General features: G+C 34.8%; 2 pseudogenes; both read right to left on the bottom strand.

Moving 5' to 3' along the window:
- Positions 1–523: 523 nt before the first annotated feature.
- On the bottom strand, positions 524–50,193 carry LOC146884137 (uncharacterized; annotated as a pseudogene).
- Positions 50,194–50,297: 104 nt separating this feature from the next.
- Positions 50,298–53,710, bottom strand: LOC146884136 (uncharacterized; annotated as a pseudogene).
- Between the last annotated feature and the right edge of the window lie 7,238 nt (positions 53,711–60,948).

Below are 60,948 nucleotides of genomic sequence, written 5' to 3'. Positions count from 1 at the left end.
ATTTTCAGAAATAGTTGATTAAATGGTGCAGATTTTCCTAATTAATCCGTTTTATGTTACCCAAACCAAATTAATGTAGTCCAAAACAGTATCTCACGCATTCATGGTGTTTTCAATGTATTTATCAATAGGCTAAATATGACAGTTTTCAATTTTTGCATACAACAACAGATTTTTATGAAACTAAGGCATGAATCCATAAGATTAACATGCTAAAAACACATCAGACTACATTCTTCATGTCTAATATGCCTAGTTCAGTTCTTAGCTTGTTAAACCTATCTTTAGTCAATGGTTTTGTAAACAAATCAACTAATTGATTTTTAGTTTTAACAAATTGAATTTCACAATCTCCCTTTTGAACATGATCACAAATGAAATGATGCATAATCTCTATATGCTTGGTTTTACAATGTTGTATTGGATTCTTGGGTAAGTTGATGGCACTAGTATTATCACAATATAAAGGTACCTTGCTTAGCTTTACACCATAGTCCAAAAGTTGATGCTTCAACCATATGATTTATGCATAGCCATGCCCAACAGCACTATACTCAGCTTCAGCAGTGGAGAGTGCCACACATGCTTGCTTTTTGCTATTCCATGGGATTAGACTTAATCCAAGTAGATGGCAAATGCCACTTGTGCTTTTCCTATCCAACTTGCACCCTGCATAGTCCGAATCTTAAAAGCCACTAAGAGTTATGTTAGAATCACATGGATACCATAAACCAACATTGGTTGTTCCCTTGAGGTACCTTAGAATCCTTTTTGCAGCTTTAAAGTGTGATTCCTTTGGATTTGCTTAGAATCTAACACATAAGCATACTCCAAACTGAATATCTGGCCTACTTGCTGTAAGATAGAGCAAAGACCCAATCAACCATCTATATTTGGTTGAATCCACTGGTTGGCCAACCTCATCTGCATCCATAAGACAATTTGTAGCAATTAGAGTGGCAACTTCCTTGCAATCCTCCATTTTGAACTTTTTCAACAAGTCAAAATAGTATTTTGATTGGTTTATAAATGTTCCATGCTTGAGTTGCTTGACTTGCAACCCAGAAAGTAGCTAAGCTCACCTATCATGAACATCTTAAATTCTCCCTGTATAGTTGCAAGAAACTCTTCACACAATGTGTTGTTATTTGAACCAAAGATGATATCATTAACATACACTTGAACAAGTATAACATCACTTTCATGTTTTCTAATGAAGAGTGTTTTATCCATTACACCTCTAGCATAACCTTTTGATCGGAGAGAATTGCTTAGCCTTTCATATCACTATCGTGGTGCTTGTTTCAAACCATATAAGGCTTTTTTCAACTTGAAAATATGGTTAGGATAGAGATGATCCTCAAATCTAGGAGGTTGTGATACATACACTTCTTCATTTAGGAAACCATTCAAGAATGCACTTTTCACATCCATTGGATGCAATTTAAAGTTACACATGCAAGCATATGCTAAGAGTAATCTCACAGCTTCTAGCCTAGCTACAGGTGCATAAGTTTCATTGAAATCAATGCCTTTTTCTTAATTATACCCTTCAGCAACTAGTCTAGCTTTGTTCCTTACAATATTACCATCTTCATCCATTTTGTTTCTAAAAACCCATTTAGTTCTAATTATATTCATATCATCAATTTTAGGCACTAGAAACCACACATCATTTCTTGTAAATTGATTGAGTTCATCTTGCATAACAACAATCCAATTACTATCACTCAAAGCGTCATTCACATTTTTAGGTTCAATTTGATATACAAAAGCAACATGCTCACAAAATACAATCATACGTCTAGTAGATACTCCCTGTTTGATATCACCTATGATGTTGTCCTTTGATAAACCTCTAGGCTGGATCCAATCCTTGGGCAAGTTTCTGTTTGCAACTTTTTCAATCGGCTATTTTTCCTTTTCAACCGATTGATTTCCTACAGCAAAGGGCTTTTCTGCAGCAAAAATCTGCTCCTGCAGTAAATCTTCTTCATCTACATTCTTTGGCACTTGATCTTGCAACTTTGGGTTAGTTTCATCAAATACAACATGCATAGACTCTTCAACAGTCATTAATCTCTTATTATAGACTCTATATGCATGACTTTGTATAGCATAGCCTAGAAAAACACCTTCATCCGCTTTTGCATCAAATTTGGCATCCTCCCTTTGAAAAGATCATAGGGTGTTTTCTTTAAAATTGGCCTAATCAACACTCTATTTAAAACATAGCAAGCAGTGTTGACTACATCAACCCAAAAATACTTAGCATTTGGACATTGAATTTTGATATATCCTTGTTTTCCATAGTTATAACATGTAAAATTAGAAGAGTTTAATTCATCATGTTTGGAAGTATACCTCTTGGGATTACCTTTGCTACCTTTCCTTTTGAGATACTTACCAAACCTTTTGACAAGGAGATTCAAGTTCTCACTTTCACTTGATTCAGCCACCTCATCCTCGAGTTCCTCATTCTTCTTGGTGCTAGTCTTCAAGGCTATGTTCCTTACCTTTTTCTCACTTGACTCTATCTCATTTAGCCTTTGCATATCAATCCCATGCTTTCTAAGCTTGCCAAACAATGCAGCTGTAGTCAAAGTGGATAGATATCTTGTTTCTGAGATAGTCGTGACCTTTGGTTGCTAAGATCTATTAGGACACTTCAACACCTTGATGTTTAACTCTTCTTTGTCAAATTCCTTACCTAAACCCATGAGATGGTTGACTATGTGAATCAATCTCTTTTGTATATCCGCTATAGATTCTCCTGGTTTCATCTTGAATAACTCATACTCTTGAATCAAGGCATGCTTCCTTGCTCTCTTAACATCATTGGTTCCTTCATGAGTCACTTCAAGAACCTCCCACATTTCCTTGACACTCTTGCATTGTGAAACACGAAAAAACTCATCCATGTTGAGAGATGAAGTAGGATATTCTTAGCATTGCAATCATATTGAGTTCTCCTCCTTTCTTCTTCAGTCGATTTAGTCCATGGCTTATCAACCTGCAAATTTTCAACAGTATGCTTAGGAGTATATGGTCCATTTATGATTGCATCTCATATCCCTTGATCTATTGATTCAATAAAGATTTTCATCTTAATTTTCGAAAATTGGTAATTAATGCCACTAAACATAGGGGTCTATGAATTGAGGCACCTTCAGCAAAGGGTAATTTGTTTTTAGCCATTTCAAGTAGTTCAAAAATGATTTAGGACCTTACTTGAGCAAATTTCAAGTACCTAGCTCTAGATACTAATTGTTAGTTTTGAAATGGTTGAAATACCAAAAAGGGGGGTTGAATTGGCTATTTTAAAATTTAGGCTATCTGTGAAAGCTAAAAACCACCTTTAATTGAATCAATTAGATCACCAAGTTAGGATGCAAAAGCTACTAGACTGTATACTTTCAATCGGTCAAAAACAGAGTTAATCGATTGATTTTACTAAACAAATTTTGTTATGGCATAATCAACCGATTGAAACAGAAAAACAGTCGACTGAAATACTGAGAAAAATGCAGAAATGCAAATTCGAGTTTTAAACCAGGAATAGTGCAAAAGAATGATCAAGACCGGTGCTAAATGATTATGCAAACATGCTCAATGCTGCAGATGTCATGAAAACATGCAATAACATGAAAAAGATGATTAAAACACAAGTTCTTTAAACTTTAAATGAATATGCAAGAGAGAAAGGTTAGAAAAGAGATGAGATCACGAGATTTTTATACTGGTTCACTCAAACCTAAGCTACATCCAGTTTGTCAAGGCAACATGAGCTTGACTCTACACTATTTCAAAAGATTTACAAAGTATCCACCCTTACACTTTCAAAATATGCAAAAACTACACAAAAGACTCTTGAATCACACAAGAGTCACACCAGCACAGCAAGAACCCTTTTGTAGACCTAGAAAACCACCAGGCACACACACAAAGCTTGAGAAAAATCAAACCTCAGTGGTAGCACAACCCAGCCTACCACAAACCATTTTCTCCAAGCTTCAAACACAAGCCAAAGGCTCCAAGAATTAATCTAAGATCAATCTTCAACAGTTGCAATCTGAATGATCACGAAAGAGAGAGTTTCCACAAGTTTTCAGAACAATTTCGTGCTAAAAAATGGTCAGAATAACTCTCTTTCGAAAATCACAGCTCTTATAGTCAAACTGTTACGAAATTCAACAGGTTGATTTCTAAATCAATCGATTGATTTCACTTGACTTAAGTGAAATCAATACATTAAAAAATAAATCAACTGTTTGAATTAGTTGTAGTTTAAGACTATTGCAGTCAACCTTTTAATTTGTTAAAAAACCATTCAACAGACTAAAAGAGACATTTTAACTTGTTGAAAAACCATTCAACAGATTAAAACACACACCAAAGACCAAATACATCAAATTAATGCTACAAGGTCTACAATATGAATTACAAACTTCAAATACACTTTCAAGAAGCATACCACATTGGCTTCACATGTCAACAATGAGTATTTTAATAATTTAAATTACAGGGATGATGATATGGTGAAAATGGGTATTATAACGGGTATGAGGACGTGGATGAGGCAGATATGTACATCTCCATCCCTATCCTATACCCAATCGAAAAAGTCGGGTATTCCCCATGCTCATACCCATACCCAGTCATTGCAGGAATTTCCCGTCAAAATGGAGATGGATTCAAGCAATACCCACGAAAACAAGTTTATTTGTTATCCCTACTTGACCATGGTCGTTGGCTATGTTGATTAGTGTTGTCAAAAAGGGCCACCTGGCCAGCCCACCGCGGGTTGGCCACTTATTGAGCCAACCCAACCCGACGCACTTATTAGCGAACCAAAAAATTTTGAACCCGGCCCAGCCCACCACGAGTTGGTGGGTTAAACGGGTTGGCTCACTAATTCAGTTAATTAAAATAAATACAATTTTTTTCTCCAATCCCAAAAAAAATCAATCATAGTTGTGATTAAAATCTAAATACACTTTGATGCAATCAAAAATAATGTTCAACCCCAAATACAAGCCAAAATCACAAAAATATTAGGTTTGTAGTTGTCAACCCAATATGTTGGCTAAAAACAAAATAGCCCAACCCAACTCAAATACCAAAAAATTGTGTGGCCCTTTATCTACGGGTGGGTTGATGAGCCAACTCGGCTCATCACGAGTTCAACTCGGGTGAGCCGGGTTCTTTGTAGACTGGGTCAAAAATTGACCTGTATTGAAAGTTGTAAAAAAAAATTCAACCCATCCTAACCCGAACACGTGGTGAGTTGGGTTATCCCACGGGTTCTGACTCACTTTGACAACTCTAATGTTGATGTTATCATGTCAAAATTTTCATTACTTATGTCTTATGAGTCTTTAAATGTGTTTAGCCTATGATTTTGAGTCATGTCATATATGCTAAATTGAAGTTTTATATTCTTGTTTTCCAAGTATTTGAAATTGCATGATCAACATGAGTAGTTTTTGTATATGTACCCTTTAATTGATTGGTTGACTTAAAACTAGGAGCTAAGTGTTCAAATACATCTAGACACCTTTCATTAACTTGTGCTAAGCTATAATCTCTAAATAGAAAAAATTTTCAAAACCAAAAGACCAAAAATCGAGAGCAAAATTGCTTCCTACTAAAATCAAAATTGAACAATTATGGTGCGTTATGAATCTAGCTTACATGATTTGAGTGTTTAATGTGTATGGAAAATTACTTCCATCATTATATGGCCTTAGTCTTATTTGGTATATGCATGGTTGATTGGTCCTTGTGATTGCATGCTCAAATTACTTTCCATAGAGTCTTCTTTCCGTGCTTTGCTTGAGTTAGTCTTGTTGCTAGTTTTGTCACATGATTTTCTTTCTTTAGAGTTTGACTTTCATTGTTTTTGTGCTTTTCTTGCATGCTATTAGGTTTCTTAGTTTTGCCATTTAAAGTTTTTGTTTCCTTATGTCAACACCTGATTTCGTCTAGACAAATAAAATGTAATTAAAAGAAAATAATATATACATAAAATGCTTAAAATGAAATTTATAAAAAGAAAAATAAAAATTTGAAAGAAAAATTAATTAGAAATTAAAATATAAAGAAACCCTTAAAAATTCCAATCCTAACATTACTACCTACACCCCTATAATTTTCTTTTCTTTTTCACCCTAAAACTCTTACCCACTCTATGGACTCCATGTGGCAACTTTTTCTTTCTTCACTCACCCATTCTCTCATTCACAAAACCACTCAGGCTCACAACACAGACTATTCACGCTAACACTCTTTTTTTTCTCACACACACACCATTCACCAACACTCACCTCACCTCACCACCAGAGACACACATAACACTCACATTCATTCAATTCCTCACAAACTAAAAAAACACAATTTACAAAAGAAAAATGATTTGTTGATAAAAAAGTTTTTAACAAAGTTTGACAAAGTTGACAGGGCACATTTATTTATTTTTTATATTTTTAAAAACATTTCAATGTTGGCTGCAAAAAGAAAATAATAAAAGTTCATTTTCTCTCTCTTTTCTCTGATCTTCCATGGTTGAAACCCTCGTCGCTACTTTTACGGGCTTTTGTCTTCACTCTTTCCTCTTCCGCTTCCCTCACCATGATTTCCTTGATATGCGTTTTCGTCCCCTAATACTACAAGGAGTGGTATGTGTCCCTAAGTCTCGCACATCGGTGGCTTCTTCCAGTGTCACGTTTTAAAAACTTCATTACATAGTCAAATAAACTAAATCCAAATCATAAACTTGATTAAATCATAAGTATCACAAAGTGTTTACAAAATGATTCCAAATCATAAAACAATAAAACTCTGAGAAAACTCTTTATCCCAGTCTAACCCCGCTCCGGCTCTATTCCTCACCAGTTCCACCTGCAACATCATCTGTTCTCGTGTACCGCGTACACGATCATCGCCAAACACAAGCAGATAGGGTGAGCTAACAAAATAAACACATATATATATATATATATATATATATATATATATATATATATGGCACAAATATACAATCGCACAATCACACCAAAGGAAATCCATCCCCTGATATCCCATCACATGGCCACCACCATGTTAATCGTGTTCTACGTCTTCTAATGAGTACCCCAAGGTGTCTTGCTGCCATACCTATGGGCCACAACCGATAGAACATGTGCGGAAACTATTGCTACGAATCATACACCGTACCGCCGGGTGAAGTTCCCAAATACGAATATAGTTCGTAACGTTCTAAGACTACCAAACTCATCAACTAACTACTAAGGAGGGCAATCTATCTGGACCCATCCGTACTGGCCACAACCAGCACACTCACATCGGCAACACTCACACTACAACACTCGCCAACCCAAGCTCAACTCAAGGGTTCCTCGTGTTCATCCACCATCTCGAGCTCAACTCGAGGGATGTCATTTCGAGCTCAACTCGAGGAATGTGACGTGCTTAACCCCTATCACAAGCTCAACTCAAGGGATACGTTCTGAGCTCAACTCAAAGAACACCAGCAAGCCGACCTTTAAGATATCTTAGAAGCCTTGTAGATCACGCACATCATAGCAAGTATAACACCAATCTATTGTAGCAAAAATCGCTTGGCGTGGGACACGTGCCGCCAGGCGTTGCTGCTTCTAGATCACCTGGCGGGGGACACATACCACCAAGCGCTAAGCGCCTTAATCTTCATTGCCACTACAACTATTGCCTGGCGGGACTTCTTGTGCCGCCAGGCACCGCGTGACTTAGTATTTATTGAACTACAGACTCCGCCTGACGCACCTCTCCTTACCGCCAGGCGCCACCGTGATCCTGAACCCCCTATTTCTACATTGTCGCTTGGCTGGTCGATCACCACTGTCAAACGCTACACCAGTACTTGTGTAGTACTGGTTTTAGTTCAGGTTCAAGCACACTTCACACAGGTTGCTCTCAGTTGCTCTCAGTTGCTCTCAGTCTAGAGTACCCCTAATGAAAGGCATTGCCATCTATAATGTTCCAGGCCTTATAGCACCTCACATGTGCATTCATTCCCTAGTCATATAGACAATCCCAAGCATGCTCAAACAAAATATAAGCAGCAACACTAACAATTTTAAGCACATGATCTTATGCACCAATGCAATTTAATATTGACACTCATGCCTTCACCAAACCAATTCTCCACATGTGACTAACCCAAAGGAACATTCAAATTGATAGAGACATACCACATAACCCAATCATGCTTCATTAGAAGTTACTTGAACTTATCAAGAGGTTATTCATGCATTTTAATGACTCCAAAATCAACAATATTGAGTAACGTATATCTCTAGCTACTGACCTCCAAATCCAATCTCCACCGTTCAAAGTGAAGAACCACATGTTATGGACCACCTGTTAAAATTTCACCTAAATCTAACGATTAACGATCCGGGAAATGTAGTTTTACGAAAACTGCACGAACCAGAAGAACATGGTGGCGCCTAGTGCCCAAAAGTGAGGATGTGGCACCTGTCGGGACTAAAATATATCCCGGCGGTTCCTGTGCGCGAAAAGTACGAAAACAACGTTTTTCATGAACAGAACACCACGTGCATCACCATGTATGACGCCTGGCGGCCAAATGGGTGCCACCAGGCGGTTCCTACACCTGCGAACCTTACCCCCTTCACAACAACTCTGATTTCCATCAATTTCTGACTCCATAGGATACGAACCCAGTTATTGGGACTATAGTTCATTCCTAACACTTCTGATTCACGAACTCATTCACATTTTCCCCTTAGATTGATGCCACTATAGAAATTCTCAATTATGAAACCCTAAAATGTGAGTTTGTCTCATTCCCCCAATTTTTATGCTTATCACGCCCCGAATTTCACAAGTTTTCACTTCAATTTGGTTAATTAATAATCTTATTACACTTCCTACTAGTCCAAATCTGCCCAGAATCCAGAAAAAACATCAAAATCAAGCCTCATGGCTCGCGTCGCCTGGCGGTTCAATCAATACCGCCAGACCCTTCATAAAAAAAACCCAGAATTGGGTTTAACAACAAGCGTCACTTGGCGGTCACGTTCGTGCCGCCAGGCGATTTCCTCTCGCAACCCAGAAATGCAGTTGAAATGGTATGAGTCGCCTGGTAGAAATTCATCACCCACCAGGCGGTTTCTGGAAAAATTCCAAAAACACGATTCTCAAGCAATGCAAGGGATAAATCATACATAATGAGTTATAAATCATGCAATTATTCATAGAACTACAATTAAACGCGGTATAACTCCCCTAACCTGAATTCCTTACTTTAAAATAGATGATTTTAGAGTTCTTCCTTGATCACCATTTCCTCCCTTGGCTCCAACCCAATTCAGCTCCTTTCCTTACTCTCTAATCACTTTGTTTCCTCTAAATTCGTGTTCCTTACAACACTCTAATTTTCCAGTCTCAAAAACCCTTCCAATTGATTTAGTTTGCCTTTTTATTATGGTCCTTAATTGTGGTTAATGGCCAAAAACGAAAATGGCATTAAAATGAATGTAACTGCCATTCGAGTTGTTTTTCAGTCACTTTTGGCTGCTCTTTGGCTAGCTAGGGTTCCTAGGCCCCTTCACCTTCATGCCACAAGAAATTTTGTCAAAAAGGAAGCTTAAAATGGTTCTACCAAAGTTTGAACCCATGACCCTGCTAATGCCAACTCAATACACAACCATTTAACCAATTCATGTTTCGTAATGATTAATATAATTCTATGATTATATTATCACTCAACATGATCAAGCAGATTATAAAAAATAATAATAATTAAAATAACACACAAATGACATACATAAGACTTGAACCCAAGTCCTCTCACACATTTAAGTACTCTAAACCATTTGAGCTTGTACTTTTCCACGTCATAGCAATCTGCATTAAATTCCTTAAAGCCTCCTACTACCCGCATTTATTAAATAATTATTTAATTAATTATTTAAATTTCTCGGGTCTTACAATGGGGGAGGACGACATTGAAGGTGAAGTTGTCCTCCCCTCGACTGGTTTCAATTTTTTTATTTAAAAACAAAGTCGTCATGCGAAAGCACAATTTTTGGAATTTTGAGGATGAAGTCGTCGTTGGGATGCCGGTTTCACTTTTTAAGTCACCGTGATCCTCGTTGCGTACTTCTTTCCACAAATTCTGAAGTTCATCATCTTCCTCAACCACCTCACTCGACGTGTAATAGAAGTTAATATAGATTGAAGTTGGTGATTACAGTAATGACAATGAGGTATGGATGTTTTTTTTCATAAATTCTTCTTGTTTTGGGTTTAGGGTGAAGAAGTCTCATTGTTTTATCTTCTTATTTTTGCCTACTGAGACCAATGTTGTGCGTCTTCTCAGAGAAGAGCTCAACAACTTGAGCAAGCAAAGACATGATTGAGGAAGAAAGATATTGGGATGATAAACGTCCAATTTCTATTTTGGAAGAAGTTTATAATGGTATATGGCATGATGTACCAAGAACAACGAGATTGGTGCTGAGTATGACACTATCATGTACTTGAAACAGCGAGCCTTGCAATTAGAGAAGCAGTTGGAGCCAAGCATCCGAAGGGAATAAATACTTGAAGAAAAGTTGCAAGAAAGTATAGAAAACATTGAAAGTCAGTCCTCACCAGTGGAAGAATTGTCCTAGATCTTGAAAGCAACGGACAATTTCTAGCATTTTATATGCCAAAATTCACTTGTTATTGGCCACTAGGTAAATCAGTGTGTTGAGTTTTTTATTCTTCATTTGGAATACCTATGGAATAATCATAGGATATTATGAGTTGAAATTGATTATGGGATTTTGAGTACTCTTTTAAGTCCTAACAAACCAGTAGGCACTGCTTAATGAGAGCTCTTTTAATGTGGATGATATTTTTGTAGTTCATATGGTTCACTAATAATTTGAGGTCGTTGATGATGTTTTAAGGATGTGGCAAATTCTCACAAATTTAATTAGGTATTAAGCTTCATGTCATTGGTTGTCTTGTTTCAATTAGTTTGATAATCCAATTTTTCATTTCCATTTATTTTTTTGAAGGAGTGGTTTGTTGCTCTATGTTTATTGTTGCTAAAATTTTACAGCAATGCCCTCAAGTACACCCATGAAGGAAAAATTGGAAAAAACCTTTATGTTGTGCTAGAACCTTCTTTTGCAAGGGCATAATGCATGGGAAAGTTTTTCAGGTCATATCTAATAAATATATTCTTTTAAAGTGTTTTAAGTATAGGAAATTTCTCTTTTAGTTAAGAACATGGGGATTTTAGTCCAATAACTCTACCTTTTACTATTATCAAATTCTAATTATATTTCATTTTCCAGTTGCAATGAATGAAAGTGGATCAAATGGACTGGTAATACACTTTCATCTCCTTTAATTTCCTTAATTACCTAATATTTTTTATGGACACTCATGCATGAAATAATCTCTCACTTTATTACTTTATCATTAGCCGAAAACATGGTAGTTGAATCGTGAATTGTATCGTGTATCGGAGAGCTTAAATTTTGAATCGTGAATCGTATCGTATCGTGAATCGTACGATTCATAAACATTTTATAAACATTAAAAGAATGCAATTTATACTTAAATATATAAGATAGATAAATATGTAAAGAGAAAATTAATAACAAAACAATCTCATAATAAAAAATAGAGTAGTTGTATCTATGTGTATCCACAACAGAGTTTCACAATTTTAGCAACATGGCCTTCAAAAAACAATGTGGTTGCTGCATAAGATTCCTTCAACTATAATTATATGCTACTAAACAAATTATGCATTATAGCCATCCAAAAAATAAGTGTTTGCTCCTTGTATCCTTGTATCCCCCACTGTACTACAAACGCAGAAGCTCAAACCCACTAAACAAACGAGCAAAGGCATGCACAAGATGATACAGAACCACTATCGCAACACCGCGCAACCAACACTGCACCATTGTGCGACCATCACAACAAATAGAGATGACATGATCACAAGAGGCAAGGAGGAGAACATGTTTTCGAGCACACTAACCTTAATAAGTAACATTAATCAGTTTCAATGTGCGTAAAATAAAGGGGGAAAAAATTAGGGTTTCAATTTGGGGGTAAATCTGTAGAGGGAAAAACTAGGTTTTCAAATTGGGGTAAATTCATATCGTGAATCGAATCATGATTCACACGATTCGGACTCGTATCGTATAATACAAGTACGATACGTGAGTAAAAACGATACAACTCATGATTCGTATCGCCAGGGACCTAAATTGTTTCGTACAATGGCCGAAAATATCCATTCATTTTTGTTATTCACTTATAATGTCTGAAACTATTTTTTGGTTCTTTCATTCGCTATTATGTTATTATAATCAAACCCATGGCTCTAAAATACATTAGAAACGAATATTGCACAAGTTAAAATATATGATGGTAATGCACAAGTTATGCTCTGCACACTAAGAGTTCCATTTATGATGCTTCTGTTTGTGCAGGAAAGGGAGTTGAACAAGACAACTTCCTTTGTAGATGATGGACAATTATGAATATAACATTACTTACATTCTTTTAGTTCATAGGACAATTATATACAATGTTCAAGTTATGGAAATTGTATGATGTAGAATGTGTGTAAGTGAATGCATTGTGTGATCACAAAACCATATTGAAGTTTTTTTAAAAGATGCAATTGTAGTCCAGAATTTACAACACTAGTCCCTAGATAATAATTCTTAACTCCTCACTTACTGATGAGTTGGGGATTTTGACAACTTTAAAGCAACATAAGCACGGACTATGATGGATATGCAGTGTTTCATTTATTGAAATTGTGTGAAGGACAATGTGTGTTATGATATTTTAATTTTTTAACCACCTGCAAGAGCAATTAGGAATTTGCAACACTGCTCCCTACATATCAATAGTTGACTCCCCACTTACGAGTTGAGTTGATGATTTTGACAATTGTCAACTAAGACAAACACCGACATTAGTAAATGGAAATTAGATGATGAGAAATTTCTTAAAGTGGGTGAATTGTGTGATTCCAATACCACATTTAACTTACTTTTAAAAAATCTGCAACCTCGAAACATAATGTCCAACTTAACTCCCTACATTTTAATGCTTGACTCCCCATTTACGTATGACATGAGTATTTTGACAATTGTCAAGTAAGAAAGCACCCACGTCAGTGAATGGAAATTGGATGATGGAAAATTTGTTTAAGTGGGTGAATTGTGTGATCCCAATACGATATTTAATTTAGTTTTAAAAAAATCTGAAACCTGGAAACATAATGTCCAACTTAACTCTCCACATATTAATTCCTGACTCCCCACTTAAGTATGACTTGAGTATTTTGTCAATTGTCAAGTAAGAAAGCACCAACGTTAGTGAAGGGATATTGGATGATGGAAAATTTGTTTAAGTGGCTGTATTGTGTGATCCCAATACGATATTTAAATTAGTTTTAAAAATATCTGCAACTTGGAAACATAATGTTCAACTTAACTCCCCACATATTAATTCCTGACTGCCCACTTTAGTATGACTTGAGTATTTTGTCAATTGTCAAGTAAGAAAGCACCCACATTAGTGAATGGAGATTGGCTGATGGAAAATTTGTTTAAGTGGGTGAATTGTGAGATCCCAATATGATATTTAAATTAGTTTTAAAAATATCTGCAATTGGGAAACATAATGTTCAACTTAACTCTCCACATAGTAATTCCTGACTCCCTAGTTACAAACGAGTTGAGTATTTTGTCAATTTGTCAAGTAATAAAACACCCACGTCAGTCAATGAAAATTGGAAAATGGAAAATTTGTTTAAGTGAGTGAATAATGTTAACCCAATATCATATTTAAATTAGTTTTAAAATAATCTGCAACCTCGAAACATAATATCCAACTTCACTCCCCACATATTAATGCTTGACTCCCCACTTATGGATGACATGCAGATTTTGATAATTTCAAACATTCAACAAAGACCAAGGGTCAATGTTCAGTGTTTTGGTCATGCATTTTGGTAGATAGAAAATTTGTGATAGTTACTGCATTGCTTGATGAAAAATGAATTTTATACCTTTTTAAATATTTGTGACCTCGGAACATAATTTCTAACTTCAATCCCCACATATTAATGGTTCACACCCCACTTACGGATGACTTTAGGAGTTTGATAATTTTAAAAAACCACAAACATCCACCATGGTCAATATTCAGTGTTTTGGTGACTGCATGGTGTCATCAAATTACCACAATTATATTTCTTTACAACTTGCAAGGGCAATCCACATTTTCTACCAATACTTCCCACATGTTAATGCTTTATACCCCAAATATGGAAGATTTGACGACTTGAACAATTTGAAAGAGCCACAAACACCCACGACGGTGAATATTCAGTGTTTATTAAATTGACATTGAATGGTGCAAAATTTGTGTAAGTGACTGCATTATGTTATCACATATCCATATTTCAGTTCTTGTAAATTCTGCAACTTCGGTCCACAATTTGTAACTTGACTACCCACAAAATGTAGTCTTTACTCCCCACTTACGGATGACATGACAAATATAATAATTTGAAACTGCCACAAACACCTAGTTTACTCAATAACCAATTTAAATATTAAATGGCATACAATAGCAATAAACTCCTTTTATTGCAGACTTAATTTATCATTCAGAGCACCGATAAACTTCGCTTTGCAGTAGTGACGAAATAACATCTGTAAAACATAAACAAAAAACGTCATTGATTAAAATTGAATGAACATCAATGCAAAAGTGAAAATTAACACACCTTCTTCTCCTTAGTGCAATCAACATATCCATCACCTTTGTTGTCTATTTTGTACTCCTTCATGACTATACATATCAAACAAACCACCCACATCACATGTAACCACATGTAAAGGCAATAATACATTAAGCACACATCAATAACCTTTACACACACATACACACCGGACAACCAAATCAACCACAAAAAAATGAAGCAAACAAAAAAAATGTTCATTGTCCAAGCCTAATCCTTCCCGACTAAAAATATCATACAAATCACACACATCACCAACAACCACATGGAAAGCCAACAATACATTAACCACAGATCAATAAACTTTACACATACACCCGCCAACGAAATCAACATCTCCAAATGAGTCAAACTTTCAAAATTAAATTAAATCATTCTCCAACCCCTGCAATCCCTTCTAGTACCAAAAAATGTAACCTTTGGGTTAAATAAATGAAAACTTATAATGCATTTTATATCATGTGATGGCATGTAGCCTAGTGGTGGAAGTTGTGTGTAATGTGTGCAGGTGTAGGGTTCAAACTTAGTTGGCTGGATTTTGTTTGTGTGTTGATTTTAAATTCATTTTCCTCCTTTAAGAAGTGGGGCCCACGAAACATGGATTGTTTTTCTTTTTCCACGCTAATGCAGAGATAATGGAATAGTATTTTTTTTATTTCATTGTTCAGTTTTATTTAGAAAATGTTAGGAGATATTTAATAGATAAAATTAGATGTAGTTTTTTTTATGAGAATCTTAATTGAAAGATTTGGTATAGGATTAGATAAAGCCAAACCCTAGATGGTTTAAAAGGAGAGAGGGGAGAGAACAAGGATGCAAGTTGGAGAGTCCTAGTGGTTGTGGTAGAAAGGGAAAACGATTCAAAGAGATACTTTAGGTATGAGAAGTTGACTTTTCTTCTTTTCTTTTTCGTTGGAAGCTTGTTTGTTCTCAGTCTTTCTTCTTTCTTTATTCTTTGATTGTTTGATGAATAAAGCTTTGAAGTGGCTGCTGTCAAATTGTATGGTGCAACGTAAATGTTTTGGTGGTATAGTTTCAGTGGGTGCAGTTTCCGTGTCATGAACATGCTTGCTTCTTGTTTTGATGTCTGGTGTGTGTGTGTGTATATATATATATATATATATATGGTTTGCATGTTTTTTTAAATATCTTCTTTTCATTCGTGATTTGCGGTGGAGTCAGGTGGTAGTTGCTTACTACTACATCAAGCAAAGTGTGGATGCTTCCATAGGGTTTCTCGTAGGTTTTATAAACGGGCAAGTGGAGTTAGAGTCACAATTTATCTCTCTTTTGGTGTAGCAAAATTTTTGTTTTTTTGCTATATTTCTCTGGTTGGTTTTGGTGCAGTTTTATTTAGTTTTGTTTATGTCAATACATGATCCTTGGATGTAGAATGCATGGTCGTGGATTCCTTTTTGTTTCAAGTCTAGGTTGCTTTTACGTTTCATTCACGCTGCATCGGTTTTGTTTCAAGAAATTGTTGCCATTATGGGAATTCATTCACGTTGTAGGGTGTGGGGTTGCATGGGTTCACAGGATTACTTTTATTTTTCTTCTTTTGTCTTATCATTTTCGGAGATTTAATATTGAATGGGTGGGCCACACACATATATGCTATTGTTCTTTAAGTACGTAGGAGTATAGCATTTTTTTTTCATCGTAGAATTCTCATGTTTTTAGAATGTGTGTTTGGTGTATGGGTGGGGTCATGGTTTTTCACAAAATGAAAGAAACATGGTGTTTGTGCAGTCAATAAATGAATGAGAACGTGAGTGAGTGCAGGTTTTTGTTCCTTGTGTTTTAAATGCAATCACATGTGAGGCATCTTGTAACCACATATGTTTATGTTTTTTTGTAATTCGAACAACCACAAGTTGGCATATTATTTTATATCACTTTATGCATGGTGCAAGAGTTCCATTGTAGGTCTATTGGGTTGGTTCATACGTGAACAATATTACATGGGTTGCTTATTATAGGGGATTTTATTTACCATGCATATGTGATGGTGTGTATTTGGTTGAGAATTTTTAGATTTCTTATGTTGTATGTTGGAAGTGTTATTTCTTGATTGAAGAGTCTCGGTGGAATTAAATATTGTGTGAGGTTTTCCGTACCTAGAGACCCAGTTATGACTCTTTCACCTGTGTGAATGAGTGGAAAGGAGTCATCTTCGCCTGTGTGAAGTAGTGGTAGAGGATTGGTTCGGGTGTTGTACCATCTCACTTGTGTGAAGTAGTGGGGAGGGAAAAGATGTTTCACCTTATTTTAGCTCATTGCGAGTATAGTGCCCGATGTGCGATGCATCGACGTTTTTACTCATAATTTCTTGAGGAATAAGGAAGACTGTCTGGTTGCGATAGTGGGACACGTCGAACCATCTATTTCTAGGAAACTAGACATTGTTATAGGGTAAAAGGCTGCGGAAAACCAAAGCTTGATTATGATCACTATGTTAAAGGATTTTAGAGGAATGTGATATTCTGTTTGGTTTGGTATGATTGTTTGGATTTTAGGGTTGTGTGTTCAAACCCAAGGTTGATTGTGATCATAATGATTAAGTGTTACTTAAAATGCGATCTTTTATATATATATATATATATATATATATATATATATATATCATTGTTTATGGTTAGTTTACCCCTATTTGTTTGTTTGGTTTGTTTGTTGCTTGTACGATGATCATATAACGTGTGTATTATACGGGAGCAGATGGTAATGCAGATGTTTTTGGCACGAAGTAGATTGAGAAGAGGATGGAATGGACTTGGGGGTTTATTATTTCTTTAGTTGATTTCAATCAAACAGTGAAGACTATGAAAATTTCTTTTGTTTTCTAGTATTTAATTGGAACTTTATTTTTTTATTAGTACTGTTATCAATTGAAGTTTTGGACTACCTATTTACATTTAAATTTATTTTTTAAGTGTTTTTTTTTTTGTGAAATAATCGTTTTACTTTTAAACAAAAAGAGCAATGATAGCTTCTCGTGACATCCTAAATTTGGGGTGTTACATAGGATATGGGGGAGCTACTACCTGTACTCTACCCGTCTCGTTGACATTCATAAGTTTAAAGGGTAAAAGAATTATGACAGTCCTTGGTGATTAAATGCGATAATGAGAATTGAAGAAAATGTGGTCTATGCTTGATTCATTGGGTTGCCCTATGTTTAATCTTGACGAAAGTTGGTTTGCTATGTAGCTATTGTTGCAACTATGATTGGCAACTATGTGTCATCATTCCAAGACAATGCACGGTTGTATGGTTTTATTTATGCCATAGGAAGATTCCATATGCTTTGAAAAACATGTTACAAGTATAAGTATTAATTTTTTTCAATAACTTATGTATCTACTTAGTTATAAAAACTAACATATGTTTTATGTTTCCAAAATTTCATTAGAATTGTGAGTAAGCCTAGAGGCCAACAACTTAAAGTATTATATTCAAAGATTAGAACTCATTTAGTTTAAAGTTATTAATTTTTGTATGTCAACTTATGACTTTGATATGTGTTTATTTTATTTGTAATTTTTAGTGTAACAAGCAAGAAGATTAATGGGAATTGTGTATATTAGTTTAGAATATATGTTGAAACTTAAGTGTTATTAGATATAACTGTAACTCCATAATTGTGCTGAAATTATTATGAAACTGTTATGGGAATTTGCTGATTTTCAGGTGTGGGAATGTTGTAAAAACAACCAAATTAAAAAAAAACAGAGCAGATTGACGTCTGGTGGTGCTCTGACAGACGTTATTTAACGTCTGAGCTTACTGTGGCCGACGTTATTTAACGTCTGTCAGAGCCCAACAGAAGTCAAATTGCTCTGTTTTTTGGTTCCATTTAGCGCGAAAATTGACGTCTGCTGCTTTTGGCCCCGACGTTAGATAACGTCGGACCCCTTTTGCCCCGACGTTAAGTGACGTTTGTTTTGTTTTCCGACATTATTTTAACGTCACCCAGTACGACGTCGGTGTTTGGGCAGACGTCAAGGATCGAAAATATCGGACGTTAAAAGACTTTTTTGTATTAGTGTTGTTTTAATGCCATAGACTTTACTCCCCATTATAATTAATAATTTTAATTATAGTATATGTGATTCAATATGAAACCCAATTGCATAGAATTAATACATTCCTTTTTCAGTACAATGACACACTAATGGATACCATGGTTTTGTATTGCATCTTTACATTTTGTACCTAAATTGTTATAGGCGTGGAATCTACCTTAAAGCAAACATGCATGAGACCCATGTGGTGGTCTAATATATATTTAAGTGAATTTAATTTCATGAATTCACAAGTATAAGCCATGATGTATTTTATTGTGTTTAATTTGCATATATGTATAGATGATTGATTCTTGATCTAAATTTGGATACACGTTTCTTCATGATTGACGTATCTAATGCCAATCCAATTCGACATGAGTCATTTGGAGTGATCTAAAGTATTTTAAAGTTTTCCATGCATGATTTAATTTTAAGGCTAAGTGGTTACATTAAATTAAATTTTGAACTTACTTGATAATCAAATTTAGATATCTGTATGGTCATCCGCATTGTTTGGTATCCAATCTCGTTATTCAAATATATTTCAAAGATAAGTTTTTAGGATGTTTGTGTGACCATCTGTCATCAAACACCCTCATAATAAAAATCCGAATATTTGTACGGTCATCCGCATAATCTAATATTCGAAAGCTGTGAAATACCCGTACATGATTTTGTGGAACATCCAGTTTTACATGATTTTATGTTAGGAAAGCTTGTGAAATAGAAAAAGGAGCTCCAAGACTAGTAATTAATTATAAACCGTTAAATAAAATATTAAAATGGATAAGATATCCTCTACCAAACAAGGATGATTTGATAAAAAGAGTACACGATGTGGTAACATTTTCCAAATTTGATCTAAAATCTGGATACTACCAAATATATGTAAAAGAAAAAGATAAGTACAAAACAACTTTCATAGTAACCTTTGGGCATTATGAATGGAACGTGGTTCCATAAGGATTAAAAAAGGCTCCAGGTGAGTTTCAAAACATAATGAATGATATTTTTTTATCCTTATATGAAATTTTCAATAGTATATCTAGATGATGTGCTAACTTTTTCAAAAATATATTACTGACCATTTTAATCATTTAGATACATTTATTAAAATAATGAAAAAAATGGATTAGTAGTATCAGTAAGAAAAATGAAAAATATTCCATACAAAAACAAGATCTTTTGGTTACGAAATCTATCAAAACACAACAACTCTAATACAAAGATTCTAGAATTTTTCATCTAAATTTCCAAATGAGATAAAAGATAAAAAAAAATTACAAATATTTTTAGGATGTGCAAATTATATAGCATATTTTATTCCAAATATTATAATAATCTATACACCATTATTCAAAAGGCTTAAGAAAAATCCATTCGCATGGTTGGAAGAAATGACTCAAACTATAATAAAAGTAAAAGAATTAGTTAAAAAACTTCTTTGATTAGGAATACCAAATTCAAAAGCCTTTCTAAAAGTACAAACAGGCGCCTCTGAGTTAGGTTATGGGGGAATTTTAAAACAAAAAATTCAAGAATCTTTTGAAGAACAGATCGTCATATATAATTTGTGTATCTGGCATCCCACTCAACAAAAGTATTCTACTGTAAAAAAAGAAAAAGAGATTTCGTCCATAGTTTGATGTTTACAAAAATTTCAAGATGATTTATTCAATAAAAAGTTTTTGATTCGAATTGATTGCAAAGCAGCCCCAAATGTTATGATAAAAGATGTCTAAAATTTGGTTTTTAGACATATTTTTGCAAGATGACACGCTTTATTATCTTGTTATGATTTTGAAATAGAACATATAAAAGGAAAAGAGAATTCACTACTAGACTTTTTAACAAGAGAATTTTTACAGAAAAAACAACAATGAGTGGACAATCTAAAAGAAAGAACAATATGGTCCCCAATGGGATCACCAAAACCAATCTCGACAATATCACTAAAACCTCAAACGTCTCAACCTCAACTAAAGGTTCAGGAAACCTTGGCACAAATATTAAAAACTCCTATGACAATACCAAGTACTTCTAAAAATCCTTTAGTCAAAACTTCAAACAAATTTACTCCCCTTAAATACCAAAACATCCTTATTGGCCTAAAATACTTTACCAGAGTCTCTAAACCTCCTTAAGAACAAACCTCATAAGAATATGTTGATAAACCAAAAACCATTCCAATCATTATTTTAGAAAAATCATGGATATATGACACTACTAGATCAACAATCCATAACCTTTTCCCAAAAAGTTTCCATTATCCTCCAATAGACCTAGCCAAGACCAGAACATTTTATCAGTTTATTTTGGTAGACATTGACTATGCTTAAATATCTCATACAAAAAATGACCAATACATTATTCTCTCTTCATAATTAAAAATCTTGAGAATATTATCCCCAAAAGATTGGAACCCGCCTATCCATTACTTTAAATCCTTTTCCAGAACTTTCATACCCTAGTCATACATTTATTATGACTATATAAAAGCATGGTAAAAAACATTATATGTCCATCCTGGAACCATTTTTGGTTCATATGGTTTAGGAGAGGAGTGTCGCTAAAATTTCCAAAATGGTTTATTAAATGGTTTTCATAATTTGGTCCATTACTAACAATCTTTCCTTCTCAAGTTACGAAAGTTTATTCTTATTTTCGAGAAAAGACTTTGTTTGATTAAAGATATAGATTGATATCCTTTGTTGTTACTATAACATCCTTGCTGGAAATTATTTAATAAAATAAATAATTTATAATGAAAACACGAATCGTCATAATTTACCATTCCCCAAAAATAGGAAAATTTAAAAACTTGTTCAACGCACTTAAATTCAAATGAACAAATCCATAATAGTTATACAAGTTCCAAAATTAACTGGAAATAAATACTACAATCATAGATAGTTATAATAAAACGTCCATAATGGCCTTCTCTTCGTATCTACGCATCTCCAACGTCACCTGAAACATCATCTGCTCACATGGGACAAACCACACTATCATCGCTAAACACAAATAGAAAGGGTGAGCTCATAACATTATAAACATGCAAATTAATAATATAGAGATTCACCCAAGCTAATTTGTTCAATTCACTACTTATTCTTAAATCCTTACTGCTCCAAGGTTTTCTAATCATTGTCTCATTATACAAATGAAACTACTACCCTGGGCACTTTATACAAATACTTGACCATGGATCCATCATGCTTCCACGAACCTGCCCGCTTGTGGTCTAAACTTTATGAACCTCCCTGCTCGTAGTCCAACTCTATGGACCTCCCCGCTTGTAGTCGAACATGTGTGATCCTTTTAGGTACGAACCTCACTGCTCGCAACAACCCTCAAGTGCGAGCATGTAACATACGAACCTCCCTACTCGTATCCTCACACGAGAGCATCATTAATATGAATCTCCTCGCTCATCTTAATCACTCGTTCACCACCAGTCATGAACCTACTCGCTCGTGACACTGCCAAGCATCTCTTGGTCTAAGTCTGACATCTCACAACACACAAAATGCAAGCAAAAGAGCACCCTGTCCTTTGCGCTATCACCTGCATTGCCGAAGCACAACACAAGCGAAATCCCAACACATATCGCCAGGTGAAAACAACAACATCGATATAAAAGAACAACAGCAGCAACATTGCAAATAAACAACAGTAGCAACACTTGCTATAAAAAAAACAGTAACAACAACATTGACAATAAACAAAAAAACAACAACAACAACATTGACAATAAACAAACAACAACAACAACATTGACAATAAACAAACAACAACAACAACATTGAAAATAAATAAACAGCAGCAACAACATTGCTATAAAAAAATAGCAACACCCAATCTTTAAAAAGCAACAATATTATAGTATTAAAACAACAACAATAATCTAATTTTAAAATAGCAAGAAAAATCTGATTTTACAACAGCAACAACAATCTAGTTTTAAATCAAGAATAATAATCTAGTTTTACAATAAGTGTAAACAACAACAACAAACTAAGTTTAAACAGCAACAACATATGAATTGGATACAACAAACAAAAATGTAAATTTCTAAATCACAAATTCCTCTCTTTTAATTAATTTCTCTCAAATCTGTGGCCACCAACTTCTTAGCTTTTTTAACCATAATTTATTATAAAAAAAACTATTGTATCCCACTAAATGAATTTTTATCCCAAATAACGTATTATTTTATATTTATAAGATTATACCGAATAAAAACAACTTAAATTTGATTATCTTTGTAAATCGTGTATGCACCAATGTAAAGCCTTCTAGAACCCGTATACAACTTAAAACTCCTACTCCATAAAATTATATCATTTTTTAATATAATATTTTGAATGAAAATGGATGCAAATAAGGTGCCACCTATCTTCGTGCCTTATGCATGTACTTGCTTTTAATATAATAAATGTAATATTTGCATAATTATATATCAAGATACATGTTATAAAACAATGTATATACATATAACATCCTGCAACCATTCTTATAAAATCCCAAACTATTATGGACTTATCACTTATAATATATGTTAAAACTAAGACTTAGTTATAGTTATAAAACCAAGGCCATTTTAAAGAAAGCTGCACATGCCTAAAACATAAAATTTTACCGTGATTTAGCTTCACAAATATATTTTAAAACACCTGCTATTCGACGTCCAAGAAAAAAAGAAGTCAACCATCTAAATGATAAGCTTCATCCCAATAAACTCCCACATCGAATCAATTAAACTAATAGTATTTGGTATTATCTTGGCAATCGTAAATTTAGAAACATCTTTACAAAAACTATTGCACATATCGAAAACAAGATTTCACCATATTTGGAAAATTTGACTGTGTGCTAAGTTGCGATTGTTCATATAAACCTCAAATTTAATGTAACATCAACACATAACATTAAGCAAAATAACCACACAACCAATTTTGATCCCACAAAAAAAATAGTTTTTCTTTCACACCATATAAATTCAAAAACACTGTATGCCCAATGAATCACCACACATCCAGAATAAAAAAAAAAAAATTAAAACGACCATGATACAACATATAACTTTACCTCGAATTTCCTACTCCTAAAGCAATTCTAGTTATCTTCTTTGCCCATAAATTACTCTAGCCTTTGCCTTTACCACCTGGAACCCTTTCTAGCCATCTATGCTCCCCTTAGGTCCTTCCTTTCTAGCCATCTATGCTCCCCTTAGGTCCCTTTTTGGTGCTCTAAAAATTCTGCCCTTTGAGCTACACGAAATTTCCCCTTTAATCCTTAACTAATCAACCCATTAATTCAAGCGTAAAAGAAATATTACTTAGCACTAATCAAGGTTCGAACTCCCAACCACACAATTATGAAACATATGCACAAACCAACAAGCCATTATATATTTCATGACATTTTATGCTCATATTGCTTTATAATCCATGCCACGTGTTCATGCAAGCCGACAGAATAAATAAAATAATTAAAACATCACACTAAGCCATACACAAGACTTGAATCGAAGTCCTCTCATATAACCAAATGCAAAGAAGGAAGACACAAGTTTATCATTGACTCAAGAGTCATTATTCACAGCAAAAAAAAAACAAAGGTTATTAGTAGAATTAGTAGCAGCAACAAGTATGAAGGAATTCAAACAAGTAATCAAGACAAAATCAACAACATCAAAGACTGATAACTCTAAAGAAGAAAGCAGTCAATTCGATCCTTATGACATGTTTGGTTAAAAAAAAAGAAGACATGGCAAGTGTAGAAAATGAATGTAAACGGTGGAAAATTGAAGAAACATGTAAAAGAAAGCATGAACAAGACATAGAACACAACTTGAACGTGGAAATTGAAAAGAAAAAAGAATCACCGAATAAAAATGACAAGAAACACAATGGAAGCAAAAAAAATGGCGCTGAAATGTAAAGGAAAGCTAGTAAAATAGTGAACCATAGCAAGCAAGGAAATCTACAAATAGAGTGTAGAACACTCTTGTAGTCTCATAGTTGCATGGAATCAATGGAGAAACACAATATAATAGACAATGAATGGTAAATGTGAAAGAAAAACAAAGAAGAAGAAGAAGAAGATGAGAACAAGACGGAAAATGAAGGAAACACAAGACTAGGAAAGAACCTTACCAAACCTTGAGAGACCATGGTTTGATGGCTCTTGATACCATTATGGTGGAGCTCCAAAGGTGCATGAAGAGCTCCATGGGCAGCGGAAATGGATGAAGGAATGGAGGCAAGTTGGAAGGCACTTGCAAGCAATGGAAGGTGAAAGAGGTGATAGGATTTCCTAATTTATGCTAGCCTAAGGAAGGTGGCTAGAGGTAGAGAGAGGAAATCTCTAGAAAGTGGTGACTCTCAAAGGCAATAGAGGGAGGAGTGCTCTCAACTCAAGTTGCATCTATTGCTTAAAATTTCAAGAGTGTCTACAAATGAGTGAAATTTTGGCTTTTATATGAAGCCATTTACACATGAGAAAGGAGAGCCATTGAATGGAGTGGGCCTTGATCTTGGCCCTTAGATCAAGCTAGGAGAAGGAGATAAGATCATGCCCTTTGGATCTTGGCTTGAAGAACAAGAAGGATTCTTAGCATTTAGATGTGATGACCAACTTTAGTCAAACTATGAAGCAAAGGAGCCTCCTTGTCTTGAAAATCTTGGCCATGTATGAAGAGAATTGGGCCGAGCCCAATTTTAACCCATCCTATGTTCCTTTCATGTCTTATGTATTATTGGAAAGCAAAGCCCAAACAATGGCCCAATTTAAATCTACACTACTAGATTTACATGCACTTCTTCAAGTCTTTGTGATCTCTTTGGCCCATGTAAAGAATGTGAGAAGCCCATTGATTTTGTGATCATCTAATGGGAGGCCCTTTCGAATCTTTTTCATCATTGATCTTGTAATTGGGCCTTTTAATGGGCTTGGGCTTGGGCTTGAAGGTGCAATTGGGCTTGGTGGGGTCACATCAGTGTGTGTGTGTCTATGTGTGTTTGTGTGTCTTTGTTTGTGTGTTTGTGTCTGTTTGTGTGTGTGTGTGTTTGTGTCTCTGTGTCTGTGTGTGTTTGTGTGTGTGTGTGTGTGTGTGTGTCTGTGTCTGTGTGGCTGTGTTTGTTTGTGTGTGTGTGTGTGTGTCTGTGTGTTTGTGTATTTGTGTCTATGTCTGTGTGTCTGTTTGTGTGTCTATGTGTGTGTGTGTGTCTGTATGTTTGTGTCTATGTGTTTGTGTGTTTGTGTGTTTGTGTCTTTGCGTTTGTGTGTATGTGTTTGTGTGTATGTGTGTGTGTGTGTCTCTGTCTCTGTGTGTGTGTGTGTCTGTGTTTGTGTGTATGTGTGTGTGTGTGTGTCTGTGTTTGTGTTTATGTGTCTGTGTATGTGTCTCTTTGTGTGTGTGTGTCTCTGTGTGTTTGTGTCTGTGTGTCTGTGTTTGTGTTTATGTGTCTGTGTATGTGTCTCTTTGTGTGTGTGTGTGTGTCTCTGTGTGTTTGTGTCTGTGTGACTGTGTGTCTGTGTCTATGTCTGTGTGTGTGTGTCTTTGTGTCTAGGTGTGTGTGTGTGTGTCTGTGTTTGTGTGTATGTGCGTTTGTGTGTCTGTGTGTCTGTGTGTTTGTGTCTGTGTGTCTGTGTGTGTGTTTGTGTGTGTGTGTTTGTGTCTTTGTGTCTGTGTGTCTGTGTTTGTGTATTTGTGTGTCTGTGTGTCTGTATATCTGTGTCTGTGTGTTATATATGTCAAATTTAAAAAGCAATATATATTAGTTATATATATATATATATATATATATATATATAAGTTTAAAAGTAAATAATATTAAAGACTACAAGAAGCTTACATGTTTCTTAGACCTCTCATCCACATATTGTTCATTTCCTTTCCAAATATGTGTCTACTGTTGCTAACTTGATTGAGGGTCCGACTTTTTGTGGCAAGTGAAGTAGGTCTATTGTAGCACAACAACATCGTATCCACAAGAATTTGGTACTTAAGTCAATAGTCTATAATCTAACTTGAGTTTGCAAATAATAAGAAAAAGGTTTCGTTTTGGTTAATTAACATAAAAATAGATTAAAACTAATATTGAGAGAGGTGATGTTGATTAAGGTGTTGGCACCAGTTTTTTTGCAAACCGAAGCATAAAACTAAATATATAACAAATCTCGTAAAAAAGTCTCTTAATCTTTAGCTTAATTTTCTCCTCCCAATCCATGAGCAAAAGTTGTTTAAATCAAATACTTGTTATTGAAGTGAAACACAAATGTTACTGAGAAAACACGAGAAGAAATTAAATATTATCTTTAGAAAATGGTTTATTAAAACAAGTATGATAAATCAGTATTGAGATCATACATCTCATTTACATCAAAAAAATATCTAACACCACCGTAATTATAGCTACTATATCAGAAAGCTCACTTGCCCAAAGATATATAGTCCCATACATCGCTATCAGAGTATTCTTGAACTGGGATGAGAGAATGAAAAAGCTTTGCCATGTGGTCATGGGTTTCAATATGTTAACAAAGTAAAGTACTATTATAAGCACTACACATTAAGTTCTGATTTCAAAGGACAAGATGATCAATAAATAATAATTCCTCTCAACTTTGATTATGGGTACTTAAGATAATTACTATATAACCATAAAACTATTCAACAAAACAAAATTGAGCGTCATTAACCATGAATTAAATTTCAGGAATCATAGACAGATGCAACAACCATTTTATCTAACAGGAAACAATAAACTTGAAAGAATCCTACTAACAACTAATAATAATGAAAAAGTTTGAATCAACATACAGAACATCAGAAAACAATAATACCCAGCATAAAAAGTTCAAAACAAAAAATAAAAAAAGGTTCTTTAATCAAAAAAGGGTCTCAAAATTATTATCGAAAGTAGAAAAACAGATCCTTACCGAAAGCCTAGTGTGCTAACTAGTGGATGGATATCAATTGAATAGAAAACTAAGTTCTGTGAAATGGATCTAACCTAAAAGGGCAACTAGAAAAACGTGAAGGGGCAAAAATCGTGTACCTTGTTGGACGATATTTTGAAGTATTGAACAATGTTGAAGATGTCTAGAAAAGGCATCATAGAGAGTTAGAGTTCATTGTGAGTGGTGGAAAGTGAACTGTGAAATGAGGTTGTTAAGAAAACACAAATGGCAGACTCTGAAATCCTAAACCTTCTAACAAAAAGTGATATCCAATATCATAGTCAAAGAACTTTTAAGAAAGGATTTGCAAAAACGCTTATTAGAATTAATTGACGAATTAATTCTGTAAGGCCCACTAAATTCCTTTTCTTTTTCTTTTTTTGCCCAAAATTAAACGGGCTACCCTAATGTAATGGGCTTAAGGGTTGGCCCAATGGGGATTCAGACCCTAATCTGCCCTAATTCCATTCTTTCATTCACTTTTCAGAAAACACGTTCTTCCTTGCCTCCTTTGAGCAGCCACAACTCCCTGCTAGGGTTAGCCGTCAACCTTCTTCAAGCTAGCTCAAGTCCGGTTTCCGCTCCACGTAAGTCACTCCTCAGCTCATGATTCCCCTTTTCTGGACCTATTTCCGTTTTTACCGTTAGGGTTTGTTAGTAACTCATTCCTTTTCCTGTTTTACCATTTGTTTCAGCTCTTTGGCCATCCTTAGGACAGTCGTGCTCATTGTGTGCGTGTCGGAGTGTTCTGCTAGCTTGTTTTCCACGTACGGGAGGCTAGGGTTCACCCTTTCTTTTGAGTTGTGCTGATTGTGCTATTGTTTCATCATTTTAATATGCTTGGTGTGCTGATGCGAACCTGTGTATGGTAGTATTGAGCCATTTGTGCCCTATTGAGTGTTTGTGCACGAGAGAACAGTGGTGAGCATTGGTTTTCTCGCCCAAGTGAGCATGTCTCGCCTAGGCAAGATCAACAAGGCTCGCCCAAGCTGCTTGACACGAGCGGTCGCTCAGGTGACCCACGTTGCTCTTGAGCGAGCGAGTATCTCGCCCAAGCTAGAGGGGTCTCGCCTAAGCGAGATCCCGCGTGAGGCTATTGTTCCCCTTTTCGAGCCCTCGCCTAGGCGAAGGGGGCTCGCCTGAGCGAGAGCCTCTCTCCTGAGCGAGACCCTTCAGCTTGAGCGAGGAGTTGGGCGAGGCAGGGTGATGTGTGATTGTTTCCTTGAATCTTGAATGTTTAATGCTTGCTTGGATTTGAGTATTGTGTTAAACGCATGAGACAAATAAATATGCATGAGTGATGTGATTCATGAATTGTGAATAATGGGTTTTGATGTGACCCCAACAAGCCCAAGCTCAATTGCATCAACAAGCCCAAGCCCACATCAAGGCCCAATCACTAGAAGCATGATGAGAAAGATTCACATGGGCCTCTCACAAGATGATCAAGTCAATCATGGGCTTTTTACATTATTCACATGGGCTAAAGAAATCTCTAAAATATGAGATTATGCATGGAGGAAGTAGTATAGATTTAAATTGGGCCATTGTTTAGGCCTTGTTTTTCTAGAATAATAAGTCAAACATTGTGTAGTTAAATTGATAAAATTGGGTTTGACTAAGCCCAATAGGAGATTTGGCCATGAGCTACCAAAGGTCAAAGGTGGACTAAGTGGAAGTCAACATTCCTTCCTACACCTCATGGATCATGCATACCATGGAGCCAAGTCCACACTCCACCCATGTGCCTCCTTCATCCAAGGGCTAAGAGAGTGTCTTCTTTTCCAAGTCTTCATCCAAAGGCTAGGAAGATGCCTCCTTCTCCAAGCCACCATCCAAGGGTGATGATTAAAGCTTCTCCTCCAAGTTTGATCTAAGGGCCAAGAATTAGTCTAGCTTTTAGGCTCACATATAAAAGCCAAAAGTAGACCATTTGTACATTTCAACTCTTGAAATTTCTAATAGAATGTTTGTGTTGAGATCACTCCACTCTTCTATTATTTTGAGAGCACACATGGCTAACCTTCTCCTTCATCTCCTCTAGCCACCTTCCATACCATAGCTTCACTTCTACTCTTCATCTTCACCAAAAACCTCCATTGCCTAGAGCAACCTTTCTCTAATTCTCCAAATTCCGCTGCACTTCATCTTCTCCTCATCATTCTCCATGGATTTTCTTCCTCTCCTACTCCTTGTGGTGAGAGTAGTAGGAGGAGGCCTAAAACTCATTAAGGGCTAACCTTGTGCGTGAGGGATTGATTCATCGTAACACTTGTAACACATAGCTCGGGGGTGAGCAGAGGTATCCACCACAAGTGCAAGCATCCGCTGAATATGACCAGATTATATGTATCCGGATGAGTCGAGTCAGGGTCCAGTGTATTGCTTGAGAAAGTCATAACATGTTGGATGATTTATAAATACTGCTTGAATTGGGTGATAGTATGTGACTGCATGATAAATTGATTTCTACTCTAACTTACCCTACTACTTGTTGTTGTATGTTCTGTGGTGTGGTCTTTTATTTTGCAATGATCATTAACTTGTTGATGGGAGCAGAGGTGAGAACTCCCCGAAATAATCAGGGTGATGGAGGTTCCACTGCATAGTCCACTTGGACTAGATTCGTATCTTGATGGGTTTTCTTTCTGGGCTATGGCCTATGTATTAGTTTACTGTTCTAATTTCCTTTGGGGTTTTCGGTTGAATGTTGTAACTGGTTACTTTTGGCGTCGTGGTGTGCCTAGGATTGTAGAGGTTGTGTTTAAGACCCCAAGACTGCACTGTTATACTATTTGTGCGTGACGTTTCTTTAATTACGCTTATTAATTAAATGAGACGTCACAAATTCTATTATGTGACTCATTTGAAATATTATAGTAGACCCAATTATGATTTAATAAAATTTAAATTTAAAGATCTATTGATTATTATTATGGAAAATGATAAGAAAATAAAATAAAGATAAAATAAAAATTAACTTGATGGGCGTTGGTTTATAAAAGGGATTGGGGTTATGTATCTGGTCACAAGATTATTTTCACAGTAACTCATCAAGAACGTGTGAGAAGAGAAAAGAAAGACAAAAAGATATATTTGGAAACAGTAATTGGAGAGCACACAAAATTACAAATTAAAGAACAAATATTCACAAGATTTCTTATAAATCAATGTTAGTGTTCTATTATGTTTTATTAGGTGAGAATCATAAATCATAAAAATACTTAATTGTCTTAGAACGCTCTAACAATTGTTTGATGGCATGAGAGCACGATGAACAACAAAGCTCCTCGGACCGACTAAATTAGTACTCTGATTCACAAATTCTCGAGGATTGGTTTGACTGAAATAAGAGTTGTGAAACACGAAATTTAGGGAAGAATGGAGTCCAATGGAAGGGAATTTCTATCTTGAATTTTGTACAAAGAAAAAATTAATTTTCCAACGAAATTCATCTTTTATTTCAAAAATTTAATTCATATTTTTCATGAATATTTAAGAAATTATTTTAGCATTTTTTTGAATGTCTTTTACCGACAATTACATATTATTATTTGGGTTTTCACAACTACATTCTTAGAAAACTTATAATTATTTTTAGAAATAAATTCATTAAAAATAATTAATCAGAAATATATTTTTTATCGTGAAAAAAAACTAAGGAATGAAAAATATATGTTTTACCTATGAAAAAATTAGTGAAAATAAAATGCATGGCAAATAACACTTTTTATCTATGAAATAAATTTGTAAGAAATAATGCATGGGAAATAATTTATTGAGCCATGTCAAAAGATTCGTGGGAAATTGTAACACCCCATTTAAATAATAACATAATTAAATAGAGTATTACACGGAATAATTTAAGAAATATAGTCAGAGAGTAAAAATGCTACTCCTTACAACTATCCAAGATAAATAAAAAGGGGATACTAAGGCACACCACGATGCCTATAACCAAGCGGGTAGAAGATAGAAAACGATTTTTATCATACCATTGCATACAACTTTCATAGCCAAAGATACAAATATCAACTAATCATGTTATGACATGCAACCAATACACGAAGACTCGAGACACGACTCATCCAGATACATATAATTAGTCGGATTCAGCGGATGCTTATACTTGTGGTGGATTTCCCTGCTCTACCGAGCTGCTCTACTAAGCTAAATCTTATAGTGTCTCACCTTCCATACACAAGGTTAGCCCTTAATGGGTTCCAGGCCTCTTGCTACTCTCACCACTAGAGTCAGTACGCTCTATGTGAGACTAACTGACTATTTAGAGTGTCAAGATATAACCTTACCTTGAATCCTTACTAAATTATATAGATGGGACACCACCATGAACTCCCACTAACAGGGATCATGAAATTACCTCCCAACCAACTGAGGCACCACTATGAGGTCTCACCTAGAGACTCATTGAATTACGTCCTAACCAATGAGGCACCACCATGAAACTATCGTGGAATTACGCCCTAACCACATATAATTCATGCTTCACCAACCAAATAGGTATTTATCATGCATACCAATCTCATGCCAAACTTTATAACCAACCTTCATTCATATCCCATATCAAATCCATACCAAACTCATCATATTCGATCCCTGAACCAATTCCATACATGCACATTCATTTCATGCTTTTAACATATTAATTCACCTAAACATGTGGCAAACATACCATGACAGAGAAGAAAACAAAACCTGGTGCATTCTCGCCCAGCTTCTCGCTCATGCGAGCTCCCTTCGCCTAGACAAGGGCTCGAAGAGGGAACAATGGTGTTGTCACGTTCTCTCGCTTAGGTGAGACCTCCTCGCCTGAGCGAGATGGCCTCTCGCTCAAGACTAGAGCTCGTCGCTTGAGCGACAACTCGCGCAACACCTGGTAGGGGTTTTCTAATACCCTTGCTTTGGCGAGCTCCACTTGCTTGGGCGAGATTATCAAATCACCTATACTGTCATGCAGGCTAGTATACAAATTCACCCAAAACAACATGGAATATATTATCATATCATATTAAGCAACATACACGCACCATAAACACAAAATAAAACTGAAGAGCAAGCAAAACACATCAAATCTCGAAACCCTAGCTTCCCTTACCCGGACAGATGCTAACGGAAAGCACAAACACCTACGACAATGAACCCAACAGCTCCAGGAGCATACTCAAGAGTTGAGAATAGTGGCACAAAATGAAAACGAGATTACTACAATGAACCCTAACAGGAACCACGAAAACAAGCTGGAGAAGAAAGAGCATGAGCGGAAGAACAACTTACGTGGAGCAGAGAATGAGGCTGAGCTTACTTGAATCTGAATGAGCTCCAAACCCTAGCAGAGCACTGTTTGAGGAGAAAAGAGGAAGGAGTAAGGTGGCTGATTTTGCAAAGTGAGCAGAACATGAGAGGGTTATGCTAGTTTAGGGGTTTTGGGATGCCCTATGGATCAACCTTAGGCCCAACATTTTAGGACAAAATTAAAGTGAGTCTTACAGAAATAATATTTCGGAAAATTTATTTATCCATGCAAAAAATTGTTGGAAATATTATATGGGAAATAACGTATTTATCGTTAAAGAATCCGTGGGAAATATTTCATGGAAAAATACTTATTTATCTATGAAAAAAAATCTGTGGAATATAATCTGTGGGTAATTCAAAATGGTGATTCTTCATATTTGCTTATTCTGAGCTGCACACGGCTCTTTTTAGCATTATTAATTCTAGTTTAGTGGGCGATGAGTCCCTATTTTATTGTATTTTTCATAGTGACTAGCATTTCTCTTGGGCTTTGTTTAGTTTTAATTTTCCCTTTTTAGTTCAGATTTGGTTTTCTTTGTAAAATTCCATTTTTTACGATTTTATGTTAATAAAGTACTTTTAGATATAATTTTAGTTTAATTTTGATTTTGGTTGAATTATAGCTTTGTAGATAATAAAAATTACAAGAAAAAACTTTATTATCCATGAAATATTTCCCATAATATCACGCCGCTCAATGGAACATGTGTTGTTGTTATATGTCTGATGAGGGAGCTCGCGATTTAGATGCACGCCATGGCGAAGGAGAGGCTGACCGCATTGTGAAAGGGGTAAACCTATTGGTGGTGACTTCGTGTAGGGTTCTTCATCATCTTTAAAACACAAAGGGTTCATATATAAAAACTTGAAGGTATTGAGTTGTTTACATTCTATAGAATTATTTCCTTGTTTTGCTTCATCGTAATTGTAAATATCCATACATTTGGTAGACAAAACTTAGGCACAATTAGTAGCTGATGTTGCCTACTGTAATCAATTTAAGTTAACTTTGTACAATGTAAGTTTATTCTATTGTAACTATATTTGTAAGACCCACTTTAATTTTGTCCTAAAATTTAAGGGCCTCTCTTAGTCAGTTGGGCCTAAGGCTGGCCCATAAGGCATCCCAAAACCCCTAAACCAGCCTAACCCTCTCATGTTCTGCCCATTTTGCAAAAATCAGTCATCTTACTCCTCTTTTCCCCTCAAACAGTGCTCTGCTAGGGCTCGAAGCTCATTCAGATTCAAGTAAGCTCAACCTCATTCTCTGCTCCACCTCTTGAGTATGCTCCTAAAGCTGTTGGGTTCGTTGTCGTAGGTGCCTGTGCTTTCCACTAGCATCTATCCAGGTGAGGGAAGCTAGGATTTTTTCATGCTTTTATAAATAATGTGTCTTTTTGTTTCTGTTGGGTGCTCTTGATAATTTGATGTGTTTTTGATGGTGTGAAAATAATCGATGTATTGTTTCTGGATGGAATTTTGGCTTTGCATGCGTGAGAGCAGGTGATATCTGTTATGCTCGCCTAAGCGAGTTGTTTCTCGCCCAAACGGGAAGCTCTCGCCTAAGCGAGGAGCTCTTGCCTAAGCGAGAATGACAATAACTCGCCCCCTTTTTTTTTCGAGCGCTCGCCTGAGCGAAGGCCTCTCGCTTGAGCGAGATGAGCTAGCTTGAGCGAGAACTCGAAGTACTCTCTGTTTTCAATCTCGCTTAAGCGAAAGTTTTTCGCTTGAGCGAGAGACCTTGTTGCCTGAGTGAGAGCTCCTTAGCTTGAGCGAGATTGACAATTGTTAAATGCTTGTATGCTCCCATAATTGATTTGTTTACTCTTTTAAAGCATGAAATACGATGCCAACGTTTTATACAATGTGCTTGTGTTTTCTTAAATTTTATATGTTTGGGATTTTGTGTTTTTATATGTTGAAATCATTAAAAAGCTGTCAGTTTAGCTTAAGCGAGGGATTTTAGCTTAAGCAAGATCAGTCTCGCTTAAGCGAGAATTTCTAGCTTAAGCGAGATCAGTCTAGCTTAAGCGAGAATTTCTAGCTTAAGCGAGATTAGTCTAGCTTAAGCGAAAATTGCTGCAGAATTTTAATTCCTTACTTTAACTTGAACTTGTGGATTGATTCAATTACTTTTAAAAGCATGAATTGGGCGAATGGGTATGAGTAGAATGGTTTAAGGTCTGTGATTGATAAGTTTAACATGACCTTGGCATGTGACTTGTATGAGATGGTTGGTAATCAAAGTGGCATGGTGTCGGTATGAATTACATTTCTATATTCATGAATTGGGAAGGATGATTTGGAATGGATTGAACATGGAGCATGTATGAGGATGGATTATAAAGGTTGGCATGAGATTTATAAGCATGATAAATATTACTGTTTGTTTGAATATGTAAAGTGTGTGGTCAGTACGTAATTCCTTGGAATTTCTAGGTGAGATTTCAGGGTTGTGCTTCAGTGGTCGGGACGTAATTCCATGGCCCTGTTAGTGGGTGTCCATGGTGGTGCCCCATCTATATAATTTGGTAAGGATTCAAGGTAAGGATTGCATCCTGAGACTCTAAAGAGTCAGTTAGTCTCACTTAGAGCGGACTGACTCTTGTGGTGAGAGTAGCAGGAGGCCTGAAACTCATTAAGGGCTAACCTTGTGTGTGGGGGATTGATTCATTGTAACACTTGTAACACATAGCTCGGGGGTGAGCAGCTCGGGGGTGAGCAGAGGTACCCACCACAAGTGCAAGCATCCGTTGAATCCGACCAGGTTATATGTATCCGGATGAGTCGAGTCGAGTCTTAGTGTATTGATTGGAAGGTCATAACATGCTTGGATGATGTATGCATATTGGACTGTGAAAGTATATCTGATTGCATGATAAAATCTTTTTGGCTCTAGCTTACCCTTGCTGGTTTGATTGCCTTGTATGTTGTTCTTCTACCTTTGCGATGATCATCAATTTATTGATGGGAGCAGATGCGAGAGGTACTCGAGGTCAATAGGGAAGAGATGATTCTGCTACACAGTCTACCTAGGCTGGACTTCATGTTTTATTTGGGCTTTTCTTTTGGGCTAAGGCCCGTGTATTGTATTACCCCCAAGGCTTTATTTCGAATATCGGCTATCTCTTACTCCTTTTGGGTTGTAGGCTTTGTAATGAGCTTTAGTATTTCCTTTTAAGTACCTTGGATAACTGTAAGGAGTGACTTTATACTCCGCAACTTGACTTTTTTATATTATTCGGTGTAAGATTTCATTTAATTATGTTATTATTTAAATGGGATGTTACATTAATGGTATCAGAGCAGTTCGTCCTTAGGATGACCTGAGGTTGTGGGTTTGTCATGCCTCGCAGGCGTGAGTAGTCATGTCTTGTCAAGTGTGTTAGTAAAACCAAAAGCTTTAAGAACAGAAAAACGCCTTGATAAAGTAATGAGGGTGCACACTCACGACTAGATTAAGGGTTGTTTTTCCTTTCTTAATTCTACTGGCTACGGAAAGAAGGGTGACATACAAAAGGGTTTGGTTGTTTGTAGATGATGGAGTGTTGCTTCGTATGTTCTAGTTTGTCTTGTTATGCCTCTGTACTATGTGTCTGGTGTATATAGAAATGAGGGAATGCAGATCCAATGTCAACTTGGCCTGCTTTCCTTTATAAGTGTTGGATGAGGTCTCTAAGACAATTTCTTGCCTCAGAGATAGGAAGTTGATGTGTGATGTATACCGTTGAGCAAGGGAAGCTAAGTTTGGGTTAATAGTTTGAGAACAGATGTTGGAGTTTAGCAACGATTGGACTAAGGGAGCTTCAAGGACAAGTTTGGGATCAAATGCCGCAAGTTTTCCAAAATGAGTTGAATCTAAAGGTTAAAACATATGGGAGATATCAGTGCATGCAAGTGTAACAACATTTGAGGAACATCAACCTGGTTCTACATTCCAGCAATACCATAATTTAGAGTTCTACAGATACCTGTGATATTAAGAGAAGTGTCATTAGATATGGTCGTATGGCCATATCTAGTGTTTTCTTGGATTGGTGGAAGAGAAGCAATTGGTAATATCCTGGGTTGTAGAAAATAATGAAATTGCTTGGCATCGAGCAAACTGAGAAAGATAAAGACCATGGGGGTGTAAAAAGACAACAAATCTCTAGTTGGAGGCTAAGATGGAGTAGAGCTTATGGATCAGTCAAGTAAGATGATGTTTCCTAGGTAAAGGAAAAAATAATATGTGGATAAAAAATGAAGTGGCATAAAGGTTTCGTACTAGGTTGGATAGTCAGAAGGAGATGATTTGGTCTTTGGAGTTGATAGAAGGATGTTTCAAGGAAAAGTAATTCACATGAGCAGAATAATTGACCTTGGGCTGAGACCAAGAAACCTAAGTGTTGGATCTTGTAGGAATGGCAAGAACTAGTGGGGGCAAATTACACTAAAGAATGAAAGGAGAAGAAAAGTCTGAAGAAATTGAAATGGTGTATACGATAGTTGGTGTTAGAGTGATTAGCGCGAATGATCAAATTCGAGGATACAAGGTATAAAAGTGGTGCTTGGGATATGGATTTGGTTTGTTCGAGATCGTATACCTCTTGGTGTCACCCATATGGTAAAGGAGTCATGGGTGCCTGCAAGAGGGAGTTGGGGTTGAGATGGTGGTTTGCTACAATTGCGGTCAAGTGAAGTTTACTCGGGTGTGTTTCATGTTTCATGGTGACCAAAGGATTTAAATTCAAAGCCAATTTGAATTGTTTCCTTTGCAAGGTTGGGACATAATCTCAAGGGTGAATTGATTGTTTTCTTAATCTCATTCTTAGGAGATGTGATCCCCAACGAAGTAGTATCCTTTGATTTGAAGAGATAAGTCAGTAGTAGTGTAACAAGTGTGGATCAAGCTGAAAGATGAGGGCTGGGTGTCATGTGAATCAGAGTTATATGACAACGGCAAGCGAAAAATAGACGCAAGGAATCTCAATGGTAGAAGAGTTATAGATTTATTCTGAAGTAAATATTAGAATTTTCGCTTTGGAGTGATGAAGTTCACTTTTGCATTTGGGTTTGAAGTCGAACTTGTGCTAATAGCTTCTAATTGGAGGATTTATGCTGGGATTGTGAAGTAAGAGAAACAAGTGAAAGAGTTGTTGGAGACATAATGGTATAAACTCAGTATAATCACCAAGATGACTACAAGTTTGGTGAATCTTCAAAAAGAAGTTGTGGTGTGTCAAGCCGTTCAAGAAGAGTATTGACTAAGGTTGGAGTGACTAATAAGGAATATGGTTTTAAAAGGATAGATACCTTGTTGAGAAAATGGAACGCTAAGACTATCAAAAGAGGAGTTTAAAGGGGTTCTACAAGTTTTATAGGGGTCTCGAGGAAGGTTTCTCAACGGCAATTGGTTCCTTGTCATGGCGGACACGAAAGGATCATTATTTTGAGTAAACAAACAAGTGACCTTGTGTATGAATCAGAGTAGCGCAACGGAATGGTGGTAGATGATGCTTAGAAATGGTAAGAGGTGCGTGAGAAGAACTATCTTACTCATGACCTAGTGAAGAGATTTCCTTGGTCTAGTTATTCGACTAGGACGAGTGAGTTTCTCAAAGAGGTTGGAAAAAAATAATAAAGCCAAATCGGGCAATCTTAGTTTGAGGTGTATTGTTGAGTTGCTTGGTGCAAAAACATACTAGAGATTTGGAGTCAATGGAAGTTATGGTTTTGTGGTTTAGTGGAATGATGGTTACAAGTTAAGGGATAAAAAAAAATGAGGACAGGATGCCAAAACGATATGGCAATGGAATAAGTTGATAGTTTTAAATTGGAACTGGAATAACTCGGTAGGGAACTTTGTTGCCTTGGTTGAAGCCAACAAAGGAAGTAAGATGTTATGAGTGTCGTTATACGTAAAAGTGGTCAAGAGTGTTGATGGTGGGGCAGTAGGCCAGAACTCAAGAGTGATCAAGTCAGTGGAGTGATGCTTAAAGGAGAGAACAAAGTGATGTGAAGTGATAAATACATGCTTTAGTTTGAGACTTGAAGTCATCTGAGACTTTGATAAAAACCTACAAGAGGTAGTGGAGAGCATATGGTAGACGAGTCGGTATATCAAATGCAAGTTGGTTGGGCAGGTAAGAAGGAGCATCCCAGTTTTAAGGTTGTAGGTTGGAAGTTACTTCGAGAGTAGTGACTAAACCAATCTACACAGTTGAACACATATTGCTTAGCACAGAGGCGAAGTTTCCAGTTAAAATAGGTGTTGGAGTCGTTTTATTAGTCATGTCTAAGTGGTGGTTGTCGGATGAAATGAGGAAAACGTAGTTTTCTTCCCATCTCGTCGGTGAATTTTCGAGGTCGAAAATTTTTGTTGTTGGGGAGAATGTAAGACCCACTTTAATTTTGTCCTAAAATTTAAGGGCCTCTCTTAGTCAGTTGGGCCTAAGGCTGGCCCATAAGGCATCCCAAAACCCCTAAACCAGCCTAACCCTCTCATGTTCTGCCCATTTTGCAAAAATCAGTCATCTTACTCCTCTTTTCCCCTCAAACAGTGTTCTGCTAGGGCTCGAAGCTCATTCGGATTCAAGTAAGCTCAACCTCATTCTCTGCTCCACCTCTTGAGTATGCTCCTAAAGCTGTTGGGTTCGTTGTCGTAGGTGCCTGTGCTTTCCACTAGCATCTATCCAGGTGAGGGAAGCTAGGATTTTTTCATGCTTTTATAAATAATGTGTCTTTTTGTTTCTGTTGGGTGCTCTTGATAATTTGATGTGCTTTTGATGGTGTGAAAATAATCGGTGTATTGTTTCTGGATGGATTTTTAGCTTTGCATGCGTGAGAGCAGGTGAGATCTGTTATGCTCGCCTAAGCGAGTTGTTTCTCGCCCAAACGGAAAGCTCTCGCCTAAGCGAGGAGCTCTTGCCTAAGCGAGAATGACAATAACTCGCCCCCTTTTTTTTCGAGTGCTCGCCTGAGCGAAGGCCTCTCGCTTGAGCGAGATGAGCTAGCTTGAGCGAGAACTCGAAGTACTCTCTGTTTTCAATCTCGCTTAAGCGAAAGTTTTTCGCTTGAGCGAGAGACCTTGTTGCCTGAGCGAGAGCTCCTTAGCTTGAGCGAGATTGACAATTGTTAAATGCTTGTATGCTCCCATAATTGATTTGTTTACTCTTTTAAAGCATGAAATACGATGCCAACGTTTTATACAACGTGCTTGTGTTTTCTTAAATTTTATATGTTTGGGATTTTGTGCTTTTTATATGTTGAAATCATTAAAAAGCTGTCAGTTTAGCTTAAGCGAGGGATTTTAGCTTAAGCAAGATCAGTCTCGCTTAAGCGAGAATTTCTAGCTTAAGCGAGATCAGTCTAGCTTAAGCGAGAATTTCTAGCTTAAGCGAGAGCAGTCTAGCTTAAGCGAGATCTGTCTAGCTTAAGCGAAAATTGCTGCAGAATTTTAATTCCTTACTTTAACTTGAACTTGTGGATTGATTCAATTACTTTTAAAAGCATGAATTGGGCGAATGGGTATGAGTAGAATGGTTTAAGGTCTGTGATTGATAAGTTTAACATGACCTTGGCATGTGACTTGTTTGAGATGGTTGGTAATCAAAGTGGCATGGTGTCGGTATGCATTACATTTCTATATTCATGAATTGGGAAGGATGATTTGGAATGGATTCAACATGGAGCATGTATGAGGATGGATTATAAAGGTTGGCATGAGATTTATAAGCATGATAAATATTACTGTTTGTTTGAATATGTATAGTGTGTGGTCAGTACGTAATTCCTTGGAATTTCTAGGTGAGATTTCAGGGTTGTGCTTCAGTGGTCGGGACGTAATTCCATGGCCCTGTTAGTGGGTGTCCATGGTGGTGCCCCATCTATATAATTTGGTAAGGATTCAAGGTAAGGATTGCATCTTGAGACTCTAAAGAGTCAGTTAGTCTCACTTAGAGCGGACTGACTCTTGTGGTGAGAGTAGCAGGAGGCCTGAAACTCATTAAGGGCTAACCTTTTGTGTGGGGGATTGATTCATTGTAACACTTGTAACACATAGCTCGGGGGTGAGCAGAGGTACCCACCACAAGTGCAAGCATCCGCTGAATCCGACCAGGTTATATGTATCCGGATGAGTCGAGTCGAGTCTTAGTGTATTGATTGGAAGGTCATAACATGCTTGGATGATGTATGCATATTGGACTGTGAAAGTATATCTGATTGCATGATAAAATCTTTTTGGCTCTAGCTTACCCTTGCTGGTTTGATTGCCTTGTATGTTGTTCTTCTACCTTTGCGATGATCATCAATTTATTGATGGGAGCAGATGTGAGAGGTACTCGAGGTCAATAGGGAAGAGATGATTCTGCTACACAGTCTACCTAGGCTGGACTTCATGTTTTATTTGGGCTTTTCTTTAGGGCTAAGGCCCGTGTATTGTATTACCCCCAAGGCTTTATTTCGAATATCGGCTATCTCTTACTCCTTTTGGGTTGTAGGCTTTGTAATGAGCTTTAGTATTTCCTTTTAAGTACCTTGGATAACTGTAAGGAGTGACTTTATACTCTGCGACTTGGCTTTTTTATATTATCCGGTGTAAGATTTCATTTAATTATGTTATTATTTAAATGGGATGTTACAATATTCTAATTGGAGAACTGCACTTATGTTTCATTTGTATTTAATTACTTACACTAACAATTAACATTAGCATTTATGTTTAGCGTTTGGTGATATAGGACTTGTTTGGGTTAAGACTTTGGGATTATGAAGGAAATAATGGAATGTAAATAGGTATGTCCTGAATCTAAGGAGTTAGAACCCAAAATCTCTTCTCCATATGTACTACTTTCAAATATATATGCTGCATTAGGACTATGGGATGAAGCTAGATATTTGCGGACAACAAGGATACAAAAAGATATCCAAAAATTGTCTTTCTGTGGTTGAATAGTAGTGGAACAAAAGACAAACTTATTTGTTGGGGGTGATATGTCACATCTTAGTTGTGATGAAATTTCACTAGCGTTAAAGCACCTAACAACACTAATTAAAGACAATAAATTCCAAGATGGTGGAATTTCCTAGGTTAGTTAAATGTATTTTAATTTCTATGTGATTGGGCGTCAAGTTTAATCAAACAAATTTCATCACTCTAAGGTTGTTTTAAGGATTTGATTCTTCCAAAATCATTTATATGTTGGCGTTGAGGAGTTTAATCAATTAATCTTGTCACATGAAGATTGTTTGTGCTATTTCTTTTCAACTTTACCCTTGATATGTGGGCATCTAATGCTTTATTACATAATGGGTTATTATCTCCTTTGGGCTATTTCTTAGTGGATAAAAGTGGATAACTAATGGCTATTTGTTATTACAAAGTTTGACTATAGAACAAAGTAACGAGCATGGCTACTATGTATATTACTTTCAATAACATTTAAAAAATGTTGCTAAAGCCTAAAAAAAATGTTACTATTTGCAAAGGTAACATTTATACACATGTTATATATAATGCATGTTAGCAAAATGTTTTAGTAACATTTTTACATATTATTAGTATCATTTCTAAAAATGTTACCGATTAGCATTTTTATTAACATCTGACAAATGTTGCAAATTTAATTTTTTTGTAACATTTGAAAAATGTTACCGATACATTTTCTAACATTAAATGAAAATGTTATCTATATATTTTGTAACATTTAAATGAATGTTACCAATTATCTTATTTTACAACAATTAAGAAAGTTTATGAATTATCTTTTTGTAACATTTTAAATTTGTTACTAATTTATCTATCTAGAAATAAGGATAATACATTTTTTTTTAAATTGAAACAATCCTATGACAATATTTAGGTAAAATTCAATTTAGGTTTCTTATTGACATTATGCATTATAGCTCCTAACGTGAATTGTGCGAGAGAAAAGGCTTCATAATAGCCAAAAGGAGATATAGCCTAAAGGAGAAATGCAAGCACAAAAATATTCTAATTCTTTCATTTGAATACAACCATGGTTTCTGAATACTGTATCCACTCAAATCAAATATTGACTTTGTATAAATTGTCCCATAAAATGCTCCATAAAATGCTACAAACAAGTACCTAATTGCATTAGCATCATGACTTGCTAGGCATCAACAATAAAGTTTGTGACAATAAGAAAAAAAAGTCTATAACAATAAGAAAATATGTTCTCAACCAAATGCAAATACAAGCAATGTATACAACCATGACAAAGTCCTTATTTTTTCCCACTTTTCTTGAGCTTAACACCACTAAAATTTCCGTTTTGTGGCGTCTTTGCTTTCAACTCATTCAATGTTTGTAAAAAAAAAATAATTAAGAATAAATAGGCTTATATCATCTTGAAAATCAAATTGAATGTATTGTATTAAATTATTATTGAAAGAAAAACAATGCTTTAACCTTCAGAACTAATTCAATTGGATAACTTTCTTCAAGGCTTGGATCCACTAATTTGTGAATACCTTTTAAAGGATTACCCTGTGAATTCAACACATAAACTAAAATCAACACAAAAATTTGTCTATTTAAATATTCATGACTTAACCCCTAACACACATCAAGCAATATATTCAATCTCAATCTCAACAGGAAAATACACTAAAAACTGAACAATACAAGAAGGGAAAATGATTAAATATATATGAATCATGTCTTGAAGTATGAACAATACATGCAAAGGAAAATTATTAACTAAGAAATGAATAAACGAATAATAAGGGAAGGGGAAAACATGCAGAAACAAGTATTACTATCATATATAAAGAAACAAATAAAAAATTACCATATTGGGAGACATAGTAGGAGGATGCTCGGGCATATTTAAATCTTTTAAAACTTTGACCTTCTTTGCTTTAGATTCTTTTGATTTACTATAAAATTTATAAAATGATAATTAACATCAATTTTAAAAATTCATTAACAAACTAAAAACACAACTAATTGATGTTAGATGTGATGAAGTTACCTTTCAACATGCTTCCTTTGAGCTTTTTCCTCCTTCCGCCTTTTCTTCCTATGAGAGTTAATTTTGTCCTAAATTTGAAGAGAAAAAATGATACAAATTTACAAGGATGCATATATTTACAATAAGCAAACAAACAATGACCTAAAATGATGTTGAATAAAACTATACCTTCATATCTCTTTCATTTATATTTGGATTCCACATGCTAGAAAATTCTGGAATTGCTATGTTGGAAAGCATGTTTGCAGCTGAGCCAAAAATGTTTTAAAACCAGTAAACATTTCAGTTTTGATGGCTTCCACTTGTTCTTATAATTTTACTTGCATCTCCTCTTGCATCTCTACTCTAGCATTCCTTTTTACTTCATCTATTATTTTCTGGATTTCAATTGTAGACTTAGTCCCCCATAAATCTGTAGGTGCAACCCCTTTTCCATATGTGCGTACAAAGCTAGGTCTCTCTTTACTTAAGTCTTGGGAAAATAAATCATCCTAAGTTGTGCTTTCCTCTGCTTCAGGGTGTAAAGTAATGGCCTCCTCAAGCTCTGACTGAAAATCAAAGCACATCTACTTAATTTAAAAGAATTATAAGTGTCAAACAAAATTAAGTATAAATGATAGAGATGTTCATACAACAATTCTACTTGTTCCATCTTTTGTCTTATTTCCATCCTTTGGCTTATGTGTCAAAAGGAACATTTCTACACGGGATGGCTCTTTAGCATCAACATTCTTCATCCTCTATTAAAAGTAAAATATGTAAGATTAGTTCAACCACTCTTCCTACAAAAGCACAAGAAAAATTGTCCTTAACTAGTCTTCTTACCTCTTCTTCATGAATTTCTGCAAAAGTTTTTGATCCAGTGGTATGGACAAATGTATACTTTGCTCTACTAATTTTATTCTTCTCACTACGTTCCTCTAAAATAAAAACACCACATTAACAAAGGAAAAATTTAATCACAAAGTAAGAAAGTAACCTGGCCAAAAGGTAGAAAAAAAGATCAAATTTGTACAATTCAACATCTAATTAATATGAGAATTAACATCCAATACCAACAAACAAAAAAAATAGCACCTCTATCGCATAACGAGGAAATAACATAACTAAAAATAAACTATAAATTACTATTACTTTAGCCATGTTAGATTTCCAAAACTTAAGAAGTATTTTCCACTGTTCAAGTGGAATAATGGAGGGTCGATTCCTTAAATTGTACTCCTCCTTCATGTTTGGCTTAAAGAACTTCTTTTTCAAGCAACATTTGTGAGTCCTCCAACTTGAACCAATACTTTGCAAGACCCACTTTTTACCACGTTCTTCTATATCAAACTTTGACTACACCAAAACATATTTGAATTAACATTAATATCAATTTAGAAAAAACTTGTGTGTTCAAAATAAAACCATAAAGTCACTCCAAATGGAAATAAACAATATTCAAAAAGTACAAAGTCCAAAGTCCAAACCTTGTTTTGACTATCCCACAAAGTCACAAAAATTGATTTCGTCTAATTAACATTTCAATATCAAAACAAGTTTTATTATTCATGTGAATGGCAAATTAATTTTCAGAAAACTCTACAAAATGTTTTGATAGCTTTTTTGTTCCATACCACTTAAAGTGATGAAAAACATATTCTATGATTGCATCTTAAACCTTCACTATAACATCCCAAAGGAATATTACTAATTTTTAATAAATAAATTCCAAAATAAAATAAATACCGCATTTAATATAAAACCATTTCCCAAAAACGCGGGAAATTTAAAACTTTAATACAATGTAATAAAAACAGGAGTCCATAATTAATAATCTGAAGTAATAATCAAATGGCTCCCAAAAGGATTACAAAACTATCTCAAAACCAAAATGATAAATATATCTACAAAATCCCATGCTATCCCTCGCTCCGAGTCTATGCTTCTCCTGTCCCACCTGTCACATCATCTGCTCTCGGATAACGAGCTATCCAATCATCGCCACACACACACAGAAAGGGTGAGCTATGCACAATATATAAAACAGATACATTAAATAATTATGTCACCCATCCCAAAATAACATAACTAAAATTTCATGCTTTTCAAATTACCCAACTATGACCTCATAGTCCTCCATGAGTCATATACATGAACTAGGTCTTGGGATTTCCCTGTGCTCCCACGAAACTAACTCGTTCGTGGTCCAACCCTATGAGCCTATCCCGCTCATAGTCCTGCCCTACAGACTCCTCGCCTGTAGTAAACGATCCAAGCCTCATAACTTGGACCCCGGCACGCACGCAATCACCATACTATGGACTCCTCGCCTAATAGTAGTCGACGGGAACATATCAGTTCCTTGCCCATCGTGCGCCCAACATATGCAATCACCATACTAAGGACTCCTCGCCCATTAGTAGCCGACAACAACTCAATCAGTTCCATGCCCATCATGTGTCCAACCACCAAGCACATCCCAGACCCCTATTGGACTTAGTCCTTCAAGCCCAAACACCACACCACATGCCTATACTTCCTATACTTAGGATAAAGCAGCCAAATCACACACACAAGCTCACACAAACATGGAATTTCGCATAAACTCGTTTAAGCTAGGGACTCTTGCGCAAGCTAAGGTCTCAGCCTCGCTTAGGCTAGTTCACCTCGTTTGGGCGAGCTTAAGACAGTCACGTTAACTTGCTTAGGCAAGATTCTCTCGCCTGGGCGAGTCACACCTTCGCTCAAAACAACACACAGACCTCGCCTAGACGAGTATTCGACAAAACCATCACCACTGCACTTCGAGAACTCGCTTAGGCGAGCCACTCTCGCCTAGGCGAGAGTGTTAGTTGCTCAAAACTCAAAACCTCTCGCTTGGGTGAGATATCACGCTCAAAACTCTCAGGTTTCCTCGCGACCTCGCTAAGGCGAGTGCCTCTCGCCTGGGCGAGTGCCTCTCGCCTGGGCGAGTGCCTCTCGCCTGGGCGAGAGACCATGTCGCTCAACCCTTGTCCTGGTCGCCTAGGCGAGAACCACGAACCAGAACCCAAAGTGATACTCTGCAACTCTCGCTTAAGCGAGGTGGACCCGCTTGGGCGAGCCTTGTAGGGTCTCAAGTCTGTTCACGCACTTAATTCACCCCAACTTTGCCCAATTCACACAATAAAACATACCAATATAGAATTTGATCATTACCCAACATAAAACAATGGCTAGCACACCTCAAACATGTTACTTCATCTATTCATATTACCCCAATTCGAAATTGAGTCATCTTTACCAAATTCCATACCAAACCCTCATTATACCCAATATAAGCACATAAGACTTTGCACCCAAATGTCCAACCAACCAATTTGCATTCACAGTACATAGGATACGAAAATGTACATCATCCATAATTCATGTGAGAAAACCAATAAATCCAGAATCATAGCACACACATCAATGAATTCACATGCACAAAGACAACTCCCCTAACCTGGAATTTTGGTAGCAAATTAGTAGCCTTTGAGGGTTCTTCTCCAATTTCCCAATCTGCCAAATTCTTCCTCTCAAGTCTTCTCCTAATAGCACCCAATTCTCTCCTCACCCACTCAGAATTCGTATTCTTCTCACAAGCAAATTGACAGCAGTGCCAAAACCCCCTTTTTTCTTCAAAATAACCTTTTATATGGGTCTCATTTAGGGGTTTAAATGTTAAAACGAAATTAGGCTTTATGGTGGGTTTAATTTTTATTAAAGGATCATTATATCATGGTTTCTAGCTCCCTCCTTGGCTGCCCCTTCTAGGTTTTCTGTTGCCCTCTCATATTCCCTCCAAAACTACACTAAAAAAAATAAAGTTCCAATTTCATTCTTAACCAAGTTTGAACCCATGACCACTTAGTCACCATTCAAGTGCATAACCAATTCAACCAATCATGTTTCATGATACTCTTCAATCAAGATAACCTTACAATACCAATTCCATTCTCATACATATTATCAAAAATCATTAATAAAACAATCAACACATAATTGACATACATAGGACTCGAACCCAAGTTCTCTCACACAATCAAATTACTCTCAACCATTTGAGCTAGCACTTTTCCACATCACATCAAACAATAATTAATGTCATAAAGGCGCTTTCTACCCGCATTTATTAATTAATTAATTAATTTTCACGGGTCTTACATTCACCATAGGTTTGGAGTTTGAACAGAACAAGTGTTGTTACCTTTGAACAGAACATAATAGAGTGTTGAGCAGAAACATCTCTTAATTAATTTGTTAACAACAGTTTAAAGGATCAAGTTTATCCATTGTGATGGAGTTAGAAGCATGAACATGCAAAATAATGATTGAAATATTTATGAATTCCTATAATAATGAACTAGTCGAAAGGAGATATAAATAGAAAATTATGACAGTGAAGACGTAACAGTGGAGAAATATTGGTGGTTTTGTTTTAGCAGTTCTAGACCAATAAGAGAAAAGTAGTGTGAGTGTTTTGATCAAGGCTGATGAAATACGATTTACAGGTGTGTTATGTTTTGGTTAAGAGAGGAAACGAAGAAAATGGGCATGAAATGCATACCAGTGCATGTGGGATTACAACAGAAGCACATGAAAATAAGTAGTCAGTGGATGTGTTTTTTCCTACAGGTTTAGGATGATGGGAGAGGTTATGAATTTGCATTCTATGATGGTTGAAATTTAATTTTTTATCAGATTCAATAGGCATTATATTATTCCTTGCAATAATTTATATGAAGATTTTGTAGTTAAAATTACTTCTTTTTTCAAAATCACAGTATCTATCTCTTTCCAGACAAGCACTATATAGTGTTGTTATTAAATCATGGTGCATTTGAATAAATGGAACTAAGTAATATATTGTGTCATTAAGTCCACCCAATTAATCAAATCAAAGAATATGAACATTGATTACCACCGAATTGCTCACTTTCTATAGCTCTCAAGCATCTTCAAACTTTTTTTCCCTTTTTTTTCCTTTTTTTCTTAGAATATTCAAACTCCTAATATTCAAATAATCACTATTGCTGCAGCAGGAGATCAATACCTCAGTTTTTATTATCTACTTACAAGTGTTAAATACCTCAGTAGGACAAGAGGTAACATGCTGGGGCTATATTAAAACAGGGTTAAATAATCATATCCAGAAACTTACAAGTGTAAGTTTATATCACATTAGGGTAAGAATATTCCAAACAAGTGACATCCAACTTCAATAAATCAATAATGGATACCCAACCTCGCCACACTACAACTTTTCTCCACTATTAGGTAATGATTACACTTAATCCTTCCAACACTACTATAATTTCCTTTTGAGATTCTGGATTTGGATTATTATATCTCTCTCTTATACACTACTCCAAAGTCTCCCTTCACACTTGTTTTTGTCTAAAGCACAAAAAAATTACAAAGACAGGAGTGATGCGAGTTGTATAACTCTTAACACTAATATATTGACATTTAATGTTCAATCTTGGTCCAAAATCAATTCAGAAATAAATAGAAAGCATATATCAATGATAAGAAAAAAAAATGATACCTTGACTGTTTGCCACATATCCTCCCAATTATCTTTCAACTCTCTCCAAGTTGTGTATGTCAAAAGAGCAATGTGTGCATTCCTAGCTAATGTTCCTAAATAAGAGCTCAAGGCAGCCATATATTGACCAATAGGTTGGCCAAGAATATTTAGTCTAACTTGAATGCGATCTTCATGACTTAAACCATGAGTCTTAAAACACTTTGTTGGACCTCTTTTCTTCTTGATAACAAGACCTGTTTTAATAAATGACAAAAGAATAATCTTGTTTTTGTATTTTTTTTTCTAAAGAATATATATTAACAAGTACTTTACACTTACTATCATCATTAATAAAATAGGGTGCCAAGGGTGTTAGGCAAGGACTTGATGTTGTCTCCTCTAGCTCATTAAGAATTTCAGTCATTAATCCACTTAGTCATGAAGCCTTACGCTTCTTGGTGTATATTTGAACTTCTTGATCATGATAGGTATCTTCCATTGAGCTGGCAGCCCATGAAACTTTACCTATTGCCCTTATTGTAACACTATAAAAAAAAATAAAAGCATAAGCAATTTAAATAGTGAACTCAATCATCAAGTGACTCTTGTCTAGGTTCTTCTCTTGTTTCTTCATCATCTGTTAAACTTGCATCAATGGTTGTTCCAGGTACATCGTCCCTAAACCAAATATTTTCATCTTCATTAACCGTAAATTGATCAAACATTGGACTTCTTAATTGATCATCCAAGAGCTTTTCTACATCTTCATTCTCTAGATCACCATATATATCAAACAAATCTCTAGGGGTGGTGTTAGTAACAACATACCAATCATCATTTGGGTCTTTTGTATAATACACTTGCTTTACTTGAGATGCAAATACAAAAGAATCATTTTCATAGATCAACCTTCGAAAATTTATGAATACCAATCCAAAACCATCTTGTTTAATTTGAAACCAATTACATTTGAACAACACAATTTTGAAATGTCCATAGTAATCCAATTCAATTATATCTTTCAAAACTCCATAGTAGGTAACATTTTCTACCAATGGATTTTCATCTTTCTTGCTTCTAAACTTGACTGTAGATGAAACAACCATAACCTCTGAATTTTGTGTTTTTCTTTCACAACTTTCAATGACAAACTTGTAGCCATTTATTGCGTATGCAGAAAATATTCTCGCAATTGTATTTGGCCCTTTAGACAACCATTTAATATCTTCACTAACATCTAAATTCCTTGCTCGATCTTCAAACCATTCATGAAAAGTAAGACATTGATCTTTAGCCTTATTCCATTTTCTTAAACCTTGACGATTGTGACTGAAAACAAATTCTTCATGTTGCCTACATAAAAAAAAATGAATATGCTATACATGTTAAGTAAACTATAATAAAGTGTAGTAATAATATGTATTCTTGAGTATGCATATCTTCTTACTTGAGAAATGGTTTGATAGCTTCATAATTGAATAACACATATCGATGAGCTTGCTCCCATGTAAGAGGATCCAAACTTGTCATGACTCCATCTCTTATAGGACCATCTAAACTCCTTGCTGGTTTATTGAATTTTGTTTGGATATCGTCATCTAAGTACCTTGAACAAAATGTCAAACATTCATCTGTTATATACCCTTCTGCAATAGAACCCTCTGGATAACGTCTATTACGCACATAGTTCTTTAACTTAAAAAGAAACCTATAAGCATAAAAGTATAAAACTTAAGTACAAATTAAGAAGAATCCTACAAAAGCACAAAACTATAAATCAAATTACCTCTCAATTGGATACATCCAACGGTAATGCACGGGTCTTGAATTCTAGCTTCATATGCTAAATGTATTGATAGATGAACCATTATAATAAAAAAAGATGGAGGGAAAATTATTTCTAATTCGCAAAGAATCAATGCAATTTCAACATCCAAACATTAAAATAATTCAACATTGATAACTTTGGAGCATAAAATCTTGAAGAATGAGCTTAACTTAATTAAAACTCTTGCGACTTCTTTTGGTAAAACTCTTCGTACTACTATTTTAAGTAAGTCTTGCATCAGAATATGAAAATCATGACTTTTAAGCCCTAGAAGTTTTTGCTGCTCAAGTTGAACACAATTAGAAATATTAAACCCATAATTTTCTGGAAGTTTCACTCCTTTCAAGATGCCTCAAAAGATATCCTTTTCTTTTGATGAAAGAGTAAATCGTGCAAGTGGTAACAAATACTTATTTGGTTCTATTTCTATTGGGTGAATGTCCTGCCTTATACCCATCTTTACCAAGTCAAGGCGAGCTTTGATATGATCCTTTGATTTCTCATCTATATTCAATAGTGTTCCAATTACATTTTCACAAATGTTCTTTTCAATGTGCATTACATCGAGATTGTGACAATGCAAATTAGTATCCCAATATGGCAAATCAAATAATATACTTTTTTTTGTCCATGGATCAACATTATTTCTTTTCCTCTTTTGAGGATTTCCAAATAAATTCTCTCTTTCGCCAATTTTTTCCAATATAGTAGAGCCTAATAATGGAACCGGAGCAACTCTAAATTCTTCATAGCCATCAAAACACTTCTTATTTTTCCACTATTTGTGATTGGAGTCCAAAAATCTACGATGACCCATGTAGCACATCTTTTTACTTTTCGGCAAGTACTTGGACCATGTATCATAGTTACACATAAGGCACACCAACTTTCCACTAGTACGCCAACCTGATAGCATAGCATAGACAAGGAAATCACTTACAGTCGAAAGTAATGCAGCTCAAACATTAAAAGATTGCTTACTAGAGGCATCATAGGTTTCAAATCCTTTCTCCCATAACTCCTTTAGCTCATCAACTAGAGGTTTTAAATAGACATCTATGCTACTTTTAGGGTAAGAAGGACCTGGAATAAGTAAAGATAACATCAAATAAGGTTGCTTCATGCAGGCCCATAGAGGTAGGTTGTATGACATTAGAACAACCGGCCAAATACTATATTTGCTACTCATTGTCTTATATGGATTAAATCCATCACTTGCTAACCCAAGCTTCACGTTTCGTGGATCCAATGCAAAATCAGGATGTAGTGAATCAAAAGTTTTCCAAGCAAGTGAATCTGCAGGATGTCTTAATTTTCCATCATTAGTATGACCCTTCTCATGCCATTTCATTGAATCAACAATTTTTGAAGACATATATAACTTCTTGATCCTTGGTTTAAGAGGAAAATACCTCAACACTTTGGCTGGAACCGAAGGAGAAACTACCTTGCAAGAAACTTTCTTCTTAATATTTAGACATCTCTCTTTATATCTAGAAACGCCACACTTGGGGCATGTTTCTTCATTCTCATGCTCTTTCCAAAATAGGATACAGTCATTAAGACAAGCATGGATTTTTTCATAACTACAACCTAACTCTTTGATTAAGTATTTGCAATCTTGGAATGTTATCGACAAAGAAGAGTTTTCAGGAAGCAATTCTTTAAGCAATAGTAGTAACACACTAAAGGATACATCGCTCCACCCATAAAGGTTCTTAATATGGATTAAACGAACAATGATTGATAGTTTTGAGATATCATGTATGCTTCTTGACGAGCATCACGTACTAAATTGTAAATCCTCAGCATTTCTACATCAAACTCTTGATCTTCATCCAAGAAGTCATCAAAATCACACTCAGGCATCATGAAAGTATCGTCTAAAAGTTCATCCAAATTATCATGCATATTAGCCTTTCCTTTATCCACTTTTAAAGATCCACCTTCCCCATGAAAAATCCATTTATCATATCTTTTATCAAATCCATCACAAATTAAGTATTCATACACTTCTGCTTGGTTACTCCAACAACAATTATTACAATTCTTGCACGGACATAAAATTTGATCACCTTGTGCTGCATTACTAAATGCAAAGTCGAGAAACTTGTTTAAACCATCTAAGTACTTGCTAGAAGATCTTGGTTGACACATGCAACTCTTGTCCATGACTCTGGTTTTCTCGTTAATTTTCCTTGATAATTGTTTCAGCTACTATTAAGATAGTTGATGTAAAAGACATAATTGAATTAGATAATTGTTTCAACTTTGTGATCCAAAAATATATCACTCAAAATATCAATATAAGAAAGAATTAGTACTATCTTCAACTTAAAACAAACATAAGAAAATCAATTTATAAATTTTATTCTTTATATATTATTCAATTTTTTTATTTGATTTAATATGACACTTAAACTTACATCTAAATTTTGAACAAAATATAATAAACAAAGAAGAAAAAAATCATTGACAATTTTTGGGCATCATAAAACAGTCTTCTTATATGATTGTAGAATAACAAATATAAATTTCTTTTAGGTAGGGAACAAGACCTTAGCTAAGTAATTTGTTTTAAAGTAATTGAACTTCTATAATAGAAGCACACTCAATTAGAAGCTGAAAAAAAAATGTACTTATCCCAAATAATAAACACTATTTTTCTTCTCTTTGGAGAGGGCACGAAACTCAACACAGATCCATATTTTATGAGTAACATCATGAAACCGTAGGACCACAATTATACGATTTCCGAGTTGCTCTCCACTTTTAAAACGAGTCAGAAAAATAATGTTTATGATATTTGAACTTTATGTTATACAAACATAACCAAATTGAATACTTCAAAGCAATGATGGTTGACCATTTTGTGTGCAAGTACAGCAAGGCATGGCTGCAATCAAAATCAAACAAATTTCAATATTTGTTATGTTGACATCTCAACTGTTCATCATGGCTCTCTCCCACATAGTAACGTTGGAAGTAACAAATGTAACGTTGATAGACGAAGCATGTGACATGAAGGAAAACACTCTTTGCCACCACACACGTATGCACTAACCTATGTATGTGGAGACAACTTTTCTCAAATTTTTCACCATCAACTAATTAAACATGTAGTTCAATTTTTTATAAAAAAGTTTATATACATTATTTTCGTAAGACTGCAACTAATTAAATTTTTCTTTTACTGTAAAAATCAATCAATTTATATAAGCTTTTAACGTTAAAATTATATGAATCTAATTTACTTATAAAAGAATCTAATTATAGTGTAATGATAGACTAAAAAAACTTATTTATTTTTTACACAGTATTGTAAGAGAATTATATTCGCAAATTGCTATATTAATTGCTTGTGTTTACATTAACTTTCTAAAATGTCATATTACTCTAAGGTGTCCTAAAATTATTATTAAATATCAGTTTTATAGTTTCTTTTGTTAACTATTATAATTTCTTTAAATATATGTCTGTTAAACTCATTAAAAATCGTTTATTACTAGTATCTAAAATTATTTATAATATAACTTCTTGTGGCTAAGAGAAACTAACGAATAAAGATTATATGGTATCTAAGTCAGCCAAAAGTTAAGACTACAGAAAGAATATAAAGAAAAACTGAGCTTCTCAACAAATAGTAAGACCATGTTTGAAAAAAGTATCAGCCACACTCTGTTTTTGTATCATTATATATATATATATATATATATATATATATATATATATATATATATATATATATATATATATATATATATATATATATATATATATATATATATATATATATATATATATATATATATATATATTAAAGACTTAGAAAATATTTTGACACAATAGTCATGTGTGATCCTGACGATGAGAAATCTTTTTTAGAAAGAATATGGACCAAGTAAAACTATATTTATACAGAAAAAAATATTAGAGCAAAAAAGTTGGTGATTATAATAGAAAGCACGAGCAAGAGTATGAAGGTGGTAGAGAGAATCTTAAGAACACATACAAACAAAATGAATCTTCCAAAAGAATATACAACACAAAATAAAATCGATATATCACATAGTGACTTATCAGTTTAGCTTTCTAGGATATGCATAGGTAAGTCTTGAAAAATCATGCATCTATCAGCAAAGTTGCTGATAAATTTTTTACAGAACTAACTACATAAGAAAAATAACTTTTCAATCTGAAACAGAGTTCCTGTTGTGTGAGTGGAAAATAAAATAAAACTCACTTAAAATAAATTAAGAACTAAAGTTGAGTGTTTTTTATTAGTATGTGGATATGAAAAACTTTATATAACTAGAAAGGACCACTGAAGACAGAGTTAAGAACTCATATTGAGTTTTTATGACAGAGATAGAGATACTCTTGCACTAACTAAAATATTACTTAATTTGTGATGAGTATGGGACCCAATTACCCTTCTGATTAGTGAAGAGGTAATAGTATGAAATGTAACACAAAGCTCTGTCCAATAATTATTTTTTCCTTGCAATGGATATATGGTCTACTTTTTCAGATTTGGCTCAGTAAAGTCATATCAATAATTAGTGAAAAAATAATGGCCAATATTTTAACACACATGCATACATGATATTTACCATGGATTTTCTCAATGATAATATATATTATTTATAGAGTTAAGAATCTAATCCTGTTTTTCCTTGTCTGATTCTTTCCTAAAGGGTGGGAATTTTCCTAAAGAAAGAGGAAGTACAACAAGAATAAAGATGAGTGTGGAGGCCCAAAGGTTGGACAATAAAAGTGACATTTATGGCTTCACTTTGAAGAAGCAATTCAGGTGCCATAAGCGTTAATCCCAAGCTATATAAATACACATAAGTTTGAGAATGGTTGATGAATGATTATTCTGGGATCTTCCATGACCGTAAATTAGAAAAATAAGTATATATTAAGCATGATATTTTTGGAAATATAAATTGGTTATAATCTTAAACTTAAACTTAAGCATGAACTATGTACAGTGGTTAGTGGTTGGATTTGACCCTACCCACTTTGAGTATGTATGTATTTATTGATGGCATGTGTTAGTGGATAAAATTTCCTTTTAGGTACAAAAAAAAATGGCTTTTGTCCTCTGCCTTTAACCCACCTAATAACGACAGGACTATGCAAATGGTTTATCATTTTTTTTCCTACATGTAATTCTTGGTTTATGGCTACTCATGCATCTATTACAATCAATAATAACATTCATAATTCAGATAGCATAAAATATCACGAATATTTCCAAGAAGAATTAATCATGAAGATTCTATAATCACCAAACTTGACTCAAATGTTGTCCAAGTTTAAATGCCACGAAGCAATCAAATCCAAAAAACGAACACATAAACACCGTGAATTGCAATAAATTTTGACAAAAAATAATTAGTTAAATCATACACGTTACTAGTCACAACATCATAAAGATTGAAGAACCAAATAGATTCTTATCAACTTGATGAAAGATCAAGAGATTCTCTGAAAAAATATTCAAGGTAAACCAAGTTTATGCAGAAATTTTTCCTGTCAATGCCATAGAACATCAATAAGGAAAACAAGAGAAAGAGAATGAGAAAAATGATGATATCCATGAAATGCTTATGAGTCTATGAAGAGAAGATTATGTATAAACAAAACCGCAACTCTAATGGGTGAAACTAAAACGTAAACACTGTATTTTTTTTGTTGTAAATTTCTAAACATAAAGAGAGATCCCATTCCTTCATTTCAGCCTATATATATTGATATGATTGAAGATCAGAAAGGTTAGATACATAGGAAAAACATAACAGTAATAAAAGTATAGCACTCAAAATTAGAGGAAAATTTTCAACAATTGAATTGATTAATCTTCTTCACTAATGTCTGTATCACGCGGTTACATTATCAGTTTCTGATTCAGTCCCTCAGGTGATTATTACTTATACAGATCAGCCACAGAACAGAAACCAAATTATACAAAGTTTCTTATTGAAGTACAACTATATTACAATAATCGATTTAACATTCCATTCAAACTGAGATTAAACTAGCAGACAAAACACACAGAGGTTTATTTTTCACCCACCCATAATATCTTTAATAACGCAAAGAATACCTCCCTTCTTTGTGATGCCTTCACCGATTTGTCCTAATGTGAAATTAAAACCAATTATTCAGTAATTTATTAGTAATAAAGAGATATATTAAAGTTAAAAGGAAGAAATACGAGAGAAGAAGCATTAGAATCTTTAAAACTGAAAGAAACGTGTCGAAAGAAAATGTTTACACACAAACCTGAAGATGGCAATGGCTGCAAGATGAGTCAACGAAGACAAAATCACGTCTCGTAGAATTTGGAAGAAGAAGGAAAACGTTGACAGATTCAGGAGTTTGAAGTGAAAAAGAACGTTGGAGAAGTTGGGAAACAGAAACATGTGAGGTTCGATTGCGATGTATACCCTTAATCTGAAATAATTTTTAATGTTTGTTTTTAAATTAATTATAATATTATTTTAAATTTAAGTTGAGAAACAGAGATATGCGAATTCCATATCCTAAATCTTAAATTAATTTTTAATTTTGTTTTTAAATCAATTATAATATTACTTTAATTTATTTTAAAATAAATTAAAATATTACTTTAAAATATTAAATTTTAAATTAATATTAACTATTTCAATGTTATAATAAAATTAGTGTTATCATTTTAAAATTTTACAATTAAGGTAAAAAAATGAAAATGAATTACTTATTTACAGTAACATTTATTTAAAAATGTTACAATATCATAATAACAATATTTATAGTAACATTTTAAATTAGTTATGGTAACATTTTTTAAAAAGTATTATTATAGTTATTTATAAGGTAACATTTAGGATAAATGTAACAAAAAAATGTTACTAAATTTAATAAATCCTGTATAGAAGGATGTGTTCTCCTTTATTTTGTCAAGCATAATGAAAATTACTTATTCATAATTTTATTCAAATTATTCATTTTGTTAATGATAAAGTACTCCCTTTATTTGAAACGTGTCTTGCCTTTATTGCAGATACTATATCACGCCTTAGTTGCAGCCATAAGTTCTTATGAGTCCGTTTTTAGAAATAATAGTTGTGTCCTGTGCATTTCCATTTCATTTTTACGACACATCCTCGGATGTTTCTATTGCTATTATGATACAACTTTCCTTTGAGAAATATCCTAGATAAGGACATCGGGAAAGAGAGAAATAATAATAGACGAATATGAGTCACATAATCAACATATAGAAATTCATTCATGTCATTAAATAGCTTAAACTTTTGGGAAAGTTGATTGTGGGTGAAAGCTATATATATCCTTTGATATCATAAACTAACCTTGTTCCCAGGATGTCTTGCCAAATGAAAAGCCACGCATGATCAAAGGGCTTGGACTATTTCTTTATTGAGTTGGAATACAATTTATTGTGCTCAAAACTGATATCAACTTTACAAAGGAGATTATCGTGAAGGATATTTTTTATTCAACGTTAATAGCTAATTCCCATTTTCATTTGCTCAATATCCCTAATTTCATGATCTATTGTGTTATGGAATTTGGATGGTTTTTGTGATGGTTGCTTTGGCTTTGCTAACCAATGTGTTTTCCATATTTCAATGCTTTTCTTACAATCTAACCTGTTAATATTATTACGAAAGGTTTATTTTCTCTACATCCCTAATTGCTATAAATGACGTTGGAACATATTTCTTCGGTTTCTATTTTGGGAGAACACCTCTGATCGAGCTTTCTCCAAACAAAACATATTTTGTTGTTGCCGAAGGCTATTCAGTAGAAATGCTTTTTTGGACTAGGTGCGTCTCTAGTTTAAGCATGTTACTGGTTATTTTTCAATCAACGTGGAAACTAGAGTATTTTGTTTCATTTCAGTTCTAATGTCGCACACATCTAAGTCAAATATATTACATTTCACTCTGTCCATTGCCCATTAGCGTGTTTTGTTGTAAAATCATTTGCAATGTTTTCATTATGTAGATATTGAGGAACCTGAGCAACTAATTTTATACGCAAAACTCAGACATATATTGCAAGAAAGGTGTTTATGACAAGTTCATTCTACACTTAATATAAGCATGCTTCAATTGGTGTTTTATCTGTAGACGAAGATTCTGTTGGAACAAGTCGTGTAATTAGTATATAATTTTTTTAGACCATTTTGTTAAGTGTTGAATTATATTAATTTAAAAGTGTAACGACCATTACATGTGAGACTACTTCTTTTAAATTGCATTTTTGATTAGGTGGTGTTTTTCAAATGGTGATTAGATGTATACCGATGACAGGGAGTGTCAGTAATGGTAAACAAGAAAAAAATTGAATTTCCGACAGACTTACCGACAAATTATCTTAGTCTAAATTACCAACAGATGTATCCTTCGGTAAGGTCATCAATTGAAGCAGAAATTGTGTTAGCCGTCAATAAGGTCATCAATTGAAGCAGAAATTGTGTTAGCCGTCAATAAGGTCATCAATTGAAGCATAAATTGTGTTAGATGTAAGACCCGCGATATTTAATTAAATAATTAATTAATTAATTAATAAATGCGGGTAGTGGGAGTCTTTATGACATTTAATGTTGATTTATGTGATATGGAAAAGTACCAGTTTAAAGGGTTGAGTAAAGAGTACTTGGGTTCAAGTCCTATGTATGCCCTTTATGTGTTATTAATTAATTGATTATTAGTATTATTTTTAATAATATGCTCTATCGTGATGAGTTAGGTTAGGGGTGTTGGACTCGTAATTTTGACGTCATTAGTTAAATTGTGTGTGTATAAATAAATTATGCATTATTCATCTCTGTACGCATCTCAAATTTTTTATTTTTAGGGAAATTTTCAGAAACCACTTGGTGGGCATTCAAAACCGCCAAGCGACACATATGATCAAACTCAGGTTTTGGGTTTCCGTTTTGAATCGCCTGGTGGCGAAGAACTGTCGCCAAGTGACGTATGTAGGGTTGTTGTGTTTTGGTTGTTTTTCTTGGTTTTTGGGAACTTGAAGGACTCATGGAAGTCTCTATAATCTGGGATGCTGGACAAATATACCAATTGTGTGGTGATAACCTATAATTTCTATTATTCAATGGAGATTAATATATGTAAGTATTAGGGTTGAAAATTTGGGGGATTTATGTTATGAAACAGATTGGGTAATCAAGTGTACATGGAGATAGAAACTGGGAACAATGATAGGATCTCTACGGTATAAAGTGACTTTGGCATATTGTAGTAGGCATAGGCTGACTTTGGTATTTCAAAGGGATGGTATAGTGGAATTGATAAATAAATTTGGGAATTAAAAAGATTAGTAAGACCGTGGAGTATTGGTTACCATTCATTGAAATGGGATGTAAATAAATG

This window comes from Vigna unguiculata, chromosome 8 (assembly GCF_037176805.1).
Source record: "Vigna unguiculata cultivar grain cowpea cultivar isolate G323 ecotype 2 chromosome 8, ASM3717680v1, whole genome shotgun sequence".
In the NCBI taxonomy this organism is placed as follows: Eukaryota; Viridiplantae; Streptophyta; class Magnoliopsida; order Fabales; family Fabaceae; genus Vigna; species Vigna unguiculata.
The sequence above is the reverse complement of the archived record's forward strand: the minus strand, read 5'-3'. Positions and strand labels throughout refer to the sequence as shown.